At 45.1% G+C, this 70,826-nt stretch overlaps 2 protein-coding genes and 1 long non-coding RNA gene across 5 annotated transcripts in view; 1 reads left to right on the top strand and 2 right to left on the bottom strand.

Moving 5' to 3' along the window:
- P2RY10 (P2Y receptor family member 10) overlaps positions 1–8,757 on the bottom strand; it is a 9,673-nt gene extending 916 nt beyond the window's left edge. Inside the window, exons 1-2 of the mRNA XM_074601582.1 lie at positions 7,868–8,757; positions 1–2,525 (exon numbers count right to left, since the gene is read on the bottom strand). The exon at positions 1–2,525 is cut by the window's left edge and continues 916 nt beyond it. Coding sequence (XP_074457683.1) covers positions 1,501–2,523 — 1,023 coding nt within the window. The 5' untranslated portion in view covers positions 2,524–2,525; positions 7,868–8,757 and the 3' untranslated portion in view covers positions 1–1,500. The remainder of the gene's footprint in view (positions 2,526–7,867) is intronic.
- Positions 8,758–21,102: 12,345 nt separating this feature from the next.
- LOC141748894 (uncharacterized) lies at positions 21,103–45,181 on the top strand. 2 transcript variants are annotated; one of them, XR_012589132.1, is made up of 4 exons: positions 21,103–21,579; positions 31,747–31,962; positions 40,458–40,570; positions 45,035–45,181. It is a non-coding gene; the product is annotated as an uncharacterized LOC141748894 (long non-coding RNA). The 2 variants fall into 2 exon arrangements; XR_012589131.1 differs by lacking the exon at positions 21,103–21,579 and adding an exon at positions 26,151–26,457.
- Positions 45,182–46,694: 1,513 nt separating this feature from the next.
- LPAR4 (lysophosphatidic acid receptor 4) lies at positions 46,695–60,960 on the bottom strand. Of its 2 annotated transcripts, none has more exons than XM_074601580.1 (2): positions 60,614–60,960; positions 46,695–48,565 (listed from the first exon to the last, which is right to left on the bottom strand). In XM_074601580.1, exon 2 carries the CDS (start codon positions 48,410–48,412, stop codon positions 47,366–47,368), a length of 1,047 nt encoding a protein of 348 aa, XP_074457681.1. In that variant the 5' UTR covers positions 48,413–48,565; positions 60,614–60,960; the 3' UTR covers positions 46,695–47,365. The 2 variants fall into 2 exon arrangements, with proteins under 2 accessions (XP_074457681.1, XP_074457682.1); XM_074601581.1 differs by lacking the exon at positions 60,614–60,960 and adding an exon at positions 59,558–59,993.
- Positions 60,961–70,826: the final 9,866 nt, after the last annotated feature.

Below are 70,826 nucleotides of genomic sequence, written 5' to 3'. Positions count from 1 at the left end.
GCGTAACACTGCAGGAAATTTTTGACTGAGCTGGGAATTGAGTAGTTAGATTTAAAATATACTTAGGAAGTGGTTTTGGTATTTCTTCTATTTTTACAGCAACATGTAAGACGCTGCCACTGGTGTTTACTGAGAATTGTACACATTCCTTTTGAAAAAACACAGGATTTCAAAGGCAATAAATCAGTGCTTGTGTTCAGCCAAAACAATCCCGAGGTGCCACGAGGATGCCCTTGAAGTTACACGAAGTGGGTGAACTTAGCCAAAGAGCTGTCGCTAATTTAAAATAAGGGGTCAATAGCGCCCTTTCCTCTTACTGCTTTTCTTATCTTTGTAGTCAATAAAGTTATAAAAATGTAAACATTAAGATCATGAGAGGAGCTAGTGGAAAAAATCACGATGAATAATTTTCTTAAGAAATTAGCCTATGCTCTATTAGTGAAATCACCTTGGCAAGGACACCTCTCTTTTTTAAAAGATGTATCAGTTGAATCTATCAAGCACAGATTTCACAGGGCGGATCCATCACAGGTACCTCTGAGCTGAAGAAGCCATACACAGAAGAGAGCAAGGACCTGAACGGTGCCACCAGCATCATCATATCCAACGGCGCTGATGCCGAGTCCATCTGTGCCCAGCCCGCGGCACACTCCCAGTGGTCCTGCCCCTTGGAGTCCAAAGGTGAAGGCCACGTACTCATGCCCTCCTTGCTCCCGGGGACAGCTCGGAGGGGAAGAAAGCCACTCGGAGCAAGGGAAGGTCCCACTCTTTGGGAAGTTTGAGGAGCTGTCGGGAGAACTTGTTTTGCAGAGAGTCTTGCACCAGCTGTAGGTGCAAGTTACGGGATGCGTCAGCAATTAAGGAGCAAACTTAGAGCTGGGTGAGAAGGAAATAATGAACGAGAGCGGGATGGGGAGTGCAGGAGAGGTGACGCAGAGGTAAGTGTGGCGACCAGTGGGATACACTCAAAGCCGGGGCTACTCTGCTGAAGCAAGCTGCCAGCCTTCACGCCTCTGCGGCCCAGAGTGTGGGGACCAAAACCGCCATTTATTGTTACTGGCCATTATCAGGTTCTTGTGTACATTGTGTGTTTTTAGCAGAGAAGGCACTTCAGCAGATGTCAGTGTATGGATGTGGGATTGTCTTTGGCTTGATCGTAGAGCCATGGAGTTGGGAAAATAGAAGAAAAGCTCCTGGGACTTTTCCACCATTTCCTAGCAAAAGCTTTGTCGCTCCCCACTGTATATTTTCTGGTCCAGAGAGGAGAGGTGTGGGTGGCACAGCGGTAGGTGTAGTCACACCAGTTGGGTTGCTCGTTAGCTTCCAACGCATTGGTCTTAAACAGAGCTTTATCTTCTATATATCGAGAGATTTCCACTGCCACAAAAATCCCCCAGATACACTTACAGGATCTTCCACAATGGAGTTTGTAATTGAGTGTCACAGAACAGTCCCAGATTTGATATGAAATATCTTCATTCTTTTCATCTGGCTTTCTTGTCATTCCTTAACTGATGAGGCACTCTCTTTGCTCATGAGCCGACTCCTGATGACCATGCTGCTGTGCCTTGATATCTGGTCTTGAAACTCTGAAGTCATAAAGAAATAGAGGATTGGATCCAAACAGCAGTCCAGACTTGCAAGACATAAGCAAAAGGGTTGGGTGTAGAGCGTGATGGTACTCAGGAAGCAGTCTGTAATGACATTTTCTTTCACCAACATGTAGAAAAAGAAGTTGATGTGGTATGGTGCAAAACACACGCAGAACACAATGGCACACATGGAAACCATCCTTAAAGCCTTCCGCCTCTCACTGCTGTTTTGCAGCGGTATCTGGAAGCCCCGAAGAGAGTCTTTTGTTTTCCAAGTACAGAATAAAATAATGATGAGTGGGCCGATGAACCCGAAGAGCTCCGCTGCGCCTGTCATGAGCACGGTGGCCACTTTGCTGTCGATCTGCCGGACTTCGAGGTCAGCAAAGCAGGTATTTGTGTTGTTGGCCATGCCGTAGTTGCGCATGATAGGGAACGGCAAGCACGCTGCCCCCACGAAGAGCCACACCACAGCGCTGATGGCTATGTCGTACCGCCGCTTCCAGTTCTTGGCTTTGAAGGGCTGATACAGGAAGAAATACCTCTGAATGCTGATGCAGGTGAGGAAGCAAATGCTGGCGTACATGTTGAGGTACTTCAGGTAGAAACACAGTAAGCAAAGGAATTTCTCAAAAGGCCACGTGGAGTTAATATAATAGTATATTCGCAGCGGCAGCGAGAGGACGTGAGCCAGGTCGGCGACGGCCAGGTTGATCATGAAGATGACGGCTTTGTTCTTCTTGCTGATGAAGCGGCACAAGACCCACAGGGCAGCGCTGTTTGCCAGGAGGCCGGGGATGAATATGATGGTGTAAGTGGTTGCGTACAGGCTGTTTTTGAATGTTATACTGTGACTGGAGCAGGTCTGGTTGCTCTGCATCATGACTGGGCTGCTGGAAACATCTGTTGTGGTATAGGGTGGGTGGGTCATTCCTATAGAGAACAAAAACAGGGGCTGTAAAGGCAAAGCACTGTAAGGGTTGTTGATATTCACATTTGCATTTCCTATCTGACTATACAGTACAAAGTAGAGGTTTGGAAATATCTTCTGTATAAAACATCCTGCTGTCTTCTTCAAAACTGCCCTTTCAGAGGTCTCCCACTATTTACGCAGAGGTGAAGGATGATTTTGGTCATGTCAGTCCCCTTGCTGGGCTGCCCGAGTGCCGTAAGCATGGGTGAAGATGTGCCTTACTGCTAATAGAGAAGCAGGAGAAGCTGCCTACCCTTTTGGCAGCTCAAGGTGATCTGTGGTTTGGTCTCTGGGTAGCTGGGTACATGGAAGAAAGGCGTACCATGGCCCAGCTTCTGTCTGTGAAGAACCACATGGCCCAACGAGCAAAATGTGCTGCCGACCACTGAATAATACCTGTACGTTAGACCTGGTGTGGGTGGCATTTCTCCTGACCCCACCAGTGGACCTCATGGACCCACCTTCTCTGGCAAGATGGGGGCAGGCCGTGTGGGAAAGTGTCGCAGGGAGCAGGCTTGAGAAGTTTGGCTGTTGTAAGTGCAGCCAGCGCTCCTGAAATCTGCTGCCATGTATTTAAGCTAATGTAACAAGCAGAGACCTAATCCCATCACCAGCTTCCATTTCCCATCACCCTAGCAGCCTCAGTTTAACACTTCTTACCATCAGATAATTTTATTTGTAGATGTTTCCAATTTCTGGCTCTCCTTTGAGTCAGATAAGTAGGAATGGCTAAATGTCACGTGTAGAACGGTTGGGCCATCTTTCTTTTGTCAGCTTTTGTAACTGGGATTTGTCTTCAGTAAGGCAACCCAGGCAGGAGGAGTTTGATTTTATCAGGTATTTCCCCACAGGGTTATAATTCTCATTGCAGTGATTCCCTCCTGGGTCTAATACAACCGTTAATATTGAATATCAGCTTCATGTGGCACTGCAGGCACTGATTCATTCCTTCTGACTCATTTTCTGCACCACTGGCAAGGGGCATTTGCCAGAAAAAGTGTCTCTGTAGGTAGATATTAGTAACTCGTACCCTGTTACTAATGTTTTTTCCGTCATGTTATAAAAAAAGAGTAGCGTTTAGAGCTCTCAAGTGACAAAGAACACAAATAGCTGTTTTTTCAGCTTGTTAATCATTGTGGTACTTGGCAGTTCGTACAGACACTGTTCAAGGCTGCTATGGAAGGGTTGTAATTCAGGCTGCAGGAACGCCCAGATGTGGCAAGGTCCCAGGATGGGACACAGGCCACCCTCACCGTGGGTGCAGTGGCTCTGGCTGATGCTGATGATGAGCCATCTAACCACTGCTCCTGCAGGCTCCCCAGACAGATGCTGCTGCCGGGTTTCTTGCTTTTCTTTTTAAACTTGTCTTTCCTTTTCTCACAGTCTTCAAAAAGCAAGGTCTGCATGTTTATCTCCTGCAGCACTCTCAGCGTTAGAAATTGGGCTACATCCTTCAGTTGCACCAAACATCAAAGAAATGCTGCAGTGGAGAAACCCGCTATCTAATCCCCTTCACGGAGATGGCACGAGTACACGGAGGCCAGGTTTCTCAGAGCACACCCCCCAGGCTGGTTTTGCCCCTCCAGGGCAATCCCTCCAGTCTGCGGTTCACTCCTAGTAACCCTCACCCCATGGCAGCTCTAGGATGAGATGCTCTGCTCTGTGGTGGAGTGTCCCCAGCTGCCCCCATCCCAGGACACCACAGCCTTGCTCCTATCACAAGGCCAGAACTTGTCCATGAGGAGGGAAGAGGGCTCAAAAGGTGCTGGAAGTGAGGGGGAAAGATGCATCTGGCCCAAGGCCTTATCTCCACCGGTCGGAGAAGCAACGTTGGAGGCCTCCCACTCTCCTTTCTGGTGCTCCTCAGGGCACTGGGACAGCGAGTGGAGAGGGCATGGAGCTGAGCATTGGGGTGTTCACTCAGGGTGTTGCTTCTCAGAGCGATAAACTTGGGTTACATCCCATTTCTGGAGAGCGTTGTGAATTTCTGGCACTCTGAAAGTGTATGATCTCCTTCCATCTGGTTCACCTGCAGCTCCAGCTGGACATGCTGTCTGCTGCCCTTGTCTCCAATGAGAGCACTGCTCGCTACACCCCATTTCTGTCCCTGCAGGTGACAACCCACTTTGCCAAGAAGCCATTCAAGAGCCACCTTCAAAGTTAGGAGCTGCCTGGTTTCCCTTGGGTGTCAAGGTTAGGCTGACTGGCTGGTGCTTCCCCAAAAACACGAGTGCTACATGGCCATTGAAACCACTGAGGATTAGATACATTTGCAAAATGTTCTATTTTAAGGACACGCTCATATTTAAATGCTGGCCAGTGGATACGTGTTCTTCAGTTCAAATGAGTCATAAGAGTCAGTTTGCTTATTGACGTCCCTAGATACGGTTAGCCCTCATTTACATTTCATGTGACAGTTAAGGACCAGACCACAGTGTCAGCAATCAGAATAATCAAGTTCAGGCTGCTGACTCAAACTGGCCGCTGAATGGAGCCATTTAGGGCAAACGGACATGTCCAAGATGTGTCTGCTGTAACACGAGGGTGATGCTGAGTGTGCACGCTTGATACCGGAATTCAGCCTTCACTTTCTGATTGCAGCAAACTGTGCCCAGGCACGCAGATGAGCACAGGGCTGGGCTGCAGCATACCTGAGACCACGGTGGAGCCCACAGCATGGAGAGGTTCCCCCTCTGGCTTCATCTGCATCTGCTAATTGTCCACAAGGTGTCAGAATTAATCAAGATTTCATTTCTTTGCCCTCCTCTTTAAGGTCGTTTTCTAACCCTCAAGGGACCGAGTGGCTGGAGGCAGAGGTGGTGGTGTGATTATGTTCTCATGAGCTTGTGTTGTTCTCTTCTAGGGTGACCCCAAATTGAAAAACTCTTGTGTTGCTGAATAACTGATGTTAGGGAAAAAAATGCTCCCAGGAGCAGTCCTCATATTGCTGGTGTTTGCAAGTGGAAGCATCCTGAAAAGCTGCACTTTGATGGAGACCAGGGAGCTGCTTTGAACCTTGGAACCAAAAGTAACAAAACACAACCTGTGGAAATGCAGGTGATGTCCCATCCCCACCACCTGAGCAAATGTGACACCGGGATTGACGAACAGGAGGCGTACGGCCCGTGGAGTCAGAAAAAGCCTCCCCTTCGCATGCAGCGAACTCAGGGTCAGGCCATTTACAATGAGGTGGACTGAGCAGGATGACCTGGCCGTCAGTGCAAAAGCATTAACACAATTAATGCATACATGGGTGATGTCTGCTGGCTCATCAGAACAGGGCACTTTCTGAGAAAGAATGGCTTTGTTACAAAGTCATAAATATCTAATGAGATTAAACTATCTCTTTAGACAGAATGCACCCAGATGTATGCCCAGGGGACTACAAAATGCTTGTATTTCTGCCCTTCCGCCCACTTCTCTTGTTCAGATTGAAGCTTAGTCCCACACTGTCCCCTTATCTTCCCACACCTGCGCATGAAAGCAGACAAACAGAGATACCGCAGAATGTCTGTCTGAAATTAGGTCTCCAAAGCTGTTAAGAAAGAAAAGTAATTTGCCGCATGATGTGTGTACAGCAAAGGTAGAAGGCTGAAAAGCTCCATCGGATTTTATCAGTGATTATTTACATCTTGCAGGCAGACAGCTCCTATTGCAACATTGTTTTCAGAATATGATTTTTTTTTAAAAAATGGTAGTACATAAATACTAAAGCTAACTACTGCTTTTTACATTTTAATTGGAGTCTGTACTTGTGAGGCTGCTGCACTAAGGACATAATTAAGTGTGCACGTTATTACTCATAGCTGGACGTTTGGAAACTAAACTAGCATTTCTAGGAAAAACATGTTCATCTTGACAGGACCGAGAAGCACAGGAATGTCATTCCAGAGTCCTGGATCTTTCTGGCATGCCCATCAGCGGCCGGGTTAATTGACTTGATTAAGACACAAATGCCTCCAAACTCTGCCCTTGTTGCTTTGACGTGAACATCTCAGGTTATTGCACTCCCACTTTGTTGTGAAACCTCCGCAGTCAGAAGTGGAAAGTTCGACAGTTAAGGGTACTTTTTCTGCTTTTCTTCTTCCACAAAAAAGAGCATATCTGCGTTGTCCCATCTGTTGTTATGAGATATTTTCGTTTTGCGACACTCGTCTAATTCTCACTTCTACAGCTCGGGCAGCTGGAGAAGCAGGGCACGCACGCCGCAGGACGCCGGCAGCCTCGCTGGAGCGCTCGCTCCAGGCTGGGCAAGGGCTGTCTCACGGACGGACTGGCATCACGGATGCAATTCCCATGGCTGGTGATGTTTGCACTGGAGCTAAGGTCCCAGCGCTTTCACTTGGCAGCAGAAAACCTGTCCCTGAACAAGAATCACACTCGGACTTCACACATCCTGCTGCCGCAGCCTGCTGCCGACATCCTCTCCTACAGAAATACGCGGCGAGCCAGGTCTGACATATTGACTCACCCTCGGTGAGATTCCCTTTCGATTTACTTCAAGAAATCTCGGATTCGGCATCCACCCGCTACGAATCCTGCCTATAATTGCCAAACTGCACATGTGCCATTTTGCTGAGCTCCCTTCGGAGCTGAGCCGCTGGTGCAAGCGAATGCAAGCCCATCCGCAAACCACCTTTTATAAAGTGCAGTTTAAAAGCTTCAGTCCACGAAGTAAGTTAAGTTTTAATCCAGACCAGTGACTGCAGCCTGAATTACGCATTGAAACTGCCTCAGGATTCTCATCAACAAAACCAAGTCCAAGCAAACTTGCTATTTTTGTCATATTGTGTCTCCCTGACTAATATTAATTTCCTACTGTTGCAATTCAATCAAAGAGCATTGGACGGCACAGAGACAGGCAGCATGTAGATTTTTTTTTTAACGGTAATATAAATCACCATTAGAAAAAACAGATTTGCAAGTTTCCCTTACTGTCAAGTATGACTTTAAAATAAAAGATATTCCCAGAGAAATCAGTCAAAAAAAAGGAAATCGTGCCTAGTAATGACACTGGAGAACAGTTGGAGAACCGCTAGTTGCCCATGCTATACCGTTTTGCTTTCTCTAGCAACAGCAACCTCATGCAGCCGCTGTTTCCACTCCTCCATGCGTTCATACAGAGGATTGGCGCGCAAGGAGGGCTGCTGCTTTTTCAAGACTCAAGGCGCCACAAATCTCCTCCTGGCAAGAGCCAACCCCTAAGAAAAAGCCCGAGGAGTGCAACATTTTCGTAGGGAACAGCATAGGCTGATTAACCTTGGTTCTAGATCACGAAGAGGGAGCTTAAAAGCAGCCTTACCTTTTCAGGCAGAAACCCAGCTAAGTGCACCCGTGCTGTCAGGAGGAAGTGGAGTGTCCCGGCTGCACCGCGCCAGCCGTGTTTACATGTGCACGGCGACCTGACTGACATCACGGGGTGCTGCAAGGTGCTGCTTTGCCTGCGGCTCCGGGCTGGGGCTGCCGCTGGGGCGGGCGCTCGCTTCGCAGCCCCTGCCTGCTCCTGCGGGACCCGCTCGCTCGGCTCCCAGCGATGCTCAGCTGAGTCCTGGCCAGGCAAACGCACAGTGGCCCCAAAATGGGGCTCATGTGCCTTCGTCCTTGATGTTTTCTCTTCCACCGGGATGGCCCGGCACCCCTCGGGATGCTGCAGGACGAGGTTCCGAGTGGAGCTGGTGCTGCTCTGTGCAGGGCACCCCTTCCTCCTCTCCCACTCTTCCTCCTCTCCAAGCAGAGCTCTGAGCTGACCATGGAAACCCTCTCGAGGTTTCTGCCTGCTCCTCCCTGGGAAGTTCAGCTTTGCTTGTACCTCCTGATCGCGGGGCTGTAGACAGTCATAGCTGTGCGTGAGGCTCGGCTGGTGGGTGCTCCGGGTCACCTGGTGCTAAGTGTCCTTTCTGATGAAGTCCAACTTCCCATTGGCTTTTTATAGCACTTGTGAGCGCCTTGCTCGACATTTCTCTTGAACTAAATAAGTAGGCAGCTCAGTTTACACTTGCTGGAGCTTGCTGCCAACAGTGTCAAACGGTGGCACTTTTGAAATTGTTTCAAGCAATGGGGTGAAATCCAGCTTCACCCTTATCCCAGAGGGCAAATGCATTAGTGAGGCGAGGACTTTACCCACTTAGAGGATCTAATTGTTTGGATTTTCAGAAAGCCACCAGGAATCTGCCCTGCTCTGCCTCTTCAGGATCGGCCTCTGGCTTGCAGCACATGACTGTCCCTGTAGCTCAGCGGTTAAACTCTCTGCTCTGTGGTGGTTTGAGAGTGTGAAGTAGAACATCGCTGCACCCACTACCTGACTTGGGGACAATGTAGATGTTGATGTCAGACCACTCAGAAACCCAAACCTAATGTCTTTGATCCAAATAAGAACGCTCCACAATGAACACCCCCTAACATGTAGCGCTGTGCTTTACAGATGGTCCTGTTTCCATGAATTGTCAAAGGAGGTCAGTAGAAGTTCTATGATTCTATGACTCTACGTTGGGAGACTGTCAGATGTTTATTTTTAAATTATTTATACGGGCTTCATGAAAAGCAATAGTGAGCTTTTGGCCGATGTCGTAGTGTTTATCAGTACATCCTGTTTAGCTGATTTTTTAAGTTGTTCATCAGCAATGGGAACATATTTGCTGGAATTTATCCAATCACAAAGTTGCCTTTAACATTAAATCACTGCAGGATCCTCTGCAGGCCGGCAGGCTACGCAGCACCTCATTTGGGAACTGCAATTTAGAAACCGTTCCCTGATTGACCCGACTAGCATTTGTGGAAAACAAACATTATCGACTCTTCTGCGGATGCTCTCTTGTCTGCACGGACTTCCATCTGTCACAAAAGTAAACTATAATAATAAAAAAGGGTGCTCGTGAAAATACACTGCATACTTAAGAACAGGTCTATGTACAGAAGAGACGCAGCTACTGTTGCCGCTCCATACTCATGCACAGAAATTGTTCTGGCAGCCTGGTTTAGGGCAGGTTGTTATACAGGAAATGTAGGACCAAGAAAGAGCTTTAAAGGCACAGGTTACAGCACCCGCGGAACAGTTCTGCTGAATTTCTTCGTGCTTAAATTTATCCAGTTGCAAAGTGGAGATAACATTTTCCTGTCTGAAAAGGAAGGATGTTTGCTGTCTGGACTTTTGTAAGACTCAGCTAGAAGATTACATTTCAAAAAACTTCTAAGTAAGTGATGTGTTCAGTACCGTGCACGCTGAAAGAAGGCTATGGTATAGCCAGCCTGGAGGGTTTGAACCTTGCTTGCCAATATTGCATATCAGTTATCCTGCAGGTCAGGAGTGAGGAAGTGGCTTTTTCTGCTGATAAAATTGAACTTACGCTCGGGATTTTGTAGGCAGTTATACTGGTTACAGATGTACTTTCCCTATAGATCTATTTGCCCTAATTATATAGGTAAAACTTCGATTTGCATAGCATGCCTAAGACCGTTCTTGCTTTTGGTTATCACTTACCAGAACAATGAGCTTGCCAGAAATATTCACTGCCATAATTACCTATATTAGAGGAGAGCTTGGCTCCTGCAAAAAAGCATGGGCAATATTTCCCTGGCGTTCAGAGAAGGGGCTTGACCTCAGCTATATTTGCGCCCTCCAGGTTGATTACCCCTGGACCTTCCCCAGGACGGTCTGCGGCATGGCTTTTGTGTCCTCCGCTTTAGAAATGAGCAGCCTGTGTGGAGCAGCCCCCTCGGTAAGAGGATGCCCTCGGCTGCTGCAGTCCCCAGGGCCCCCCTGGCCGGCGTGGGAGGTGCGAGGGTTTAACGGCAGGACCGGCCCGTGTTGTGGCTGCAGCACATCGGTGCCAGCGCTGCCACCCTTACGTAATGAGTAATGGAGCAATACCCGCTCTCATGGCTTTAATGCAAAAAATAACTCCAGATTTGCCTGTTTGTCTGTTAGGAAGCTTGTCTCAACCTGCAAGAGTGAACACATGTAGAAACATGTTACTGTTCTTTTCCGAAATCCAAAATTAGGTTGCTACTATGTGTCTCACCAGGCAATAACAGCATCAATGCATTTCAGTTCATAGAATATTTGAAGCAGGTTTTTTTTGGATATGCGTGTTTTCCACACCTACAAGGGTAGGAGTCACATGAGGAAAAAAATCGATCTCCAGTGAAACAAATTGCAGCCTTTGAGTGGGAACCAGGGAAAGAAAACCTGCTTATCTAAACTATTATTAGTGACATCAATATTATACAATTATTAACATTTGCCTGAAATAAAGAATGGGAGTTAGATTTCATGTCATAGCATGGATAGCAAATCTATTTTGCTGTCAACTCAAGCCTTTGTAGTACGGAAAAGCAGATATTCAGTGAAAGGTAACTACCAAGACGTTACATCGGTTTGGTCAAAAGTTGTACCATGCCAAACAGAAAGAATTTGTATCCTGATTGTCCTTCTTATTATTCTGGAGAATTAGATGGGCTTATTTAAAGGAGTACAATGACTTATAATGGAAAGTGAAAAGCGTATATGAAGATTAAATTACATAAATGTGTTGTTTATTCTAAAATCCTCTTGCATGCCATAAATCAGATAACAAAAAGAGGAACACAGAATGGCACACATTTCAAAACACTGTGCTTTTATCTACGTATTTGGGCCCCCGAATGGTAGTCATTCTTTCCCTTGCAAAAAAAGAAAGAGAAGGCATATTGAAAAGGTAAAAACTGGGTTTACTGTGAGAAATAATTTCTAATTACCTGTCTGCGTTTTTATGGCAACTGAAATATCATTGTTCATTAGTGACTCTTCTGCTGTTACAGAGCTACAATTACATAGCGTAGTTAAATCTTGTTGTTAATAATTTCCCCTGGTCCTAGTACAGACGCACATGTTACTTTTGTCCAAAAAGAGAGGCAGATTCTGTTTGAAATAGATAGGTTTTTAATTCAAAACAGGAGCATTGCCTAATAGAGGTGCCTGCTACTTCTGTCTTAGTTCATCACTGACTACATCCCACATCACTCGCTCCCTTCCGTGGGCTCTTGAAACTGTGAATAGATGATGAACTGAAAACACTCATATCCAAGCGTTTCTACAGTAACGAAAATACCCCTCTCTGACAGCAGAAAGAGAAAGGAAATCTTAGAATGTCTTGCAGCCTGGGGTACCCAAAACCTTGGAAACTCACTCCAGGTTTTATTCAGACCAGCTGAGCACCTTGAATCTCTGGAACTGGATGAAACTCCGAGAAGATTTTCTCATGGGAGATTTTGGGTTTGGCAATACCAGCCACAAGTACTTACCCATCAGAACCGTTGCTCTTTTGTTATCATTATTTACTTCTGAAGTTCTGTTTTTCAGCAGAAACTAAAAAGGAGGAAATATGTCTTCTACTCTAACAGAGTACTTCTGAGAAGTATTTTCCATGCAGCTGATACTAAAAATAGCTCCATCGGTTGTCTTTCCTAAAACTTCTTTGCCATCCTTTACAATTCAGAATCCCTTGAAACACAGAATCCAGTAACCTGTGGCTTTTTGCAGGGCATAAAAGAAAATTCTCTGGGGCAGGGACCTGGGGAAAAATGTGTGCTTATTTTTGTTGGTGGTGATTTTAATTTCTTTGCCCAGTTTGTCCAAGAAGCTTGCAAAAGTTCTCTTTCCAAGGGGGTCTATATAGCCATGAATAAACGCTGTAGCAGCTCTTGCAAGCCTGTATATGCGATTCCTTTTCCTTATCTGCACAGTGTGTCAAATACACCCTTTACGTGCCTCTAGGAGCTTTATGGGAACGGCTATTCCTCACTACCCGGCAGTGTTCCTGGAGGAGAAAAGACTGGCACAAACCGGTGAGATCCAACTGAACGGTTATACAACTAATGGGCTTTAGAGCTCTCTGCATAATGATCTTCTAGTATCAGATCATCCTACTAAGGGAACCAAAATCAGCTTGGAAGCTATCTGTCTGCTAAAGTTACGTCAACTCTTACATGCTGGTGACTAGCCCCTCGTGTATTGGCAATCCGATTATAAGAGTAGTGGTATCGGAAGTCTGCAGTAATGGTGTGAACTTGTACGCCCTCAGGTTGTTGCCATTGGGAACCTACCTGAAATATAATAGCAGGCCTTCAGGAAATTATATTTTCAACCTGTATTGGAACCATTGGGGCATTCCCATGGCCACAGCTCACCCTCCCGCCTAAGCCAGCAGGTACAGTAACTCTAAAGTGTGGTAGTGCCTGGGTCAGCAGGGGAAAGCTCATGAAACCGGTGTGGGAAGATCCACGGTTCTGGGTTCAGGTATTTGCATGTTTGCAGTACTTCCTCTCAGCAGACCAAAGGAGTTCCCATCCGTTACGTGACATTTCTTACCAGCATAGGAGAACACATCATGATTTAACACAGGTGGAGAGGCAGAGAAGTGGGCACCAGAAGGCTGGAAGGAACACGAGGCTGCTTCAAAAGCCATTGGTGTGCCAATGCCCCACATATTGTCTGTGATGTTGCAGGCTGCTTCACCCTGCGCATGGTGGCTGCAGAGCGAAGGGCAAGCGTTTTCTTGTGAACTGGAACACAAAAACCAGCGAACTCCCTGGGGGATTCCCGAGACTGGAAAACACCTTCCTAACAAATATGAGCAACCTCCACTCATGTTTTTCATCATATTTGCTTCATAAGGCTATGCTTCCCCTTTCACTTCATCTGGGTAGATAGCAGCAAAGGTTTCAGCAAACAGAGAAGTTAACTAAATTTAAAAACTAGGAATAACTTGACAAGAATGAGGCCAGACTGCTAATGTATACAAATGAGTTTGGTGCACAGATCAAACCATACGAGAGCAAAAGTCAAAGCAAGTCAACTAAACTCAATATATCAAAGTACTGGTAGGGGCTTGGCACTAAAGCTAATCCCCTGTAAGCCACTTTCATATCTTCTGCCCTAAACCAAAGCCAACTGCAGCTGAAGGAAGACGAAAACCTTCACAACTTCACTGGCCGTCCTTCAAAGTAATAATCAAGTGTGTGCAGCCAGCTGTGCATGGGCTGAGGCCCAAGCAGCCGTACATGCTGCTGGCAGGCCACAGGGCTAACAGGAATCCAGTCTGGAAAGCTCTCCCCAGCGTCCAGGCAGTAAAGGGGCCAAGAGGGTGCAGAAGGGCTAAGAGATAAAGGAAAGAGAACAGTGAGACTGCAACGCAAACACCTTCTATTCATGCTCTGTAGGCCAAGACTGTGCTACAAATGGAGTATTTCCCCCAGGGAGGTTAGCAGGTGTCTGCATCCCCAGAAATTGTGCAGACCTGGCAACATCATGCTGGACTGGTGCAGTAAAAAGCCTGTGAGCTGCCACGTAGGACAAACAAGGTGTCTTACAAGCATGAACACAGGGCTCAGCATGTGCCTAGGTATCAAGAAGTAAACCTGTCCAGAGAAAAGAATGAGTGCAATGACATCAACAACTAACACCGAGAGGTCAACAGCAACAGTCGTATTTCAGGTCTACTCTGGGTAGCTCCTGTCTGGTATTGGACTCCAAGGAGAACGATTCATGAGAGAAAACAGGCTCATGAAATAATCATTTTGTCATTTCATTAAGATCAGAAACAGCACTGGTGGAACGTACAAATCAAAGCGTCTACAAGAAGGATTTCACTGGTTGACTGTAATAATGAGAAGACTGAGAAGGTTTTGCTCCTATCACTACTTTCCATGATTCTAACAGAGCAGGATAAAGTCTTGGGAGTTGGTTTAATTTCCCTGCCCAAAGGCAGAAGTGCAGCGATGTATGTACATGAAGATAGAGCAGCTTTATCTCAGCCCTTCCTGAGAAACATTAGCTAAGCATAGTCTGTTTTGGGGGTTTTTTTTTGCTTATAAAGATCATTTGTAAGCTATCATTCTTGCACTAAGTGCTTAGCTGCGCTTGGACTCCACTGAAACTGAACGCGGCCAGTTACGAATGCCAAGTTTGTGCCTTCCTGTGGGTATGGACAGTGTCACAGCCGAAGACCTACAGTACAGCAAGTTCTGGGCAAATCAGTGAAGGACATCTGGGAAGAGGCATGTGGCATCCCACAAGAAGGTGAATTTGGTCATCTCAAACTGGTGGGAGGGAGCAGAACAGGAGCCAGCAGTACTGCGTGTCGGACCCGGGGACTGCTTCCCATTTTGGAGAATGCAGTCCTTTGCTTGCATCCCACAAGGACTGTTAAATCCAGCTGTGTGTTGGAAGGAATGAGTAAGTCTTTACTATTACAGTCAGTTCATTTGGATAGAGGAGTCAAGATTTCCTTGGCAATGATAATTCATTGGCCCTGTTGATTTTTTCAGTCACTACTTCTCTTTTTAAAGATTTCTCCAGTATCTCTGTATCTAGGTTGTCTTCTTTTTTCTATTTTTGCTTTCAAATTTGTCTTTCATTCATCAGGCACTGTTTTTCTCTGACACCTGGGGAGGAAATGCAACACAATAATATCTTAATTACGTCTGCAGCATTCTGAGTTTTGCCATGTTTCGAACAGAAACCATCCTTCAAATTCTGGGATGACAAAATGGTTCAGCTACATCCTATTTTTCTTAATTTTTTTCCCTGTTTTCTCAGTTTTTTAGCTTGTCACCTATTTTGTTTTCTATCCACAATGCGGATTGTATCAAACTATCAGTTCCTTAAATGGTATTTCTGAAGCTGGTTTATTGGTTGTCCTAAGGGATTTGACTCTAAGTTGCTGTTCCTAAGCATATATGATAGATATAGGATTAATGAGGTAGGAGAAGGAAACATATATTGCCTTTGAGTCAGTCTAAATTTATTGCCCTCCCCTCCCCATTACGGTTGCGCTTGGAGAGGGAAAACACAACTACCAGTTGCACTACCCCTGAACCAGTACCACAGCTCCTATCTGTTCATTAGGGCTTAAATCTGAGCTTTAACTGGCAAAATCCCATCCAACATTCCACATTATTTCTAGGGCCGGTTAAGTATTTGCACAGAAGTCAGGCCCACTTGAAGTGCATTTGAGCTGTGTGGCATTTTAGAACAAACACATCTGCTAACGACTTCCCCCACGCAGAGTGCACGTTTAGCTAAGATACCTAATTAAGGAGCCACATCACAACACCTACCGCCTTGAGAAAGCCAGATCCTCCACACCTTGAGAAAACAAGTATGCCATAAGCTTCTAATGGGTTTTTAATTTGATTGTAACTTTCAAATATTGCTGCTTTAAAATGAAAACCTTTGAGAATCCATTTGGGAGATTCAGAAGAAAGCTTTTGAGATTGGGATAACGCCTCTCTCTTTAAAACCTGTTGAGAAACTGAAGAGTATCTGGGGGCTCCACATGTAGAACATCCCAACGAGTAGTCAAGGAGAGAAAAAGTTCAGAATTGTCTTGTTAAAAAGTCTAATTTCTGACTAAAAGCAAAGTTCCTTATTTCCCCTCCTTGCTGAAATCAGTGGAAGAACGCACAACAATCCTACAAGCCCCTGAAAATCAAGCCATTGCTAATCCCAGTTTGTGCTGGGCTCTGACTGAGAAATTATAATTGCCCTTGAACCAGAACTGGATTCTGCCCTTTCTCATTTCAGGCTGGGTTACTGGGTTTTGGGCTTTTTTGTTTGGCATTTGGTTGGGGTTTTTTTTGCTTGCTGAGCTTTCATAAAACGCTTTGGGTTGTTTTTTTTTTTTTTATATGTTTACTCTTCATAAGCAGAACACAGATGTTTCCCAAATCTGTTAGTAATTCTCAGGTTCCTCTTCCACATCGATATCAATCTCTACTTTTTCGAGGATGTCTCAGCATCTTTGCATCTAGATAAAAACATTTCAGCCACAGTAAATGACAAAATACATTGTCTTGGATAGCTGCATCTCATAAATTCAAGGTGCGATCGTTTTTACTGAGAACTATTGCACAGTTACAAAAAAAAAAAGAAACCACTGGTTTGTGGTCAAGACATGCACAGTGATGTGAGAGTTTTACTCAACTGAATAATGGTGTCAGGGTGCAAAGATCAGCCATGGTGATTCCTCTTTCTTTCTTTCTTTCTTTTTCTTTCTTTCTTGATTTTCAGGGGCTTGTAGGATTGTTGTGCGTTCTTCCACTGATTTCAGCAAGGAGGGGAAATAAGGAACTTTGCTTTTAGTCAGAAATTAGACTTTTTAACAAGACAATTCTGAACTTTTTCTCTTTCTTTCTTTCTTTCTTTCTTTCTTTCTTTCTAACTGAAAAGAGAACTAATATCTGGAAGAAGCACTGAACAGTCACTGTGTCAGGGATTTCAAGTTAGCTTTATTAACATGTATTTATTAGACTGCTGAAGAGCAAAAGACATCAGGCTTCATCAAAACAATATCCTGCCTTTTGTCAGCGGTCTCAGCAGCTGCCTTGGAGGAAGGAAAGATATGTCTTCCACAGTGTGTCTTGCAGTGAGACAGCATATATTAGAGCAGGGGGGAAATTCCAGCGAGAGCGCGTGAGGGATATCGCGAGGGCTGAGCAGTGTTTAACCACTCTTACTCACTGCAGCTATGCTGCTGCGGCTGGTGCGTGTTTAGACAGCTCAGGCAAGTAAGAGTTACACAGAATCACAGAATGGTTCGGGTTAGAAGGGACCTTAAAGATCATCTAGTTCCAACTCCCCTGCCATGGGCAGGGACACCTCCCGCTAGACCAGTCAATTGCTTGTGCACTGAAAGATGGTGCCATGGGAGAAGTGTGGGAAACAGACAGGGGTACACATATCCTGAGGAGTCCGCAGACTAGCTTGGAGGAGGAGGAAGGGACAGTGACCACATACAGTCTGAGACGGTGTGAGGCACAGGCACCTTTGAACTGTAGAATAGGCACTGCAGAGCAATGAGATAGAAACAGGACTGATTTCCTGTGAAGTCAGGACAAATCTGCAAGCAGGACCTGTTTGTTATTTGCTGGAAATACGGTTACTTGTTAAAAGTGGCCAAAGCACTTAATCCTGTTTTTGTGGGGAGTGAATGAGTGATGGCAACAAAATATTTTTTTGCTTCCTAAAACATAGATTAAAGCCATTGCAGAAGTGAGAGGAGCAGATGAGGGAACTCATTGTTTTTCTGTCCTCATTCAATCCTCTGTGATGAGAAAAGATTACCAAAAGATGGAGGGAGGGCATTTAAATCCTATTGTGGTGCTGTTTTAACATGACCCTTTTTACATTAAGATGTGAACTCATCACACATAGCTTAGCAGCCTTTTCCATTACAACTGTATGTTTAAAATTACATGTTTAAGCCCCAAACTCAGCTACCTTCCACCTCATGGTAGCTTCTTCAGACAAGGCTATATATAACTTTCATCTGAAACGCCCAGAACAGTACATGGCTGCTTTCTGCTTGTATGTGTTGGGGCTAGACCCACTGCATCTCGATATCCTTGAACAATAGGCACTCCCATGCCCAATGTTTGGACACTTAAGGGACTGCAGAGGCTTGTATGTGGCTCACTCTCTTCTCCTCCAGCCCCAGGGAAGGTAGGCTCCTCCAGAGAGCGGGTGCTGCAAGCAGGGAGCTCAGAGGAGAAGCTGAGCCGATGGGTTCACGATCTTTCCCTCCCTCTTTTGGCTCAGCGAGTCTTGAATTCTTGGCTGCGCAAGTGGAAGAGCTGAGAAAGGAAGGGCGGAAAGGCACCCGTCCTTTTCACAAGGAATAATTGACAACTGCGATAGTTAGGGCAGTCTCACTTGAGGTGTTTGACATGGGTAGGAGCCCACCTTGAATGCCAGCACTGAGCCAGTGGGTTCTCCAGCCACATGAAAATTACAAAAGACAGCAGTAGCACCACCACAACTGCCAGGCATTTAGTTTCCATTTGTTTATTTTAAGCACTGCTGCAGCTGCATTTTGTGAGGAGCCTGATCCTGTCAGTGTAAGTGCGCCTTGAGCACACGGAGTGGGCGATGTAAGTTGTCCAAGAGGCTTGAAGGAATAGCTCTTTCCTGGACTCCTGCTGGGATGAGGCAGGAGATGGTGTTGAACAGCATCGGACAGGGCAGCTCCAGGCATGCGGCACAGTTCCAGGCACCTTCCGTGGCAGAAGTGGAAACGCAAAGTGTCTAAAGCACCTGGGCACAACCAGGGCAGTGCTGGCTGCCTGTGACTGCAGTTTTGGTACCTCTGTCTTACCAAAACCATTTTTGAGAATCCCAAGTCCTTTGTTCAACCTCAGCTTGAGTGTTTGGGAGCGTGCTTGCTGATGGAAAGCTGGTCACCAGGGAAGACAATCAAAAGATTTCCCCATGTAGGTCGCCAAAGAAAGCTTCGAGGAAAAAATGCTTTTTTCTCAGCCCTTTTCTCAGTAATAGAGTAAAGTTGGGCAAAAGGTTTCCAATACCGGAACACTGGCCATGCAGCACTGACCTGGCTGAATTCACCGAGGTTTCACATTCATTCACGAAATTTTCACTTTGGAGTGGCATGTCTGGGAACTGTCATGACTGTTTCCATGTCATGGGGACAGTCTGTCCTCTTGTATAAATTTGCCCTGTACTCCCCACTGCTTTTCCTGGTTTGTTTGACTGATGTGTGACTGCCCCGACCAGAATCCAAACCAACTCTGGCCTGTTGGATAATCCCGTGGTGCACAAATCCCCACGTCTCCCGTGGTGCCGTTGCTGCAGAATGCTTTGCCTTCAGACCATTTAGCAGAGTGGCTGTAATAGCAGTTCCTTGCATGAGCTGCCTGGATATTTATGCAGCTTTGTGGGCAGGCTTCATAGCCCACACTGTTTCGTGCAGCTGTGGCTAGACTGTTATTAGTTCCCCCGGCAGCAGGTCTGAAGGCCCCCGAGCTATGAGATGAAGCATAGACAAATGTTTGTGTATTTATATAACTTCCCTGATTAATTGTTTGAGTGCTTCGTGGCCTTTAATGTGTTCAGCCTATTAGGAAAGGCAGTGGTATTAGCTCTGTTTCACAGAAAAAGGACAAAGAAACAGCAAGAGCTAAAATAAAAAGCTTCCGATTTCTCATGTTGGTCTCGGTCCCTTTATCCACAGCCCCCTTCATGTCAGTCTTTATTTGGGTCTGCCTTTATAGCTGCCTGCCCTAATGAGAGATCTCCATGTGCAGAGGTTCATTTGCAATTGGCACTGCAGCTCTGCTAATGGATGCAACCATGCCAAACCAGATGGACAGCCCGCAGCCCTCCACAAAGATCCTCACAGATTTTAGGGCCTTTTAGCCTTCCTAAAGACTAGCATGTGTCCAGCAGACCACGGCAGCCTCAAATCGATCCCTTCTGAAACAGCAGCTTGTTCTCAATCCGTTCACTGTTCCATCTAGACAGGAAGGATGCTGCTGTGCCATTAGTACAGGCATCTTGTGTTGCAGGACTGATAGTTCTCCTTATTTCTGTGCTTACTAACCCAAACTTCAGAGTCACTGGGCCTGGCTTCCAGGTTGTCCCAACCTTTTTGTTTACTTGCTGGTGTGGCACTTTGTTTAGCTCTCTTTTCTAAGCGGTCCTGGAAAAGGTTTCTGAAAGGGGAAACGCAGGCAAAGGCAGATGGATATAGAGTTGACACGAGCATTCTGTGTACAGCACAGCAGGAGGCTATTGCTGTTCAGTGCGCGTTGCCTGCGCACACGCAGCCCCTGAACTGACAGCTGTATTGGTTTTCTTTTATCACATCAGACAAGGCTGCTCCCATCACCTAGGGCCTGACTTTTGTAGCAGTCCACGTAAGAAAGGACTACAGATGAGGTGGACAAAAGACTTGCACTGAGCACCACTGGGCAGTTTGGGGAGTTGCTCAGAGCCCAGCCCCAACGCAGAGCAAGTGTCTGAGAGGAAGCAGGGCAGCCAGGGGAACCACAGACAGCCACCTTGCACATACCTCTGTCTCACACAAACCTCACAGCTCTTTAAGAAGCTGTTTGGGCCTTGGCTCTTGGCCTTTGGCTCTGCCAAAGCCATGGCCAATGGCTTCTGCAGTGGACCTCCATGCTCCTTTCAGCCTCTCTCTGCTTCTGTGAGGACCTCCCATGGAGCCACGTGGCAGGTGGGGCACACAGGGTCTACAACAGCATGCAGGCGTGATGCCGAGCAGGAGGGATAGGAGGTGAAGACCATCACCAGGCACATCCTATCTGTGTGCTCAGTGGAGGCCAGCAGAGATCTGCTGAGGGGAAAAGATCAGTCCCGGGTTCATGAGAGCACATTCCCACAATGTGTTCAGCAGTTGTGGTGGCGGTGAAGAGAGGAAAGAGGCCTCTACCGTGCAGACAGGGCATTGGTTTACTGCAAAAGGAAGAAGTTTTTTTTAGGGAGCTGCTGAAAGGAAGCTGGTGTCAGTGACTCAGTGTCTTCTTGTAGAAAAGTCTGGAAGACTGCAGGGCTCCACACACAGCCATCTCATAACAATGATGTGTGGCAGCTGTTACATCCAGTTACTAAATCTTTGCTAGGGTCAATAGCCCTTAATGGCCCTGAGCAGCCTCACCTGGGGCTACCCACACCTGCCCATGGCTCCATTTAAGCTCAGGGTGGGGCCCTTAGCCCTTTCCTCACCTTGGTACAGGCATGTCCTTCTCTGGCCCTGCCTCCAGCATGGACCTCGGCCATACAGGTGACCTGTCTCTGGGGTGGACCCTTGGATGCACGTTGTAGGTTGTTTCCAGCCTGAGCTTTGACACTGGCTCTTGCAGGGAAGGCTTTGCAGCTGTGTTGCAGACTGGTCTCCAGCACTGCCTTTGGCTCTGCTTCCCTTTGCTCCTGCCTGAAATGCCTGGATGGACCCTGGACCTGGCTCTGTGCTTCCCTGGTTGGGATTACTGATGGGATGAGCTGCCTGCCCTGGGGAGGCTGCACCTGTGGGTGAGGGCACTGCCTATGCTGGGCTCACCCTTGGCTCCCAGGTCCTCTGTCTTTAGGGAGCAGCCATCGTCGTGCTCCTTGACAGTCTCCTGTTCAGTCTGAGGTTGTACGTAACTTCCTGACAATGCCTGAATAGCTGCTTCCTCTCAAATAAAGGAACTAGAGCAAATAAAGGACTTGCAGGCTTCAAGGTCAGTATTCCAGTGGCTGATTTTAGGCTTTGGAGTGGATGCAGAACTTGATATAGTGTTGATGCTTCCCGTATGTTCCCAGGGAAAAGTAACCCATCTCAAAATGGGATCTGAAGCAGCCAGTATCATGTGCAGGTAGCAGGCTGAGCTGAGCTCATAAAGAGCATTTAGCCCATGGACTATTTTTTACTTTTATTGTATTTTTAAAGAAAATGCTGACTGTGGTGGAGATCTGATAGCTCTTGCCATCAGGAGGGTATAAACAGAGGATGTCTGTAGGGTTCGACCTCTCCAGAGAATCTGTAAGGATGCTGTTGGGGCACATGCGAGCACTGTGCTGTGAGCTGCCCATGCTGGGCTCCTCCTTTAGTTACCAAGAAGAAATGGGTATGTTTAGGGTGTGATTGTTTTAGATACCTATTCTAGGAGAAGCTAAACTTTGCTATTGTAAGTGCCTATTTTTCCCCGGTGACTAAGGGGGAAGTCAAGATGACTAATTAACATCTAAGATTATGCAAGTTGTGTCCTATGCCCACTGTCTGGAGCCACGAAAAGGTTCAGATCGGACATGCCTACGGAGTTCAGACAGCAGAAGTGTGAGAAACTGTAGGGTGTCAGCTTGGGATTTAAGCTCCTAAATTTCACTTGGGTGAGGCGCCGAAATCTTTTTTGGATCACACCTGACATAAAGGTCAAAGCAGGAGCTGGGCCCCTTCAACCTGGTGCCTTTCCAGCTGCTGAACTGCGTTTTCTTCCTTTTAACTACGCAATGGCTGGTAATGGGGCCATGTCATTCCCCCTTCTTCCCTGCCAGCCCCTGTGACCCATTTCTCGCTCTCTGGCAGACACGGCCATGGTGTTCATTTCAATTTCAGACAATTGTATTTACAGGGTTCATGATTTTATAACTATGACTTTTATTAGCTTCTTGGGCTTACTTGCTATTTTAAGCTTATTTTTCAGCTTCAAGCTCTGGCTAAATGGACTTTCCCTTGCTGAAAATGTGCTTTCAGAGCAGGAAGGAACTTGACTTTGTGAAGATTTATGCCGCTTTTAACCTAATTATGTGACTCTTTGTAACAATAAGCTTCAGTTCCACTTCAGATAGTAACATTTCTGTAAGAAGTTATTTGCCCTAGGCTGTAAGCTATCTACTACTGAAATGCAATGAAATGAAGGAATTTATACGTATAAAACATTGAAAATGTGTTATTAAAATCTAGACGCTGTCTTGAGTTGTTTTTGCAGAAGTCTGAGGATGTGAAGTTGGAAATACAATGTATGTAGAGCAATACAAGAAAATCTTAATTTCTAAAAAATACTTAAGGTAATTTAAAATGAGCTTTGAATGTTTTATGGCTACAAGGAAAACAAGAGTGAAAAAAAATCTGTAGGTGTAGGGAAAGCAGAAGATTATTTCAATGTTATTGAGGAAAATGTGAAATGAGGAAAAGATGTTTCTTTGTTTCAAAGAAGCTTACAAAACTTTGATACAAAGCACTTTAACCGCTTTTGGTCTGACAGATATTTCCATCTAACTGAACTTTATTTTAGCAGTAAATATGTGCCCCAAGGTTTTAAGCACAAATTCACCTCAGCAAACACTTCATCTCCCTGTTGCTTCATTTCCTCCCTTATTTTTTGCTTTGTGCAGCTGCTGGTTTTTTTTCCTTTTAATTAAAAATATAGCTGGGTGGGCACCAATAACAAGATCTCCCCTGTGCAGGGTGTCCACGCTGCCTGGGCCACCCTGTCCCTGGGGATGCCCAGCAGGAAATGGCGGCCGAGGCGGGCTGACAGTGCTGTTAGCTGTGGGGACAGACCGTGGCAGTGGGGCTGCCTCCAGCAGCGAGAGACGAGTCACCATCTGCTCTCCGTGCTCATCCAGGAGCCAGGATGCCATCCCGGGAGGGTTTGCCCTCAGGCACCTCTTGGCTCCGGAGCTGCGGTCATGGTGGAGCCTCGAGGCCTTGCAGGGTGCGTGAGGGAACCCGCAGGTTGTTGCCTCACAGGGTGGGTGCTGTGGCAAGCACTCGTTCTTCATCAGATATCCTCAGGGTGTTTCCACACTCATTATTATTTTTTTTTAATTATTTTTTGGCATACTTTTTCCTGTGTAGGGTGGCCCAAAAGAAGCGATGAGAACGAAGCACAGAGCCATGTCACTTGCCCTCCCTGAGGTGCAGGGGGACGAGTGGGCAGCATGTCCCCTCTGGCCCCAGCTGGCCATGCTTCCCCTCAGGTGCTATAAGCACCGGAGCGGAGCATGTTGGCTTCACGCTGCCATAAGCCGGCAGCTGCCCTGCTCCCCTGAGGGGAGCTCTATCGGAGTGGAACATGCCAGAAGGGCCTGGTAGCCATTTTGGCAGTGCCATCTTGTCAGAGACCTGTGGCAGAGGGGAAGCAGCTGGGTGCCTGTGGTGAGGACTGCTGGCGGTCCTGTCCCTGATGGCACCCCCGGCTGCACCTCAGCGCTGGTTTCTGAGGGAAGGTGCCTGTTTCTGTTAACTGAACCCAGACACGCTTCTGACTTTCATCTGTCTGCACAAGCCTAACGGTCCTGTGCATTGCTTCTGCCTGCCATTCTCCCTCTGTGCACCTCTCCTGACAGTAAACATGTCCTGCTGTTCTGCTTTCCTCCTCCCACTCTCACATGGCTTTTTCCCCCCTACCGTCCCTCCATCAACCCTCATAAAATCCCCTTTCTGCTCTGATTTTTTTTCTCTTTTTGACCCGTACTTTTGTCTCCTCGTCCTCCCCAGTTCTGGAGACCTTTTTCTTACCCAGGCAGATCACCTTCTTTATCTTTACATCTCCCACGCTTGTTTCTACTACTATTTCTGGCTCTCATTAAATTAATTTCCTGCTTCATTATCTTTACCTCTGCTCTACCTTTTTATTTTCTGTCTCTAGAAGAGTGTTCATCCCTCACAGCCTCCTCAGATGCCAGTCCTCCAGGCGCTGCTCCTGCCTTTGACAATGTCCATTTTCACCTCCCTTGCTTCTGCTTTCCACCCCACCTTCACACACCTCTGTGCGCCCCACAGCCTTTCTCCTCTTTTCCACCCCCTGGTTATTGGTGAGGATCTTCACTCAGCCAACTTCTGCAATGTCAGCTCATGTTTCTTTGTCTTCTCTTTGCAGTTTCCTCCTCTTGCCCTCTGTTACCTCAGTGATTCATCTTGTGCTTTTGCTCCTTCCTCATGTTGCATGGTCCAGCCTGAGAACTCCAGACTCTGACTTTCATCCCATACCCTTTTTCTGGTTACATATATACCTGGCATGAATGGCCTTTCTCCAATGCATGTGTGATTTCTTTCTCAGAAATTGTGGTGTTGTACTTAGCAATCCTCCTTTTCTGGGTTAATCAAATCCCAAATCCACAGTTTTGGCTTCTTGGCCAGAACTCCATAGTCTCCTTTCACATGCTTCAGCTCTTTTCTGTTGGGTTGTTTAGGAATGGAGACACCTTCTCAAAAGAATCCTTAACGATTAGTTGATGTTAATAAATATTTGATCTCTCTAAACATTGCTGACACAAGTTATCTCCCAGACTTCTATCTCGAACATCCAGCTTTGTTATGACAAAAGATTTTTGGCTGCTGACATTTAGCTCCTGCTTCACTGGAAAGACCTATATCAGCTGATCTTGTCCTTTAAGTTTCCAATGAATTGAAAAAACACTTGAACATGTGCATGAGTAGGACAACAGGATGGAAGTGAGCTGGGTCAGTGCTCAGAGATGCTCAGGACTCTGCCTGTGCTTCACCGGAAAAAGAAAACCTGCCAACTGGCAGAGTGACGTTATGGTGGGTCCAAGCAAAGCACCAGTGCTTTCAATCTGGAATCAAATAACTTTCTAAGAGGTGTGAAAGTGGGGAGCAAAAAGAGCTTTGTTCTTGTAAACCTCAAAGGAGAAATAACTTGACTTAGGTTTATACTTTAACAGGTGGGGTTTTTTTTAGTTTTAACCTCTCCATCTGTGTTTGCTTTGAAAGTCAGACAGTTTCACATCAGCTTTTCATGGGGAGGTGAGGGTCTTTCAGATTTTCTCTCCTAGTAATATTCCTCATCAACTATGCAATTATGAAGACGTTAGTAGTTTGGCTTCCTTGGGTAACAGTTGCTGTTATCCACCTTGTTGAAATAAGCCTTTTACATTTGTATGAAGAATCTCTGATAATGACCAAGTTCCTTTGAGGGCAATGACATTCTGGATCAGGGGATTAATAAGGAAAGTCACCAAAAAGCATTCTCAGTACCTTTATTTCAAGAGTCTCATGCTGCTAATTCCCAGTATACCGCTGCCTGCAGAACTGTGGCTCTGCCATCACAATACCAAGGGGTGTTATTGCCAAAGGGTGACTCTGAACTGCAGTTTTGAGAGCAATTTGATAATCTGTGAGCAATTTCTCATAGCACGGATGGAAGGTGGTGGCAGTGGGAGGAAAGCTACAAAACAGGCACAGCTGGGGCTTGTTCCCCACCTGAAACTCCTTCCCAGGTCTGAACCAGGATGGGGAAGGCAGGAGAGGGAAAGTTTGTGTGAGGAGCTGGTTGAATAGTTTGAGTTAGACTAGCTCTGGTTTGTTTTTTTTTCCTCCTACTCTTACTGTCCTTTGCTTGATTACCTTAGCACCTGTTTGAGGGGAGTGTTTCATTGCAGGCCAGTAAGTACAGTGTAGTATATGCAGCATTATCAGGAAGAATCCTTGTTTCTACAGGGGTATTTTAGAGTTTAGTTGGGAAAATGGGCTGAGCTGCTTTGAGCAGTAAATCGGAACTGAATCCTAATGCCTAAGAGTAGCTGATGTTATATGATGGCTTGAAAGATCTTGGAGAGCAGAGGCGTTCTCACCCACCCCCTGAGCTGCTCAGGTCAGTGCTTTCTCTTATATTGTATTTTTCTCTTTGAACACATGATGGCAGTACATGCTCTAAGCACCAGTGAGAATATTTAATTTGAAAAATAACTGAATACAAACTTCTAATCCTTTCCTTTACAGTAGCTTTTAAGAAATGAAAACAGTATTTATTCCCTTATGCCTAAATATCTCATCTTCCTTTCCTCTATAAGAATGCGATCCATTATTTATTCTTCCCCTTTAATTCAGTTCTGCCCTTATTCCTAACATTATTGAATTTTCTCTGGGTGCTGTGTCCTATTTCTCTGAATCACAGTGCTTTTTGTGCAAGATTGTGCTTCCTTTGTGCGGATCACATAGGTTTGGGGATTTTATTGATAGATCACTCTGTAGCTTGGGGTGGTGCAATGGAAAAAGCAATTTCTGATATTGGAGTAGAAAATGTTTCATCAGCGGAATCTGTCAATGCTGGAATAAATAAGGCAGCTTAGAGGAAGAGGACCTTTAGAAGAAGAGAAATTCTTGCTATGGATATATGGCATGAGGATCAGGCTAGCTTGGATAAGAAGCTTTTAGATGAGCTCAGTTGTTGAAGGGTCCTCATGAATTTCTTTTCCGCTTATCTTTCCTCTACTTAAGGGACTCATGTGGATGGCAATAATGTCTTTCCTCCAAAGATACCCTCAATTTTCTCTGTGAGTAGGGGAATTTATAGAAGGTGTTTGGCATATTTTACTGATTCTTGTGAAATTCTAATTATATCTTCCTTTCGTGTCCCACGGCTGCCCTCTGGTGTTGCTGGGGCTCTGTAACGGTCTGGCCTGTTACCAGGTTTCTAGTTGTTATTAAGCACTTTTGTGTACAGACTTTGTACCCTTGAATTACCATGCCTTTATTTCATGTTGCTTATCTTTTGCCATCACCCCTATTTCAGGGTATCATTCTAGGACCAGACTTAATTAATTAACAACATCTACTACAGACACCATTTTGTTATAACAGACATTTTTTTCTCTAAAAGGTAACTTTTTACAACTATTTGCATTCTTCACTAAATGCTTTGCAGCTTCTGTACCTCTCTTTCCCTGATGCACCATCTGATTTGACTGTTATCACTCTACCTTGACTTAAGCAAGGCGTTTGACACGGTCTCCCACAGCATCCTCATAGGGAAGCTTAGGAAGTGTGGGTTAGATGAATGGACAGTGGGGTGGATAGAAAACTGGTTGAAAGATAGAGCTCAGAGGGTTGTGATTAGGGTCACAGAGTCTAGTTGGAGACCAGTGACGCGTGGTGTTCCCCAGGGGTCAGTACTGGGTGCAGTCCTCTTCAACATATTCATCAATGACCTGGATGAGGGGATAGAGTGCACCCTCAGCAAGTCTGCTGATGACACCAAGCTGGGTGGGGTGGCTGACACACCGGAAGGCTGTACTGCCATACAGAGAGACCTGGACAGGTTGGAGATCTGGGCAGAGAGAAACCTTATGAAGTTCAACAAGGGCAAGTGTAGGGTGCTGCACCTGGGGAGGAACAACCCCATGCACCAGTACAGGTTGGGGGCTGACCTGCTGGAGAGCCGCTCAGTGGAAAGAGACCTGGGAGTCCTGGGGGACAACAGGATGACCATGAGTCAGCAATGTGCCCTTGTGGCCAAGAAGGCCAATGGCATCCTGGGGTGCATCAAGAAGAGTGTGGCCGGCAGGTGGAGGGAGGTCATCCTCCCCCTCTACTCTGCCTTGGTGAGGCCGCACCTGGAGTACTGTGTCCAGTTCTGGGCTCCCCAGTTCAAGAGGGACAGGGAACTGCTGGAAAGGGTGCAGCAGAGGGCTACCAAGATGATGAGGGGACTGGAACATCTCTCTTATGAGGAAAGGCTGAGGGATTTGGGTCTCTTCAGTCTGGAAAAAAGACGGCTGAGGGGTGACCTTATCAACACTTATAAATACTTAAAGGGTGGGTGTCAGGAGGATGGGGCCAGGCTCTTCTCAGTGGTGCCCGGGGACAGGACAAGAGGCAATGGGCACAAACTTGAGCATAGGAAGTTCCACCTAAACATGAGGAGGAACTTCTTTCCTTTGAGGGTGGCAGAGCCCTGGCCCAGGCTGCCCAGAGAGGTGGTGGAGTCTCTGTCTCTGGAGACATTCAAAACCCGCCTGGAGGCGTTCCTGTGCCACCTGCTCTGGGTGACCCTGCTCTGGCAGGCGGGTTGGACTAGATGATCTCCAGAGGTCCCTTCCAACCCTATGATTCTATGACTTCTCTTGTTAAGGTTGATGTATATAACTGTTTCATCTGTGACACAATGAGACCTTCACACAGGGAAAACACAAGAAATGGTGCTGCTCTTTATTTTTGCAGCAACCAAAGCCCCCTGTGCCTGTTGCCTTGTGTGGGACAATGTGTTTGGCCCAGCAAGGCAGGCAATCAAATTAAGTGATTTGGGAGTAGCTCGTATTTAGTCTTCCAGGCTTTCTGGACCCACCAGCGTTGCAGGCAGTCTGTAAGGGATGTTCTGGTCCATAAGGGATGCTCTGTAGCAGGCTGCTGTGCTGCCCAGAGGCTCAAGTTTGACCAGAGACTGGGTAAAACTCTTATGTGGAGCAGAGCAGACTCATCGCGTTGCTTAGCTCAGAGTGATACCTGAGCAACACAGACCTGCTGTAAACAGGCTGCTTCTAATTTTTGAAAAGAAAAAGAAACTGCTGTCTGGAACTTAGCTGGCTTAAATTGTGAATTAGTCAGTATCTGACTAGGGGAGAACAGGGAAAAGAAAATTTTGAGAAACTTGCTATTTCCTCAGGCCCTTGCTATCCTTAACAGCTTCATTAGTCTCTAAGTTAACTTGAGCAAGCCACAAAACTGGGCAGTACTGGACTGCACTCCAAAGGAGTGGTTGCACTGCCCTCAGGAAAGCAAAAGAACACTTGCTTACTGTAAAGAAGATATAAATTCATAAGCCAGATGTGGAGCTAGAAATGGAGCTGGCTGAAATAAGAGGCAGAAGGCAGCAAGCATGTGAAATTCAAGGTTTAAAAGCGTGAGCCTTTTCTCACCGAATGCATTTATGTACCTGACTGTATGAATAAATAATGCTTTCCGGCTGAAGTGTGGGGGAAATAAACTTTTACTGGATTTAAAATATGTCAAACCCCCAGTCTAATTAAGAGTGCACTCATGAAAGGAAAGTTTGTGGATATCTTCTGTGGGTTAGGGAAGCTCAAAACGCGGAGAGAACCCATCTGTTGCACAGGACTGGTGGACCTCGGGCAGCTTCTCATGTGTAAAGGCAGAGAATAAGAGAGAAGAGTATTTTCTTTTTTCTCTAAACACCAGAGAAGAACTGTGTGGATGCAATAACTTGTCATTAGAGAATGCTCTCCTTGTACACAGAACCCAAATAATTAGATATGTGAAATTCAGAAGCATCCTTTACCACCTTCAGTGTCAGACTTTAACAAAGATTACCTTAAAAAAAAGACAGGCCAGGTGAGTACTGAGAGCTATCCTTTGGGGTAAAAAGGGCAGGAATTTGTGCATGCTCTGGACTGCTTTTGGGAGAGGCAGCCCAAGTCCTGAAGACCTAAGGGTGTTGGAAGCAAGTGTCAGCAAAGCATTTTCAACCCTGAAAAGGTTAATTGAAGAGGCCCTTGTCCTAATGACAGCAAGTGCAAAACTAGAAGTCATTCCCAGACGTTTCCTGTGGAGTGTATTGACACAGTGTCCCTGCAACAGGATGATCGGCAGAGGAGACAAGTCACTTGTGCGTTCTGGGAATTAAGACAAACAAAGCATCAGTGCTCCCACGTAGCTTTGGCCAACTTCCAGGTCTCGTTGGTGGGAAAGAAGTATTAATTGAAGCTCATCAAAACCTTCTTACTGGCAATGCTAAAAGGGGTTTCAGAAACAGTCCTCCTCCTGATTTCTAAGGCTTGATATTAATTTCTCATCTAACTGCATAATCTGCAAATTTAATATGTCAGTGCTGCTGCATGCCAAATGAGTTAAGTGAGTATCCAGAAATAGGCATTTTATGGAAACTGGTGTCAGGTGCTGCTACTCAGTGAGAGCTCAGGTGCTGAGTAAAGCAGGTGCCTTGGCCCCGAATGATTTCTGAGCAACTCACATAGTAAATGAATAGTTGCCTTCCAGAGCAGTCTGTAAACTCTGTGGAGCACCCATCACAGGGAGTCTGAGGCCTCAATTGATTTGGTGGGGAGGCATGTTGTACTGTAAACTTGTAGTAACAACAGGTCAGTGATGTTCTGCTCAACAGAAAGCTGTTAGGGGATCTCAACTGTCTTGTGCTTGCTAAGTATTTAGGAATTATTGTGTATGTGCATGTAGTGGTGGGGAGGCAATTGCCTGCCCTCTTAGTCCAATATCTTTTGGGGGGGGGGTGTTTCAGGAGAGCAATTGGGCTTGCTGCCTTCCTTGGTACTAGCAATGATGTGTTTATTCTTCCTGAGTTCTTACACTAGCACGCAGTCATTTTTGTAGAAGAAAACAGGATGAACTGGTGGCGTGGGTCCTTTTTGAGCTGGGAAACTTTGGTGTAGGAGTTGATGACATAAGTGACGCTGGACCTAGAGTCTCTACCCTTTTCTCTGCAGTGCCTGTGAGAGACAGTTTCAGCATGTGATAGATGGGGGGCTATAAAAAAGTGACTCATGCTGGTTTAACTTGTATTCCTGTTTCCTGCTTTATGTTCTGGGTTTTTCTTTCTTTTCTGTCCTATGTCACGTCCTTCTTCCGCCCCATTATGTCTGCTCTCTAGCTAGCTCGCTCTTTCCCTCTAGTTCTTCTGCTTACCTCTTCTTATGTACCCAAGCCCATCTTGCCCCTTCATGTCTTTCTCCCAATTGTCTGCATGTCCCCTTTTCATCTCTCTCTGTTCCTCCTTGCATCTTCCATTCCCCTGGGGATGTGGGAGGACTTTGAGCTCTACCTCCTCAACTTTTTAATTCAGTAGAAGCATTTGAGCCATCTAACCAACCCATGTTAGCTGATCCCAACCTCGGTGCTGATTCTTTAATGTCAGGTAGCACATTTAACTGGGTAAAATCAAGCCAGGAGGTAGGTTGATGAGATGCATTTTGGGAGCACCAGTTGCCAGGCAATACCCGGGCGGATTTCCAAGGGCAGGTAGAGGGCTGAAAAGCCGGTACCAGGACTGATTTTTACCTTCAAAAGTGGCATAAGACTCTGTAAGCAGGCCCTGCCTAAGAGTGGGTGACATCTCTGTGCCCGCCATGTGGTAAGTGCACAAATGCAGGCTGCTAATGAGCGCGTTCCTTTTCAGGGTCCCCCTCCAGATGACAGGCAGAAAAGTGTCGGGATGACCCTCATACCTCATCCTGTCTCATCAGTCCTGCAATGTGCAAGGAGTAGCACCTGCCCACAGATACCAGCCAGCATCACCCCTGCGATTACATCCCGCTTCTTGCTGAGCATTGTGCCTTTGGATCGGGGTAAGGAGTCAGGGCCCAGCTGCTGACTATGCAAACCTCCCTCTCAGGTATGGCATATTTTTATTGTTTGCGAAAGCTGAAAGGAAGAGATTTTTCATGTTCTAGAGTCTTACTTTGAGATGGGATACTTTGTGGTTTTGTTTGTTATGGTGTCTAATGAGCCATCCCAGTAACATTTAAGAGAACTGGGGAAGGCGCATGAGGGCATGCTTAGAAATGGCCCTGTACCAGCCAGGTATCCTACCTTCAGCTCTCGCCTGAAATTTGCACCAGCGCTTCAAAGACTGAAGAGGAATATTAACGTTGCCTATAATCTAAATTCTTGATTTTAAAATAACTGCACAGCTGTTGTCTCAAGAGTTCTACCATGAAATCAAATATGTCATCAGTGTTTTAGCATCACGTGGCCAGGCGCAATAATAGCCATGGTAGGTTGACTGGCCATCTGAAGTGAAACCCAGCACACCTGGCTATTCACAGATAAATAATGCCTAGCTGTCTCCTTCCCACTGCTAGATTTGACATAAGTGTTGTGTTTTTGGAGGGAAAGAACAATGTTTTCAGAATTCTGATCTGAAGGTGGAGGCCACGGAAGCACTCATGCACCCAATGCTGGTACAGGCAGTGGTTTGCTGCTTCAGGTGTCCAAACTGCAGGAGTTTGCAGACTCTGGACATTATGCCTTGTTTTGTTGGTTTGACTGTACAATTCAGTGTCTGGGGGTTTTGTTGTTGTTTTAAGGAAAAATTGCCTGTCTCATTTCCATGGTTGGGGAAAAACAACCTACACAAACAGTTCCAATTCTGATGCAGAAATACAGTGTGCAGGGAACAGGCATCTCAGCGTGACCCCTGAGCTAGGGCCTGCTTCTTCCATGTCTGTAATAGCTCAGGGCCAGCTCAGCGAAGAGCTCTCTAAGGCTGATTTTTTTTCTTTTTTCCCCCCTTCGGTTTTGGGGCATGTCTTTGGGAAGGTCTGGACATAGGTCTCTGAAGGTCTGGGATCCGCATCGGTCCTACCTATTTCACAGCTGTGTCTGAGCTGAAGCCACTGATGGAGGTGTGCCTATTCAAAAGCAAACAAATGAAGGTGCGCAGCACACTGGGCATGTTTTCTTCTTTTCTGTATATTTCTAAATAAATAGCATAAATGTCAGTCCTTCAGCTAATGGACAAGATCTAATCTGTTTAAAGGGAGATTAGTTTCTGTGTCAGCAATCTGCCTGCCTCTTCCTCTGTCGATCAGTGTGACTATAAAAGGTAACTGCTTCAACATTAGGGACTACAGCAGAGAAAATTATCTAAAAATGTTTCTGCATGATTCACCAAAATATACACCTCTGAAAATAAAGCCCCCTTTGCTCTCTTACCCTACGCCTTCACCAGAAAGCTTCCCTTTACCATTAGGAAACAGAGTGTTTTAAGCAATGTATAGATACATAGGCCACACAGAGCAGACCAAGAATTTGCAGATCCTAAAATGAAGGATTTTCACATTGGAGGAGATTTTACTTTTAAATAGATCAAGCTTAAAAATAAGTCCAGTTGTTCTTGTGTGTTTGGCATCAGATTTCCTGTAGAAGTAATAGTAATAAGGTATTTAAATAATGAACTTTCCCCTTTGCCAGCTTTCTCTGCTATCCTGAAACTAGCTTAGAAAGAGTTGCTATGGAAATTCAAACTTGCTAGGCCATATGTCTAGGATTAGAATTTGACTATGAATCAAGAAACAAAAGGAACTGGATGAAAAGTCTTTTTATCTGAATACACATCTTCAGCAGTGATCACTTGTAATCAAAATTCTTTCCCTGATTTCCTGCTGGAGACACAAGACTGCAAGCCTGGCTGCAGTACAAGAGGAGCTAACACGAACCTATTTTTCGTCGCTATGGTGCTAGGAATAAATAGCCTTTTTTTAGGATGGTCTCCAAAATACCACTGGAGCTTGCTAGCTAGCACACAGTCGTGCAACTTCTGAATTATCTGCATCCCTTTGTATTTCAATTTATCCTGTGTTTCTTTAGTTAAAACATTGTTTTCCATGCAGCTTCCTTCCTTCCTTGCTTTTCTTGTTGCCAGTGTGAACAGAAGAGCATGAATCAGAAACCTGCTACCTACCACCAGCTTTTTTCCTGAGAAACTAAGTGGCAACCTGGCAATCTCCATGATCACTTGTTTTTAGCCAATTGCTTCTTGAGGTCTGAAGTTGTGTCATCAAATGCTGTGACGTTGAGCTGCTTCATTACAAAAATGACTGGGGAGATGGAGGTTTTGGAAGAATTATTTTCCTTAGGCCTGTGAATAACTGAGACAGGAGGACTTCTTCCATGGTGTGCGGTTGCAGTATGACTGTGCTGTTCTGTGCAAAGTAAAATGTGACCTTGAGCTGCACAATCTGACTCGATTTGATAAGCACCTCGCATTTCTGGCAGAGTGTGTTATAAAGCTGAGATGTGCAGCTTTCATCAGCTCCGTAAGGTGTCTATAGGCCTCTTGCAGAGCTCCTGGCTCTGCACATGGGGCCAAGCACATTAAAAATTAGCTGGTTGAATTCTTCCTGTGAACGTGTCCTTTAACGTTATCTCTGGAACCTTGTGATATGGCTCAGCACATCCAATGCGATGTCAATGATACAGACAGATACCAGGCCCTGTCTCTGGTCTTTATCCAGAGCAGTCATGCATAGGCTTTTGCAAAAAGAAAGAAAGAAAGGGGGGAAAAAAATAAAGAGTAAAAATATGCTTGACAGTTTTCATGAGAGCGTGCTGTAGAATATGCTCTTTCACTTTAAACTCTGCAAGAATAGGAAGTAAATTTGATCTCTACTCCTTGCCTAGAGCCCTTTAGGTTTCTTTCTGTAACAGTCAAGTGAGACAAAGACAGTAAAAATATATCCTGTTCTAGCCATTGGTCTCACCCTGCTCCAGCTGCAACTGTCTGTTTAGCCTTACCAGATGAAATTTTACTGCTGGAGCTTGGCCTATGAAACTGAGCGGGTTTTATGAGGAACTGCTTTAAATCTCCTGTGTTACCCATCTCCCCCTGGTGAAATATTTAGCAGAAGAGCAAGGGAAAGCACAGCCCAGGAGGGAGGTGTGAAAACACTACCAGCAACGGCTGCTGAAAAAGTCACTGTTTGCTCACAGATCCCTGCGTGATGTTTGCTTAGATTTCCTGTTTGAAGCAAAGAGACGACTGTGGTGTTGATCACCGTTACCAGATAAAGATCGTTTTAATGGTGAGATGGTATAGCTAAGAAGCACTGCCTGAATCAAGGTGACTGTACTGTTTGTATATAGACTGCTGCTTCTGTAGTGGAAAGCATTAAGTACATTAGGAGCAGAGGCCGTATCCTTCTTTTCTGTCAAGCATCCAGAGAGCACCTTCATCTGAGACTGGGACCCTTAACAGCTCGTATTTCCCAAACAAATCTCTCTTCAGGATGGGGGAGTCTTGCCTTGGATTCTCCCTAAGTACAGACAGAAAGATCCAGAGATAGACAGGGCCTACTTCTGAGAGCTCCCACGCCTGAGACAAGTCATTCTTGAACCAAAGGGTAATTCCAGCTCTAGTTGTTAACTCCGCACAAATTTCTTTGTGTGTAATCAGGAACTTGTTCCATACATCTGCTATATAGATTTGCTTGTAGCATTTCCTTTTTTACCGAGATGTCCTTTTTGTACCGTGATACTTCAGCATGTACTTTCCTGTAAGTGCTCCCTGTTGCTCTGCCTGTACTGCAGCACGTTTTCCCAGTTCTGAGGCCAGGAATCTGGCTCCCTGAAATCCCTGCCAAGTCTAATCTGCAGTTCAAGGGAGTTGGCACCCATTTCTCACAGACCCTTGGTATCCTACACCTCTGTGCACGCCCCAGATACTTATATTTATCTTTGCCTGATTAGGGCTCATCTGCTGTGGAGTTTCTGCAGATGTTTCTTTATTTAAACCATACTTTATTAAGGGAAGGAAAGGAGAGACACATGCAGAGGAAGGAGGTGTGTTTCATAGCATCACTTACTCTGAAGCAACTCCGATGCCAGGAAAATGTGCACATCGCTCATAATTCTTTTTGTCTCACTTGTCCTTCCCTCCTACTCCCCCCTCAAAACACCCCGACAGGAATTCCTTGCTTCCTTACTTACTAATTAAATCTCTCTGCCTACAATAAACCAAGAAGGTCTATCAATGAGGTGGTATGTGGTCAAATGATGGCTGGAACCGCTCAGCAGGAAATTTGGTAGGAAAATACGACTTCAGCAGCCTAACAGGCTTTATTTTTAGGGCGCTTGAGCCTGTTTAACTCTCAGATGCAAACGGCCAGATTTCTATTGTTGTCAGATGGCTCATGTCCCACCAGGCTGAGTCAAACTGGTGACTCACGGGCAAGGAGGAATCACTTTGGCAATGGGTTGTGATTTTTTTTCTTCCCTCCTCCAGTCTAAGATGTTGAAGATGATAAAACCTCCAGCCTAAGATGATAAAATTTGCTTGCAAAACTGGTTTCCAGCTTGTTCTGGTTAAAAAATCCTGTTTGTAATAACAAAAAAAACCCAAACCCCATTGCATTGCAAAACTGTTTGAAAAGCACCTGACGTATTGAAGTTGGGTGCTTTTGCAGTTGGCGTGGGCTGCCTCTGCTCTTGCTCTGGGCTGGCCAGGTGCAAGCCAAGCCCCGAGCGGAAACAACGGGGCCGTGTTAGCTCAGCGTTGTTCCCCAGCCAGCAACCCCTGCTGAGAGCTGGGATTTATGAGACCTGGAGCACAGTGTGGTACTGAAACAGGGACAGGGATTTCAGGTGTGAGCTGGCTGGCATCTAGCCACCTTGGCAAGTGGATGTAAATCCTGTGGAAGATTCAAGTCCATGTGTTATTTTGGGAAATTCATGTTCTACTCCCAGCACACAGCCTCTCTCCCTCTGCTGCGCTCCTCCCAAATCCTTACCCTCCTCTGTAGTACAAGCTACTCCTCTTAGAAATCACTAAGTTAGTTCCTTGAGATATATATACATGTGGGATTATCTTGGACTCCTTACTGTGCTTGTTTCTTACCCTTCTGTCCTTTGGCTCTTTAAAGCGTTGTGTGCAGTCAGATACCGACTGGGATACAGCGAGGGCGTGCTTTCAGGCCATCGCCCATAGAGATGAGAAAACCTTACAGCATTTCTGGCGGTTTTCTGGCGGTTTTGTCTTACCGACTGCTCTGAAGCAGGTTGGGGGTCTGGTGCCTTGCAGGAGAGCAGCAGCTGAGCAGTGCAGGGCGTGCATCGCTGTGAGCACTGCAGTATCTTACTCCCAGGTGTGTAGTTACTCCTGGGTCTGTCTGTGTGTAGCAGAGCTCGAAGGCAGCAAGCCTGACTGCGGGGTTTTTAAGGTTTCTTCTTTAGGTGCACAGCACCTTGCAAAGATCTTGCCAACTCACTCAGAAGTCATTTAGAAGGAACCACACTTGCAACCTTTCCTCTGTTATCACAGTCACCAAGAGGTGTTTGGTCCTAATGACGTGTCAACGTGCCTGGTGGGCATGTCATTCAGGGCGTTGGTTCCCCTACGAGTGAGCTTTCTCCTCCGCGTTAGTGTGCGCTAGGCATTGCTGTCTGGCAGCTGTTCAGGCACGGAGGACATGAACTGTTGCTGTCAGCATTGAATTATGCTCAAGCATGCCCCTTAAAATGAGTAACGAGTCTCTCTAATACAACATCTTGTTCTGTAGGCCTCATCAACATGGGAAAAAGATGGATGGCCTTAGCAGAAGACACAATTCAAAACTTGTTCAGTAGTCTACTACAGTGTGACACTTCTGCTTATAGCAGGCTTATATTGGTTTAACTTTCAGTGACTTATGTACTGAAGGGTCTCTTATGAGTTCATAGTTTGGTAACTATATGAGTTCGTTTTCTGTTTATTTTACTGTTAAAGAACTTTGCTCATTGTGACTTCCCTACTGTAGCATGTCCTTGGGCCCTTCACTAAAGTGTTAGGTCACACAAAGACTGAGGTTTTGGTGTCAGACAAATACACATACGATTTTTAACATCCCTAAATAGCCAAAATGTCCTGTCCTGCAGTTTTCACATCAGTCAAAGTCTGGCTCAAGGCCATGGCAGTCTGTCACATACAAGGACTCCTCAAGAACTCAAGCGATTGTTCTCACTGCTTGACAGTGATTATCCTGATTCCCACATACCCCCCCTTTGGCCTTGTGGCTGATCCGCGCACTCAAACTGTCCTGCTTTGTCTAACAGGAATAAAGCGATAACTGGCTCTCCTCAGCTGCAGGCCTCCTGATAACTGCAAAGGATGCTTTTAACAGTGTTATTTAATTTTTTTCCAAGGGCATGTTTCTATATCAGCAGAAGTTACTCTGATGTTATGAGAGTTGGAGTGCAAACCCAAACAGGTTAAGACAACTAAATAAAAATGGAGCGTGAGTCAGGCTCTCAAAGTAAGGAAGGTGATTGTTTGCTGGGGGTTGTATGCAGCCAGGTAGGCTATGCAGCATAAATGATGTGTGCAATGGGTTTTTTTCTGTATTGAACAGTGAAATTGTGTTTGAATCACCCTTGATAATTCTGATCTGAACTACAGGTATGCTGCCATTGTGCTGACCTCTAAGGGTGGCTTTGGTGTGGTGCTGCTACTATCAGCTAGGGAGTTTAAATGTTCAGGTGTTGTATTTAAGACTTCACGTGGAAATCAAAATCCACCTCCGCTGAACACCTACCCTTCATTCTGGGAAAGGGGGTCTGTGATGCTCTGACCTGAGCTGCAAAGTTGACTTTAAAAGTTCCCGTTGTCCTACCCCCACGGACCTCTTCCCCTCGGTTGTGCCAGCACAACCATTGGTGGGATATAGCTGTTAACAGGAACCTGGTTAAATGATCTAGGTTAAAAATAAAACCCTATTTTGGGGGGGGAGGTGGTGGAAATAAGAGTTATATTTAAACCAGATCATTGCAATGATCTGGTAGACCATGTGACCTCCCAAGCAATTGTTGCACAGCTCAAAGACAGTGGAAGAAGCAGAGGTGGGGGTGTAGGGAGATGAGTGGGTGGCAGCCTTCGAAATCAGTTTCGTTGTCCTCCACCCCTCCAAAAAAAAAAAAAGAAAAAAAGAAAGAGAATTGAACTGTGAACCCTGGTTTCAGAGAGTATAAATTAACCAACATGAGTTGTGTTTAAAGAGGGAGCTGTAGAATAATTATTTGGGAATATGAGCTGCTGCATGACAGTGTCTTCCACTCTCCCATCCTCATTTCTACCTGAGGTCCCTAGCTGCTATGCTGGTTTGTGGTAATGAGATAATATATGGGAATAAGACAGAAATCTGAACTGCCAAAGGGCAACTCTATTTGCAGCTGTACCAACATCATGACAAATAGGCCTTACCAATATTCCACTTTTTTTTGGGTTGGGATGGCTCTATCACACCGATATGTCATCTTTCCCATACGCAAGTGGGAGTGGGGTTGGAAAAAGAAAAATTATGCTCGCGAGCAATGCTTAGGGAAGATGCATTTCAGATTATATAATTTGCAATGCAAAATCTTTAGGTTAGTGGAGGAATTTTAATAGGAACCCTTGGCCCCTTGCTCTGTGGCCTCCTAGCTGTACGTGTGCCAAGTGACCACTGCCAGCAGTGAAAACAGCATAACCAAGGGCCAGAAACACAAAATGCCTTCTCCAGGTATTACTGTGACAAGAATATTTAGCAGGATGTGATTGCTGGACTCGAGACTGAAATTTATCCTTTGATAAATCTGATCCGTTTTCCTGCACAAATCAAGGTCTTCTCAAATTACTTCCTGGGCATGGTTGCAGTCAGGTAGTTACATGCCTGGCTTTATACTGGTTTTAAGAAGTCGTTTTGCATACTTGATATTGCTCATGTGCAGGAAATCTTGTTTCTTTTCTGACAGCTCTACAGTTGGGGGAGCGAATTTCAACTCCACTGTTACCTCAAGCTCTGTGTGAGTGGAGCTGATCATACTATTTATACCAGAAAATATTCTCTTGCTAAAATGTCTTTACTGCCTTACTTGGAGCAGCACGGTCAGCATCTGACCTTGCTGAATCATGCTCTGTGCTTACAAGAGACTTTATTGTGGTGGTTTTTTTAGTCCATGCCGTGAATGCATTACTGTACAGGTTCTGTACAAGGCTGTAATGGACAGTGACGGAACACACTAGAATCTGAATGTTAATAATGACAGAATGTCACTACTAGAACACAGGATAACTTTTTTTTAACTTGTGCAACATAGGTAAAATTTGTAAAAGTATTCCCAACCCAAGACTCTGCATCTGTGCAGTAGAAAGCAACCCTCCCTGGGATAGCTCAGTGTGCCGATCTGATGCTGTGCCATGGGGCGCCTCTGTTTAAAGCACTTTCCCCAACTCCCTAATGCAGCTAATTTTAATTTAGCATATGAAATAACACCTCCATTACCTGTCAGCTGTTAAATCAGCGTTGTTCAGGTGTGCCATATGGTAAGATCTCACTGCTCACTTTTGCTGAGGTGGCTTTTCTGCCATCTTACTTCCAGAGATAACACCGCTTGATGCCAGCTTTGGAAGCAGCACCGTCCTTCCAGTGGTCAAAAGGTATTTCAAGAGGAACTTCATTCCATTAGTGTGAGGACACAAACTTTATGCCGTGGTGAGTTTGGAATTAATGTGTAACAGCCAGAACACCAAGTTTTCCCTTAGAGAAGATATCTGCCCTCGCTTTCTTTTTGGGTTGGGTGTGCTGTAATAGTATACAAACTCCTTCCAGCAAGGCACAAGAAGTAGGAAATGTGAGGGTGAAAGGAGGACTGCAGACATGCTCAGTGAAGGGAGGGCAGCTGTTGGAGGCACAAGCAGGGACAGAAGGTGTTTTGGCAGCCCAGGCTCTGACTTTGTCATCCTGTATCAGAGAGAGAGATGGGAACTCAGGGCAACAAATTTATTAAAATGGGTTCAGTGGCACCTGCTGCAGTCTTATCTGTCAGATGTCGTCATAGGATACTGACATTCAGAAGTGACCTAGTGAATGAGTTAGAAGAAAGAATTCCGTGACTGTGGAGTCGACGGAGGTTAATGATGCACTGCTTCAGAAGAAGTTGGGGGATTTTTATAAAACAACAAAAAAGAATGACCGGTTTCCCATGCTTATGGTTTCCAGAAAATTCTCCATGTGTGCTGGATGTACTCAGAGTTTCTTAAGAGGTCTACAGAAAAACTTAAGTTTAAATATTATTCCGGTTAATATGTATATTTATAGAAGTTGGAGTAAATAAGCACACTCACACATACCGTTTTTCCGTAAAAAAACCTTTCCTTTTTCATTATGCGCACACATGCACACAGATACGTAAAAGAGCAAACAGTGCAAAACATGTGCGTTGTGAAGTTCTATACAATATTTACATTGGTCAAAACCCCCAGGCAGGAAAAAGCTAGCACAGGGTTTTCTTAGGTACTGGACAGTTAAGTATTCTGGGAAAACATAGGCACAGTGATCCTAAAGAGAAACCACCCGACTCCTTGCTTGTCCCAGTGTTTTAGGTATGTGACTGTCCTGTTGGTTTTGCATGGAAGTGAAATTTAAGAATTAAAATGGAGAACAGCCAGCAGTGTAAAACATTATTTTAAAGTGAAGTGAGAGTTTCCCTGAGGAAAAAAAAAAAAAAAAAACGGGAATAGTGCTAAGCTATTCTTTGCTGTGAAATTTGCCCATTTTATAGAGGTTAAAATCACTGTGTTAAATGATAAGCTTAAGACTGTCCGTTTTCTACCCACCCTTTCCCCCACCCCAGCAGACTCCAAAACTCAATGTGGCCTTTTCCCCACGAGGAACCCGGCAGGCACAGCCCTTCACACACGTCCACATCCACTCTAGCTACAGCTCGGCCTGGCAATCTCCCACGCTTCTGTTGGTGCAAACTCACTACATTGCATGGCTACAGCAAAAAGCACGGCAATGGGCAGAATGAGCCCTTTGGAATATACCCAGATATTGACAGAACAAACACAAAACAGAGAAGATGCCAGGAGCTGGGATTGGTACCTAGAGAAAAGGGTCTCTGACCACTGCTGTGGGAAGTAAAAATGGTGTTTTGCGTAGATCTTCCTCACTTTCTAGGGTCTTTGAATGCATCATCTTGGATCTCCCACAAATTTAATTTTCTAAACATGACATCTCTGTAACACAGCATCTTGGGGACGATTTGAGTTATGGTCCTTAGGAGTGTGCCAGGGAGCGAACGCACACCTTGTACCCAGACAGGACTCTCAGGGTAAGCTTGAAGTCAGCATTCAGACATTAAAATTAGAGCTTTTCCGGCATTAGAGGGAGGAATGGGGCTTGGACTTCTAATCTTATGAAGAATAGCTCTGCCTCTTTCTTAAATTAATGCTGAGCAGCATAATCAGCTTACTGAAATGAGGGCTGTTTTGTTTCTGTTCTTAAATCCTACCCAAAGAACTATTTGCAGTCCGTCCTTTCAGATGCAGCAAAGCTTTGGGGTTATCCTGTGCTTAGGGTTACATTTGTTCTGCAAGCGCAGTGAGACCCAGCTGGCCTTTTGGTGCCCCACAGCAGTGGAGAAGCACAGGGTGGCTCTCCTGACCCTCTCTGCAGGACAGTCACCTTTGTGCTGCTGGCTGCCAAGCGGAGCTGTGGACATACAGGAACCAGCGGTGCCGCTCCCAGCGCGCACTTCTCTGCCTGTTCTGCTTGGACTTTGCAGCCTGGGCTGATGATAATTTGAGCATCTCCACGGTGTGCTGTGGAAACAGCCTTGGCTGCTCCCTCTCAGTTCCCTCACACCTCCTGTTTTTGCAGAAAACTGCAGAGTGCTTTCACAGGGACTGTTGTCTGTTGCTGCCCCTGTTCTGAGGCACCATTTCTGAGATGGTAATTTCCTGCCCATTTTACAGCAAATCCACGCGCTGGGAATGACAGGGAGCGTTAATGGGGAGCTCTTTAGGGACACCAGCCTTCAAGAAGATCATGAGAGGTGCCATATAATCTTATCAAAGTGATGGGTCCCCTTCTCCTTCACCAGCTGTTTGTCAGCAGGGAGTCCTCTCTGGGTTATACAGCAGTTTTTTGCTGGGTAGAGGGCAGGGAGGGAGAGCAGACAGTCTCACCCCATCACCACAGGAGAGCTTCCCACAACTGTCATGGGGGTATTCTTAGAGGGACCTAGAGGCTGAATCTGCCCAGCAGGTCTGTGATGGGCAAGCTTAGGAGGAACAGAGCCTTGCTCTCTGATGAGCAGCTGCATACTTCATGTGCAGCACAGGAACTTTTCATTCTTCTTATTTACACAACTCTTATATGCGACTTGAGCTACCTCCTTGCCCTTGCATTTCACAGACTTGAGCCTGAGTAGTTTGTACTGATTCTACAAAGCTGGTGAAGTTTTATGCTGTTCCAGGAACACTCGACACCTTTCATCTGATGTAGAGCCTGTTGTGTTACTAAGAAAAGCCTGCTGTGAGAGGAGGAGCTTTCACGGTGAATGTAATACAAGGTCCTGCTTCCTCCTGTCACGACATCTACCGTGTCGTGAAGTCTGAAAATTCAGAATGGTGGGGCATTTTGCATAGGCGTGCATATACAAAGGTGAGTTTGGGCAGAGAGGTTTTCATATTGCTTTTCAGAGCTTCGGCTTTCCAGCAGGGCAACGCGTTGCAAAGCGTGTGGTGAGCTCATTTATAGTGAATGAATCACATACGGAGAACTGGGGAATATGAAAAGTGAGCTGGCTGGGAGCAATGAAATCTTTGATTAATGCTGTATGTTTAGCATCCAAAAGGATTGCTGGCCCCTGTCTCTCGGCTTCAGCTAGAGAAAGGCATCGACTTCTAATTAATTTGATTTTTGCTTTTAAACTCAGAGTTCTGGTGTGTGCTGTTTACTGACAATAGCCCTTTGTCAGACGGGGAGAAGAAACGCTCAGCTGCACCTCAGCCAGACAAACTGTGAATCTACTTTTCTTTTACCAACATCGTTCCTTCCAGCTCAGCTTTACCAGCATCTGAAAAATTACTTTTCCTCTCTGTGAATGCATAATTGGTTATTTATACACAAACCGTAGAGCATTTACTTGGTATACCTGACCTAGAAAAAAACGATTAGTCAAGAACTATCCTACCAGATGTGAGTGTCAGTCAACATATGATCTCCATATAATTTATAAGGTATTAAATTACAAAATAATGAATCTTTTCAGTTAGCATTTTGGCACATGATGATAGTATTACATTTTATGTGAGAATATCGGCCACAGCTCTTGCCCTATAAAACTGCAAACAGAAATTTGTAAGCATTGGCACTAGTTTCACTTAGAAAAAGACACCCATTATGCTCGGATTACAGTTAAGCTATGTATGTACAGCCTGGAGGTTGTCCAGTCACACGCAGTTCTTTCCCTTCTCTCTTTTAACATTTCCTTAAGAAGGCTAGACAGTGGTTTCTAGGGTAGATATTATTTTTTTTCTTACCTTTGATTTAACTAGAGGAAGGTCTGCGGAGTACAGAGCAGAAAGTCTTCCAGGATTCTTGCAAACGAGATATTCCTCTGCTGTCAGCTCTGAGGTGCTGGGCCAAATTCTGTTCTTGCTCACCCTGGAGTGACTGAGCAGCCACCACGCGTGAGAACAGCCCTGTAGCATGAAGCTCCCAAACCCCACACCACTTGGGATTCTCATCTTTCTGCTTCTTGCTGGGAAGTGGAAAGAAGCAGCTTTGAAATAAGATTTACAGGCTGACAGTTAAAAGGTTGCCCATTAACAGCAAGCTGGCATGTAAATAAGTTTCTTGTCTCTCTTTGTAAAACTGAAATACTATGGAGTTTTGCCTCAGAGAAGAGCACTTACTCATTTACCGTACAGTTTTCTTGCAAATAGGAAGAGGGTCTGAAATGCACCCTCAGCTTTTTAGTGAATCCTTCCCACTCTCATTCCTTCTCTCTCCTATCCCTAAAAACGGAGCTCTCATCTCATTAGGTACCATTTTTAACAGCCAGTTAATGGTAGGGCAGTGGAACTGGGCTGCCTCGCCTCTCTCGCACGGCTTAGGATGTGTTAGAGTCGTTGATGGTTTCACAACCCCCTCTTCTTCACTTGACAGCGCTGCGGTGTGAAGGATGGTTTGCTGCATACGGAAAACCTTGCCTGCATCGAAGCCTGTAAAACCCCTCTTGGCTCACTTCGCATTTTTATCTGAAGTTATGGAAACAGCTTCTCAGAAATATATACATTTTATGGCAAGTGTTGAAACAGGATCATCAGCCAAAGGAAATATGAATTTTCAAAAGCCCTCTAAACAGTTTGGTTCAGGCCTGCGTGGGAAGGAACGGGGCATGGCAGTGTCTCTCACTTTGCCTGTGGTTAAATGGCAAACACTGATGCTGCTTAAAACACAACTTATTGCTTTTGTTTAAGGTAAACTTCTCCTAGCTGCTGACAAATTCACTGTGATTGACTGTGCCCTTGTCCTGCCCTTGTTCTGCCACACGTGTCCCATCCCACCAACTACTTTGAATGATCTGTCCTTGTTTTCGTGGTTTGTTTCTGCTCCAAAGTGCGTTGTCTGAGGGCTTAATATACAGCAGAAATCTCCCAAACCAGTCTTGTGTGCAAGTTTCTAGTAAACATATCTGTAACTTAAAGCTGAGGTATAATAGTTTGGCTGCTCTCATACTCCCTGCATATAATGAGTTGATCATATACTTTTCTGCAGTAAAAGCCAAAAGCCGGGGGCACTAGGCAAGAGACAGTCATTTTAGGGCTAAAACAGGATGATCTATGGCGCCTGTCTTAGCCTTGGTAAGCAACTGACTTTTTTATTCAAAGTGAATGTAGTGCTAAATAAATATTCCCTTCAAAGCATATAACGTTTTTTTGCGGCTGAATTCTTTTCAAACTTTAAAAACCTCTGATCACTTTAAGTAGTAATCACATTTCATGTGTAGCTCTCAGTATCTCATGAGGTTTGATCCGAGAGACTTAAGATAAATAGTTGAGTGGAAAACATCTGTTCAATTAATATTTTGTCTGTCTCTTTTTGGCAACATAGTCCTAGAAGTAGCTTTATGCTCTACTGTGGAAAATGTAGATTATGAAGTTATGACTTGTTAGATCAGTACTTTTTCAGGTTATTTTTTTTTTTCTCATTTACATGTCTAACACTTCAGAATGAATCAGCCTGTAAAGGTCAGTATAGCTTCAAATACGAAACAATGGCTGGAGTAAAATGCAATGACGTACAGATAATTAACTTTCCACATATTTATATCATCTATATCTATAAAAGGGGATGCAGAATATGTAATAAATTAATTGAAAAACCAAGAAAACACAGCTGTAACTGACTAAGAAAAAAGCGTGGCTAACTGGTTTTACTTACTATTCTTTTGGAGTTACTTTGAGACCCTCTAGTTTAATTAGTTGACTGTATAGCAAAAACCAGCAAGCAATCACTTAGAAGATCTTCTGTTAATTGGATACTCTGACACCAACTGTCTGTATCCGAACAAGCTCTTTAGTAAGGTCAGCACTCTGTGGTTCTTCAGCCCTTCTGCTGCACGCAATTTCCATGTAAGAGATTTGGCCGCGCAAGGACTCTGGGCTTTCAGGCACCTTCTTTCAACTGCCTTTATAGTCTAGCCCTTCCCAGAAATAGTCACACATAATCTCTGGGGCATAAAAGCCCAGGTGCAACAGAGCAGTAATGTGCTCTTTACTTCTCCCTAGAGGTGGCATTTAAAATAAATTAAAAGGCAGCTTAGTCCGACAAAAATGAAACTTCTTATTTAAAAACTGCATTATCAGTTATTCTTTTCTCTTATTTTCTCTTCTATCACCAAGCAACTGTTTTGCCTACTTTCAAAACAATTATTTACCATTCCAACCACTCCATACAATAAATTCAACATGCCTGTATCTAGTGAAACTAGGAGGTGTGCTCTTGCAGTGAAATAAGGAAAAGCCAAAAGCTTTTATTATGCCTTTTTAAGCAAACATACATATTATGTGAAGTTATTGAGTTAACATATGATGATGCATCTCCAGAAGGCATGAAATATTGGCAGATATCTCTAAGAAAATTAGACTTTCTATTTCCCAACTGGTCCCATGTCAACTGCTGGGGAAGAAAAAATGCCAAATGTTGGCATCTTCTGATTAAAGAAGCTGTACTGTTCCCTCCTTAATCAGCACATATGTTGTCACCCATTCATAATCTCCAAAGGGATATCCATCTGGATTTTTGTATTTCATGTTCGCCTGTTGCATTGGATGGGACCATCCCAGTATGCGGATTTTGTTTACCTGTGTAGTTATTCCCCAGCAAGTTTTCTTCATTAACACCATGTGTCAACCCACATATTCTGAAACAACTGTTTCACACATGGTGTTAATCAAATGTTAATGGGGGATAACTCCATGTGTAAACATCTCACTAGAAATGCGATTCAGATGTTGGGTCTCCTCCATTCGTAATAGCCTGGTCGCTTATTTCATCCTGTGGTGCTGGTAGTGCGGTCTTTGTTAGAGGTGTCTCAGTCTTGAAAAGAGAATCCATTTTTATCTGGGTTTTTATGTTGAAAGACTTCTGGAAGGATTCTGATGTAAAGTAATAGATGAACGGGTCAAAGCAGCAGTTCATTGTTGCAATGCACAATGTGATTGGGTACATTGTCCTTGCAAACCTCTCCAAGGAGCAATTTGCTATCGCTTGGGACCGCACAAGAGCATACAAGAAGAGTATGGAATTGTAAGGTACAAAGCACACGACAAAAATGGCCACGTGCACAATGATCATTTTCAATACTTTCTCTTTGTTTGTCCCGATTTGAGACAAGGTGGCAGGTTTCCGGAGAGTCCTGAGAACTAAAGAGGAGCATGTAAGGTTGAGCAGCAAAGGAATTATGAATCCTACCACTTCAATAAATATAGTGATCTTAGACAGATAGGTTTTCCAGATACGTTTGGAAAAACCTTCAAAACAGGTTGTGCTGGTGTTGGAAATGTTGGTTGTGGAGAACAATGAAGCTGAAATTCCACCGCTGAGGACCAGTGTCCAAACGCCAGCACAGACTATGGCAGAATTTCTCCTGGTCCTAATGGTGCGAGATCGGAATGGATAGACGATGGCAAGGAAACGGTCAACGCTAATGCAGGTGAGGAACAGCATGCTCCCGTAGATGTTAGTGAGAAATGCTGTACCAGAAATCTTGCACAGGCTATCTCCAAAAGGCCAATGCCGATTGAAATTATAAAAAATTTTAAAAGGCAAAGTGAACACAAACAGTAAATCTGAAACGGCCAGGTTTGTCATGAAAATGGCTGTTTCACTTCGCATTTTCATCCGAAAGCAGAAAACAAAAAGGGAGGCACAGTTAGTAATCAAACCAAGGATGAAGACCACGCTGTACACGGCTCCATACAAGTTGTACTTAAAGGAATCATCTGTCAAACAGGTATGATTGTTGCTGTGGTTTCCCATGCCAAGTTTGGGATGTGCTTCCAAAGAATTTCAAAGTCTACTTCAGTGACATCCATAAAATAAGGCAGTGCTCTCTTTTCTTCCTGAAGAAACACATTCCAGGAAAGTTGCTTGACACCTTGCTACCACATCTCCATCACAAATCCTTTCATCCTAAAGGAGAGAGAAATAGACACCATCAGTCTTGGAACCTCCTATCACCTAAGGTGGCTGTGCAAGAGAACACATACTCTTTCCTTTCCAAGTGAATGAACATGCAAACAAGACCAGCAATTAGATTTCAGGGTAATCTTTATAAATTCCTCCATTATCAGGATTTTTCAAAGTTGAACACAGCAGTTACTGTGCTCAGCCTTTGCTTTCTATCCCCTATTGCTCCCTAGTCCTCTTATTGGAAGGTGAGTGATCACTAATTCCAACTTTCCGCTTGGAAAAGTTTGTCTTTAAAACTTGAGATGGAATTGGCCCAGTGTGTTTGGGAAGAAATAAAATCATGGACCCACGATATTGCCCGGGTACAGAATCAAAGGGTCTGAAAGGTTCACCTAAACTTGTGATGAGAGGAGAAAGAAATCGAAAGTTTTAGTGTTTGCTTTTAACTGTGCAGAAATGAAAGTTCTATGGGTTTTCAACCTTTTTTGATGCAAAACTATTAAAACGCTCAAACTTTATATTAACAAAGTACTACTTTGCCTTTTTTCTACTTGAAAATAGGAGCATCTTCACACACGCTTTTCAAAGTGAAAAACGGAAATGTTGTATTTCAGAAATGTTTTTTAAAACACTTTCTAAAGTTATGTTTGCCACTTTTGGAAAATCTTGCATTTTTTTATCCTGAAAAAATTCTGAAAAAATAGTATTAACTTTCAAAAGGACTTTTCTTACAAATATTGCAAAAATACTTTGCAAAAAGGACTCCTTTAAGCTGTACTGACAGCTTCATTTCATTTCTGCTCTTTTATCAAGGTTCAGAACCTGAAATATGGAATATCTCATAACTACGTTCTCATAAGATTTTGGCCCAATTCGTCAGGCTTTAGAGCAGTGTAGAGTTGAAGTGAGCATGCTGTTTGTTGCTCTTTCTGAACTGTCTTGATGTTCTCTAATTGCTCTTTAGCAATTAGACAGACTGAGAGAGTTGGGATTGTTCAGTCTGGAGAAAAGAAGGCTCCGAGGAGACCTTATAGTGGCCTACCAGTATCTTAAGGGGGCTACAAGAAAACTGGGGAGGGACCTTTTAGGATGTCAGGTAATGGTAGGACTAGAGGGAATGGATTAAAACTAGAGGTGGGTCGGTTCAGACTGGACGCTAGGAAGAAGTTCTTCACCATGAGGGTGGTGAGACACTGGCCCAGGTTGCCCAGAGAGGGGGTGGAAGCCCCATCCCTGGAGGTGTTCAAGGCCAGGCTGGATGGGGCTCTGGGCAACCTGATCTAGTGGGAGGTGTCCCTGCCCAGGGCAGGGGGGTTGGAACTAGATGATCTTTAAGGTCCCTTCCAACCCTAACAATTCTATGATTCTATAATCTAAGTACTATTTTTAAGGCCTGTGAGAATAAGCAGTTGGAAAGTCTCCCTCATTGGAGTGAGAAGGGTTTGTGAATTGGAATGTGGGCACGGCAGTCGGTGTATCTTGGAAATGTGGAGCAAAGATGGATAATAAAGAGAAGGACCTTTGCCATGTAAAATACGGCAAACCAAAAAAGAAACAAAGTTTGTAATCTTCTTGTAATCTAAAAAACATCATAGTAGCTACAACTGTGGGGTAATTTAAAGAGGTTAAACCCTTGTGGAGACCAGGATCCTTTCCAGAAAGTGATCCTCTGACAATGTAGTTTCAACAGCAAACATGTAACCGAGCAAGCTTGTTAAAGGTTGAAATGGCAACATATAAACAAATAAACTAGGGAAGAAAGCATGGATTCAAGACAATTTGGGATGCGAACTGATTTTTGAAAATCAAATGTTTTCCATATGTTTTCCTACTGGAAAAGCTCGCGCTGACAATTGTTCTTGCACACAGGCTGTCAGTGAGTCAGCTGGTAAAATGTCAAGTGCTGAAAAAGATGTAGCAGCCGTGGCTTTGCCAGATGGAAAGTGCAAGTTCTGCCCTCAGCAGGGAGTGCCTGGAGAGCTACAGGCTTTACAAAAACCAGCGCTGTGACCCAGGGAGCCGGCAGCACCTCGCCTCTGCTCCTCACAGATTAGTTAGATGTAAAGCAAAACAGCAGGAAGGGAGGATCCCCAGATCTCACTTTTCAGAAAGATGACTTTCAAATGACTCGCATCTTTTGACATCCAAAAAGATGACTTGGAACGATTAGGTCTCTCTTGTCGGGGAGGGTTCGTGCTCTCTGCAGGCTGGGGCAGTGTCAGGACTGGGGCAGTGAAGTGGTGCTTTGCGCGGGTTTTGCTGTTCTGGCTGCGTTTGCTGTGCGTGCCTTGAACTACCGGAACTCCCCGTGATTCCTTGAACTATGGTAATTCCCTGTGATTTTCATATGCAGCCTTGGTACACGCTCTTCACCCAATTTAGTAAATTTTTCCCTTGTTTTAGTTGCATTTTGAGTTACGCATTTGTGATGATATCCTGTATTAGCAAAAAGTTCAACCCAGAAGTAGATATGCCCTTATCTGATTGCTGTTGTTGTGTGGCAATGACAAAGGAGACGGAGCCCACCCTGGGGCTTTCTCTAGAGCACATGTAAGCAGACACTTCGTTATGCAAACTGCACAGGGCTTTGGGGACAGACGGGCAAAGGAGGGGACGGGCTGTGTAGGGGAGCAAAGTGTTCCTTGCATCCCTTTGTGCTTTTGCACTCGTCTCTGTTTTACCTACTAAATTCATGGCAAAATGAACTTTAGTGTGAAACGACCTAAAAAAGATACCAAACATTTAAACTTATGAAAAGGATAGTAGTAAAATCTCAAATGTGCCCTTTCTTTGGATACGTGGTAATCTAAATAAACGAAGGTCTCGCCTACAAGTTGAAATGCCTTTAAGCAAGAACTTAGTTGGATTCAAAAGCGCACATGAGCTCCAACAGGAATAGCTGTGCCTCTTAGCTTAACCCTCAGCCTCACGCATTGAATTCTTGGCTTGTAACTCCCTTTCAGTAAAGAAAGAGACTGCATGTTATCTCCATCGGGACCAATTTTTGTTTATACTGAAATGTAACCTCCATAAGTAGGTCCTTTTCTTCTGCATTGTGTAAAAACCAGGTGTGCCACACTCTCCTGGTCCTGCCTGGGTCCTGACTGGGGAGGTTTGAAGGGGATTGGGTGTCCTTTGAATCCTTACGTAGCCGTGTGCCTGGAAGGTTGATGGAAACCCCACTTTTCAATCTGTGCACACAGTCCAGGATTTTGGCTATTCCTCAAAACACAGCCTGACGAAGCAGGTTTGAAAGGTGGCTTTGAAATGCTTACCTTTACTACTGACATAAGCGGTCGTTGCCAGCAGCCTGACCCAGATACTCGTTACTCGGGAGAAAAGATGCTCAATCACTTGATTCCTTTCTCCCTGCTCTGCATCAGACAGCCACAAGGTCAAATACCAGTTTTTCTGGTGTATAAGTCTAAGGGAATTGCCTGCCAGCAATTGTCTAGCTAACGAACGGTCTTTAAAATAAAGGCCTGTGTTGTTTACCTATCTAACACTGAGGTGTTTAAACAAGCTGACAAGTTGCTTTGAAACTCAGCCATGTGCTTTAAATTCTGCAGCATGAGTCTACAGATTTATTCTGAATGTAAAATTCACTTTCTTTCCTTTTCACTAAGGATTACAGCAGCAGGATGCTCTTCGTGTTCACCACTGTTACTACCTTGCTAGCGAAAAAACCCTATCAGTACATTCTAAATGCTGAGTTAAGTAAATATAAAGAAAACCACTTTACCGTTCTGTTTTTCAGGCAGGCCAAAACTTTAAATCCTGTATCTGAAATGGGGGGCAGTACACGAGGGGAGGAATGTATCTAGCTGTTGTCAGAAGTGGTACCATAACAGGATATACAGTCTGTTTAATGTGGTAATATTGAGTATATTCTCTCTCGCAGCAGGGATGGTACAAGCAAACCTACAGCAGCTGTCACATAACTCTGTTATTCTCAGAGCTGTGAAGTGGGGTTCAGCAGAATGGCTGACAGTTTGCCCCCATTTGCCCTTTGTTGTAGAGATATCCGTGTCCTACGTGTACTGAAAATAAAGGAAAACTTCTACATATTACTTCCTATGGTGCATGAGTATCCTGTTTACAATTCTTTTATTTCCTCCTCCTGGCACCCCAAGAAATCCTGAAAACAGCCAGTTTGCAGCTTAATTCAGACCCACCATTTGTTAGAACAGAAAATTACTGCAGGCAAAAAGCACACTTTAAAATCAGATTCTGTAATGCCGTGAAGCCCATTCTTTCTGCTTCATTCATGTCTCATTCTCCACAAGTCTCTCAAACTGAGGTCAAAATAAACAGTGTGAAGTTTGGGACAGACGTTTTTGCATCTTCATGTTTTCTTTTTCTCATACGAGATACAAGACAAACGTCACTTTATCAGTCTGAATAAGTAGGACATCCTGTGTGTGTGTTCATTTAATTAACTAAACATCGTAAAGCTATTTCTTGTGAGGTCTGGTACAGACCAAATGTGAAAACCTTTCAAATCTGAAGGATCTCTTCCTAGATTATCACTGCGTGTACTCAGGTTATCTCTAAATCTTGAGACACAACGGTTTTATGGGTACAGAAGCCAGAAACTGATGGATCCAAAGGTGGGAATACTAGGTTTGGGGGGGTTCTCTGTGGTTTGTACAGAAATGTCCTTAAGTTATGGCAGCACTTGTTGTGTTTTGACATGGTCTCAGACCCTGACCTTGGAAATAAATAAGTATTTTCCTTGGGCACAGCATGTGCTTTATGCCTTCTCTTGACAAGAACTACATTCATTAGAGAGTTTTCACTTCCCTGTTACTCACCCAGTTGGTACAGTGATTGTATGATGTGTAACTCACTCCCACCACTGAGCCCAGGCTTATGGCTTTACAACCACAAACTATCATTTCTTCAGTTTCTTGGGGTTTATTTCCCTCCTTCATTCCGCTTTAATTATGCAGAAGGCTCAAAAAAGGTTTTGTTGGGTTGTGGGTGGAGGGGGAGTTGTTTGGTGTTTTGGAAGATTTTTGCATAGCTGATAATTCTGCATAAGGCTATAGGACTTGGGTTCTGCCAGACCTGCATGGGTATTATAGGTAAGGTGAGATACACTGCAACTGTTTGACTATAGGCTTAATAAACAAACAAGAAGCTTTTTCTACCTGAAAAAGTAAATATTTCTGATAATTCTATGGTAATGCTAACGAGCAATCATAACGCCACCAAACTGTCATTTCTAAAGACTTGCGAATGTTCACTTGAAAACCACAAAATGTGAATTCAAAGAAAGCAAAGCAGCGGTGGAAAGGCAACAAAACCGTCTCACCACTGAGCTCCCCGCTGCTTTGCCGCTCCTGAAGTACCTCAGTGCCTGCCACGGGATCTCCACTGACTTTCTCTTTTCAATAAATATTTCGTTAGTTATTTTTGGTTGCAAAGAACTTTGAGAGCATTAACTGAAAGCAGTTGTAAGAACAAACCTCCAGTCTGGGGGAATCTGGTTGCTGTTTTTTCCCTTTTTTGAGGCTGACGGGGCAGTAACTGTGTTGCACAGTGATGCTGGCTCCGTTTTCCCAGTGCCAGCAAGGAGGGTTCATGGAAAGCTGTACCTGTGACAGTGGGCATTGCTGGACCCGGCTGCTGCTGCAGGGAAATGGCTGGGGATGGGGAATGGCTTGGAACACCAAGTTTGGGGTTGGCTTTTAAAGCGACCATCTTGCCAAGTTGCTGTGAGCTCTCCATCCTCCCTAAAGCTTCCTGTAGTTTCACAGTAACCTTCACCTACATTTCTTCCCTGGAGCCACAGGAGCAGGAGAAAGGGTGGGATTAGACAGTGGGAAACAAAGCAGCTGCCTGTAAACAAAGCACTATTGACGATATGAAGCGACAGAAAGTAGAAATGCTTTAATCTCTTTCATTTACTAATCCTAAGTGATGTATTTGAGAACAGTAGGAAAGAAGTAGACAGAAGTGTGACTTTGAAGTCCAGCAAAGGTTTCTGTAGCTTCAAAGAGCCATTCTTCCCTGCATTTTATCAGAGTGAAAGCCTAGCGGTATGCTGGGCAAAAGGGGGACGTTTTCCGATGATTAGCATAAAAGACAAGGCAGGAAGGCTCTTATTCATGGCTTTGACACTTATTGTGCAAGGGTCTTCAATACCATCCCTACCTTCATTCCCCAGTATTTGCTGTGGGTGCAATAACGCCTCCTGCACCTGGTGAGAAGGTGAAATCCTGATTTACTCGTGATCATTTCAGGTTTCACTGTCTGCTTTTCAAATCCTCTTTGATAGAAGAAAAACAAAACATGGGAGCCAGTGGGGCATTTCCCGTTGCTCAGCCACCAAGAGTGATCCTGGGGACCTGTGGGGACGAGGTGGGAGAGCACCGGCCACTCCTTACCCCCTGCCTGGGGTGGCTTTGGCTCTCCAGGAACCTCACAGACCCTCCAAGTTCAACGGCTACTTTCCGTTGCCTGGAAGTTAGTGAACGTATTGTAGAAGGACCCCAGTTTAATTCTTCTCCAAGATGGAGCTGGGAAGTGGAAACCTGAGCCTATCGGACCTAATCCTAAAGGAGCTCTCCTTTTTTCTTTACCTTTTTTTTTTTTTTAATTGGTCAGCACTGCCGTTGTCTCCTAACTGTCCTTTGAGATTTACAAAGCATTTCCTGCTCGTGGTGACTTCTCTGTGCTGTATCTGTTTTGTATTGAGCTAATTAAAATGTTTCCTTCTGAAGAGAATAGTGAACTGACTTACCCCACATTCAGACACTGATCCTCAGGGCATGACTCTCTTTTTGTTTTCACTGAGAATGTCTCTCTCCATTTACATCACCCCTTTAACCCTTAACGCGCTTTGGCCTTCCCCATCCACTGCTGCTCTCAGAAGGTCTGGTCCAAAGTCCAGAAATGATGGAATTCGCCCCAAACTTCCCAGCAAAGTTTGTATTATTTTACTCTTGTAAGAGGGACACTTTGCTTGCAAAGGAACCTCAATCTGATGATGGAGGACTGTAGGAATGCTGCTTTTTTTGACCCTCGGGTCTCTCACTAAGAGGAGATGGCTTTATAATAGCATTGCTAGGTTCAGTACAGATCCCGATAAGAGAAGATTTAGATGCAAGGAAAAAACTGATGAACTGATGAAAAGCAGAGTTACAGTGTTTGACCCAATACTTGAAGATTTACAGGTTGTTTTCACTCAGGAGTAGAAGCTGGTGATGGAGGTAGCTGTGTCTTTGATGTAGCCCTGTTTATTTACAAAGCGTGGCTAAGGAAAAAAATAAAAAATAAGAGAGTCCTGTTTCCCTGAACCACTGGGGAATCCAACAACAGGACTCGGTTTATTTGCTTACAGTTCCAAAACGCTTTCCAGTTAGCGTCCTGCCCAAAAAGCTTCCTTTCTTTGCTTTCTCTGACACAATTTCCAGTGGTTCCTTGGTGATTGCTTGGCTTTTTTGGCTCCTTGTTGCCTTTACTCGGCTCCTCGCAAGGCGCCTGCAGCCACATGAAGCCCTCCTTTCACCCGAGCCACCTTTGACTGCTCTCGCCCAGGGCCGTGGCTCCAGGCTGGTTCCTCTGCAGTCCCTTTGCTGAAGCAGGAGAGCTGAATTTTCACCTCTGTTTATCCAAAACTTATAGTTGTTGGTTTTGGGGTTTTTTTCCTTGCATACATCAGCACCAACAAGCTTCCATCCAGTCGCCAGCACCGCAGCATAAAGGAGGTGCGGCTGGTTTCCTTACGGGTGTTGAGCACAGTCCTTCAGCGGGGCAGAAGGCAACCCATCCTCTGCTCCAGTGCTCAGGACCTTGAAGGATCTGTGCCCTGCATTTATTTACTGGAGGGAGTTGATAAAACAGGGCTTTGTTCTCTCAGATCGCTTTATTCTGGGCGGAGAAGGGGAAGGTTTGAGAACTCTCTTCTGACTGCAGTATGGACTGAGTGGGTATCATCAGCTTTAGTTTCTTTTGCTCCAGCGGTCTGGCCTCTGAGCGCTGGAGATGTGTGGTCCCCTCCCGGAGCTGCTGGGCTCCCTGTTCTCCTTAGTGTGTGCTTCTCAGCAAGAAATTTGGAGGCATGAGTGGGGTTTTCATGTCATCTCCCTCGCTTCCCTTCTGGGGAAAAACATTAAGGTCTTCAAAAATATTCCGTGGTATATAATGAAAGCCTGAGGAAGCACAGCACACAGCCACGCCATTTTTCCCTAAGAACTATAGAGGGTAGACTTGCACTGATGTGTTAAATAAGAAATTACTTTGCCAGGCAAAAATATCAAATCTCAGCCAGCGAGTGATGTTTCTGTAGTGAAGTTTCTTAGAAATCAGATCTCTAATAATGACATGAGAAAAGGGGAATGATATTTTGGCATTGTATAAGGATGCTGCTTTTACTGCTAAATATGGTATTTTCCATTTACCGTGTAAAAGCAAATGCATGCTGGGGTGGAAGACAGTGGGTTATCTGCAGGTTCAAGAAATTAAAATGGGAATATTATTAGATGAAAGTAAGAGCTTTTGTTGTGGATGCCTACTTAGAGCCATAATAGGTACTCAAAATATGAGATCGTGTTATGTGCAGAGAAAACTATCCACTCTGTTGCTAGCGTGCACCTTTGTCTTGGGGCTTAGGGCGTGATGAATGTCCCTCAATTTCACTTGCCAGGATAAAGAGACTTTCCTTTTTCTACAAAACAAACCCAAACCATTACAAATAATTCAGAAAACTTTCCTTGCAGCTAGGGTCAGCTAAGGCTAGTTTGGCTCCAAAGCGGTGTGGATCTTTACCCCCTCTTATGGGACTGAACTGAGAAGACGGTGCATTAGAAGGAAGTCTTGCAGAGCCACTGTCTGTTCTCATGAATAAAGAGCTCCTCTTTTCAAGGAGAGAATTTGCCTTTTGTGAAACGTGGTGGCTCCCCTTCCCTGAGACTAAATCGGATCCTTATTTACGGAGGAGGAGCAATGTGTGAAGGAGCAGAGTGAGTCTCTGCACGCACGCTTGACCTGGAAAGACCTATTAAGGCTGGATGTGTGCTCCAGGGCCCTCCTTATCCACCCCAGCCTGCGGATGGGATGGCTCGCTGGTGTCTCACTTGTGGTCCTGGAGCACTGTGCGAGCCATCAGGCTGGGACCACCACGTCATCTGCGTACACCTGGCCAGCAACACTCAGCTGTCGGTACATAGAGCCCTGATACTCAAACATGCCTTAGCCAGAGTTAGCTGCAGCCTGCGCAGATGCATCACAAACATTGGTATAAACACGTACGGCTGCAAGCGGACATGCTTTTAGCGCCAAGGCAGTACCATGGCAACGGAGTCCCCAATTGTTTTGCCATGTACTGGTCTCCCCAGGGAGCAATCTTCTCTCACCCTCTGTTGCAGAAGTAACATACTCTCCTACAGAGCACCCTTTTCCCAGGATCTGACCCAAGGTTCGCGTAAAACTGCCTTAATCCCTGCCCTTGTGCTCCAGCCATAAGGTCTCCACAGGCTGGAGGAGGGCAACCATCTTACAGCTGGGAGCGCATCCTCTCCCTGGAACAAGCCGAAGCGCTCAGGCACAGTGACTGGTTCCATTGCTGCTTCTCAGAAATCTGGGAGGCGCAGGTTCACGCGTTTTTTTTGTGTCTCATTACAATACTCTGAATGAAAGTGAATGGGTAGTTACGTTCGGGCATTAGTTGTGTTTGTCTGTCTGAGTACGAGCTGAGCTTCTAACCTCAGAATTTGAAAGACACTGATCTTTATCAATTGACCTAACCCCAGTTAAGGAGGAGCCTCATTTTTAGTCTCAAAGGATTAAAATGAAACGTATGCTCAGTCTCCCCCTCCCTTCCTCCTTCCCATGTTTTTCTGGACTTTCTTTTAAAATTCAGAGGCTTTGAACCCCCTGAAGTACCAAGGTTAGTTTCCTTCCTGTTTTATTTTAGCTTTCAGAATGCTAGTAAGGGAAAGAAGATGGAAAAGTGCTACAAGGGGGAAATATCACCGACCTGTGAACTTTGCACTTCCCATCCTCTGGGTTTTACTGTTCTGTTCATATGGGGGAGCAATTTAAAAATACACAATTGTCTTCTCTGAAACAAAGATTAAGGAGTGGCATTAAAAACCCAAAACTTCTCTTGCAAATTCTTCTGCAGTGGACTTATATTGTGTTAAATCCTATTTCTTCCAAACAGCTGCATCTTTGGATTAAGTATGTTGTTCATCATTCATTTCACTGCTGACACCAGTTTTTCTATCTGCTCGGAGCTGTGTTTGAATTTTTCTCATGGAATTTTGACACCGAGTTTAGAAGGAGTAGATTTTAGCCATAAATGAAAGCCGAAGTGATAAATAAAATTTTTAAGGTTTGCAGTACAAAAAATATAACTTATTTCCTAATTATTAATACAGTTTGTAGGAACCAGATCTCACATTACATGAAGCTGAAAGCACGTATCATTGTAAGCTGAAAGTCTAAGTTTATGCCACATTTATATACAACCCTTTCTTAAGCTTATATTAAAGTGTCTTTATGATACGGACTTCAAGTACAAAAAAAAAAAAAAGCCCTAACCAAGGGCTATTTTTCACAAATCTGAAACTAAGAACAGGGATAGAAAAGTCCTTAACTTGTCATCTGCAGTGACACAATAAGAATTACGATGTGAATTATAACGATTTCCACTGCAACAGTTTGGAGGAGTTGCTCATCTAGTAATTACTTTCCAAAAACTTGGAGATCATCTTTCTCACTTTAAACAGAAACATTTGCCTCTCCCATCCCAACCATAGCATAGCGCAAGTAAGAGGAATGAGATCTGCCTGCACAGAAAAAACATTGCTGATCTCCATTGAAACGTACAACTCGAGCCCATCCCCGGCCAGTTTTATCCCACAGATTTATCTGAGCCTTCAGATTTCAGGAAACCCTACAATCCTTTTATTTTTTTCAGAGCTGACATTAAATCTGGATGCTTTTCTGCTGAGTTAGAAAGTGAGGAAAATAGAAACTTACCACGGCAGAGCGGCCGGGGCTGAGATCATGCCCTCGGCTCGGCAGATTTCAGCCCGATTCCTCCCTGACAGCCCACATTTATCCTTTTTGTGTGCGTGGAACGCAAGCCCGGTTAGTCCCACGCGGAAGATCTGCGCCCTCGACTTTTTAAAAGTTTACCCATTCATCTTTAAAACCTAACGCGCCTGGCAGTTGTCTGCTTTCCTTTGTTCGGAGAGGAAACAGAACTGCTGAACGCTGCAGCCATCATGTCTTGGGAAACGGGACACAAGAATGGGCCCACCGTCTGGGCAGGGTCTGTGGGCAGGGGGAACTCTTGGGGGTCTCGATAGGAAACGCTTTCCATTGGGTAGGGATGTGTTCTTAGCGCCTGAGCCCGCCCCGCGCCCGGCTCTCCGCTGGGTCCCTCTCGCGGGGCTGTATTCCCTTCCCCGGCGCTGCCTCGGCCCCCGCAGCTCCCCGCTCACAATTAGCGGCTTAAGGACGGCCCGACAATGGGCAACGCGGATTTCCTGAGCGATTGGCCGGCGGACGCAGCCCGCGAGAGCCTGCCCGCGCCTCCTCGCCGGGGATGGTAACGAGCGGGGGAAAAGCTCTTTAAATCTCGGATTTTGCTTTGCACGGCTGTAATTGTTTTTCCTGCCAATTAAAAAAAGTGAGGAGGAGAGGGGGGAGCTGGGAAGCGGGAAAGCATTGGGTCAGACTGAGAAGCTCCAAAGCAAAGCTGGCCGTAAAAATAAAGTATCTTTCTAAACGGATTTAGAAAGGGATTGGGTTTTTTTAGGTTGGGGTTTGTTTGGGGTTTTTTTTAATCTTCTCGAAGGAGCTGACTAGAACAGTCTGGACTCTTGTCCCCCAGCAGTTTGCTCTGGAAGCCCTGGGTTCCTGCTGGAAAACCTGTAGGCTTTCAAATGTTTAGGGATGTAATTAAAAATACTCCAGGGAAGTACGGCTGCTTTTGCCTGTGTAGCTCCCCCTGAGAGCTGCTGCCGCCTTGCAGTGAATCTCCCTTCCGGCAGAGCCACTAGCTAAAAGCTTTTTATTTTTATCTCTTACCTTTTATATCAGCCCATCAGCTAGGGAAGAGGATCTTCTGGCAGCAGGAGTAATGCAGCAGACAGCTTATTAGCCTCAGCCTGTTTATGCCGTAGAGCAGCCGGTGCCCTTTTATTTCTTTTTTCAGCCCTCTCCAGTTCCATAGGTTTGAAATCCTGGGTCTGCCTTTAAAGCCCAGCCTCCCACCTAACGTGTCTTGCTCGCATTGTGTTTGTCTCTCCTTTTCCTCCGCTCTTTTTGGCTGTTCCCACAGGCAGCCAAGGCCAGTAAACAACTCATTGTGAAGCTGGAACTAATGTTATTCCTTGGGCTGGTGGCTGATGCAGCGGTCTCTGACTCGCTTCTGCAGCACGCCCAGCTGCCACAGGCTTTTATCCAGTCGATGCAAATAACTTCCTGAATATCTCATGTAACAGCCTAACACCAGTCTGCACAACCTCGTCCTCTGAGGGCTCACGGTTTAATAAAATATATAAAAACACACGGGTGGGTTTGGATTGAAAATGGTGAGGGTGCAGCTGTTTCCTGCCCCTAATGGTCAAAGGTCCATTTTTCCCTTTTTTTAGCTGGTAACGATGACAGTCAGTCTGGGTAAATTGTGAAGGGATGGCCAAAGACACTGGCCACTATCATTACTCATGTACAAATGTGGGAGTGAGTATGGGGGCTGGCAGAAGGCTCAAGATGTACCAGTATCACCAGTAAACTTGCACACAGAAATCGGCTTTGGCCCTTCATGGCTTGTGGGCATTTTCAGGCTGGCTGCATGGAAATCCTGATCTCTGGGCTATAATGCAACTGCTTTTCACACCCTGGGGCCCATTCTTATGCGAGTGTGAGTGCTCTCAGTGGGGACCGATTAAACAACATGTCTGCATTTGAAATCGCCCTTTTTTGGGAAAGAAGTGTGGTTTGGATGGTTTGAAGCTGGATGTACTGATACAGATTAGAATGAGCAGCTAAAACCCTTCACAGATTTAACATCTTGTGTCTTAGCCTTCAAAACTACCAGTCGCTGGGCAAACCCATTAGAGGGGAGACTGATTACTGCTTGAAGATTAAATACAGCATAAATCTTAAAACAAAACAAAACTTCTGTGCTGCTTACACTCTTTAGCCAGAATGTGGTAACTGTGCCAACTTTGATGCCGTTGGAATTTAACCAGGCAGCTGTACCTATCTGGGATGTTTGCTTTCTCTCTGGAGTTACTGGTTTAATTAAACACTCCTAACAAAAGTCTTCAGCTGTTGTGAACTTCAAGGGCTCACAGAACTCTTCCTTATAATGTTACCCCTAACCTAACAGGAGACTGGGGATGGTATTTTTGCCCTTTATGGAGTCCATCCTTCTAAACCATTGTAGTGATTCCAACTTCCTATCCATCCATGGTTGCCGTTGAATTCAAAAGCATCTCTAGTGAGCAGGTTATTCTGTCACCTGTTACTCTGGGGTTTTTCTTTAAAAGGGAGCATCTTTTTTAGCTAGCTATAGCCAAAACCAGAAGCTGGAAAAGTAGCATCTCTAGGTTGACCCATGTTGCTACTCTCCGGCCTCTAGGGATCATTAAAAAAAAAATTGCAACTTTTTCCCCTACAGGACATAAATATGTTTTGGTATTAACGAGGAAGAAAATGTGCCCAGAGCAATATATTCCTGCTCCCTTCCAAGGTACATTTCAGAAAGCAATACACATAGGCCTTTACCCTTTTCCACAGCAGTTGAAATAGGCCAAATGCCGTGCTATCAATGTACTCTGTATATTTTTTTAAATAAATAAAGTACAAACATTTCCAGCAAAGTACCCTTAACATAGGTTTATTTGCCAAACATGAAAAAAGGAGGTGGCTGCCTCTTTTCTTGGTTACAGTTACAGGCAAGTGTTTTCTTTAAAATGGAAAAACAATGAATAGACTCCTCGGCTCTTCATCTCTCCTCTCGGCACAACTCATTTGCTGTCCCCACCCTGATCCCATGGTGCTCATCTTAGACTTGGGACAGGGTGGGATTTAGCGAGCTCTCCTTGTTAAAACATTGGCAGCACATCAATAATCTCTAGTTATTTTGGAAAACAAGGGAAACTGGACTATTATCTTATTGGAAACCACGGCTGCTGAGAAGGCATAACATGTTTAAGCAAAAGTTTTACCCCCTGTTTACAGTACTCAGATTTTCTGCTTATGCATAGAAACCCCACTGATATGATACTTCTTTTGTGTTTTTGGTTGTCTATTGTGTCAGCGGCCTGGTGGCTTATGGATTGGCACATGAAATTTCCATTTATTTCAGCCAGGCAGGAATATCTGAATTTTAGGAAAAACTTTGCCCAGAAGACTAGCGTATTGTATTTCCGGATGATTAATGCTTAATTCTTCTGTTGTCAAACATACGGACGATTTTCAGTCAATTGATGCTTTATTGTGCCAGGATTCCTACTTCAGGGCACTTATGAGCACTCAAAAGGAGCCAAAGAGCAGAACCCAAATCAAAGTTGCATTTTAAAGGCCACTAGAATATATATGATAGAGACATTAGCTTTTCCCTTTCCTTCTCCATTCATTGGCAAGGCTTGTTTCCTTCCTTTGCTTTCCTACAACAGCAGACTTAATTTGTCATTCGGTAGCTGAATATTGCACGGCAATATCCCTGGTACGGAAGCGGGTATCAAATGTTCTGAGGCCCTGTGGAGCCCTCCCTCCATAGACAAGAGTCTGTGAAGAAGCTGCCCCTAAGCTGCAGGGGTCAAAATGGACCATCCAGGGGTGGCTTCACGGCACCAGGGTGGCTGAGGACCCAGCTCAGGCAAGCGGGTAACCCCGTGTTGCCAAAATACCTACCCTTTGAGCTTATAAACTCGCTCGTATTTAGAAATTTTGGCTGTCTGCAGTACATCCTTATGATGTCCTGTATCATTTGCTCATCCCATGAGGCAGGCAGACAGCTTCCGAAGGTCTCGGGCTTTTAAAGCACCGGCATTCAGACTACAGCTCCCACAGTACAGCAGCTCCAGTGGAAGAAGGGTGACCCCAAGGGAAACATTTGGATGATTAAACCAACAGGTTCAATTCCATTAGAACAGAGTATTTCATTTAGATGTTCCCCAGGAAAGCGAAGGGAAAAAATTGGTAATACCGGTATTTTCCTGGAAAAGAAAAAAAAAGAAAAAGTCACTTTACAGAAACCACAGTCTCTGCTGGAAAAGATTTTGAAGGAAAATTCCTGAGCAGATGTAGCAGAACCCTTCAGGAGCTCACTAATGCTGCAGTGTTTACTAACGCTTAATGGTTTGTCAGTGTTTCCATTTGAAATCCTTTTTGAAGAGTTTTAGAAAACTTTGTTAGAACAACGCCATAAAAAATCCCTTTGGAATCAAATGGAAATGCAAAGCCTCATCGTGTTTGTTTTTTTTTTTTAAATATGCATTTAGAAAGACCTTTTCTAATAATTTTAAAAGCTGTAGAGAGATGGAAAGAAACAAACAAACAAAAAAAACCCAAACAAGTGCCCGTTTGAATCAGTGCCATTATAATTTTAAGAAGCCTTCATTTGAAAACCCTGGTTTGTTAATTTACCAGCACTTAAAGTTCCATTACTTTCCAATCCAACATGACTTTTTGCTAATAAATGACAGGATATTTCTTCTCCAAATGTTTGGTCAAATCGAAGCTTTTTGGGGGTGGGGAAAAATGCGACTCCTGCCAGTGGAGTGACTGAGTGTCCAGAAAGTCGCCGTTGAACTCAGGGCTGACAGTTTTCTAGTGAACACTGTCTGCTAAAACACAAATACGATCCATCCGGGGAAGGACGGGATTAACCGATTAACCTGTGGTTTGTTTCTCCGATGTTCAGACCCATCCAATAGCAACTATTTTCATTCTCATGAGTCCTGAGAGCCTGCCTTTATTAAGTGCGCTTAACTCGAAGCAAAGCATTAGATTATGAGCTGTTGAAATGTATTTCATTGTGTAAAAAGTAAAACAAAAGTTCATACTGTTTGCTAGGTCAGGCAAATAGAAACCTCTGGTGGCACCAAGTGCCTGAACCTGAATATTCCTCCAAATCGTGCGTTTATTCCTAAAACTTTGCTTTTCTTTGCTATGTAGCATCATCAATCACCTAGAACAATGTCAGTCTTTTGGACAGTGTCCCCTCCCTGTGCCTTGAGGCACACCTTTCCCTTTGCTTTCCATGGTTTGCGGTAATTTAATTGAGCTCTTCCAAGTGTGTCTCAGTAGTTTCAGAGTCTTTTAATTTTTCCTGTCAACGGAGAAGGGATTCGTTTTGCAGACTCCCCACTCATTAGTCATTTTCCCCATAATGTGGAGCAATTTCCCATTTTACAAGACCAAATCCAGCCCATAATGTGTCTCTTCAGAAACTGCATCCAGGAATTACTTCAGGCAAGAAAAAAATACCCGATTATTCTCTCCTCCAGGAGGAGTTCAGAAACTCACTCTGTCCTAATTTGGTGTGGGATCTGAGTTCGCCGATTCTTTTCACCCAGTTCAAAGGGACTGCTTTTCAGTTCTGCATGCTTCAGAGTCCCCGCTTTAATAAACAGGCGGTAATGTATACCATTGTTTTGACAAGAGGCACCAGTTATGCCGAAATCTTATCCCCTGGAAAACGGAGCAGGTGTTTTCCAGCAAAGCTGCTGGGCTGCCTGCGTGAGCTGCCGCCGGCACCAGCTGATGAGGAGCCTGATTTCAGAGCTAAGCGACGTCGCTCCTGTTGCAGCGGAGGATGACGTTTGAACGTGTCCAAGGGGAAGCTGAAACGGCTGCCTTTGTCTTCCCATGGTGGGGAGCTGAGTGGATTTTAACGAAAAGTGGGTGAAATAGAGTTGGTTTATTCTTTTGCTGAATCTCAGTGATAGCCAGCCAATGGCTCCTATTCTAGGCGTGGTGGAGCCTGTTTTTTTCACGGGGATAGCCCTGTTTGACTGGTGGGACTGGACCTGCAGCGGCTGCCGGGGTCAGCAGGAGGTACCGCACCCGCGTTTCATATAGCACAGCTTCCCCGGGCTGAGACTGTGGGGCGGCTGTAGCCAGACTGTAACAGCATCAGTAAGTGCTGGCGTTTTACTGGAGGAAAGTGAAGTTTCACCCAGTGAATTGGGAAGGATGAAGAGCTACCATGGCAGGAAGAGCCACTGCAGAGAAGTTAACGAAGCAAGCAGAGAACAACAGACAATGCTGGCCGCCACTGGCTGACTTCCCCATGCAGTGGCAAGGACAGCATCTTGGAGCACGGCAGTGGAGAGATATTGAGTTTCAACAAAACAAAAGCAAAGGACATGAGAAGCCAGTGAATATAGTCTGTGTTCCGATGGCAAAAAAGCAGAGTTTGAAAGGAGCCTGGAGCACCTAAAACAATCGAAGGCGCAACTGGGAAGGAGCTTGCAATTCTGCTGTGCATGAATAGAAGGAAGAAGCAGCTGAATATCAGGAAACGTTTTCTAACAATGCAGAGTATTAGGCTTCGGTGGAGACTCCCGAGGGAAGTGGTAAAAGCCCACATGGGCTGAATAATAGAAAACTAGACAAAACCATAGTGTTCATATGCTGGAAAGAAATCCTTCAGTACAGTGATACACGAGTCCCAATGCCTAGTGAACATTGTGTTGCTATTACTAATAACATCCTTAAGATGCATTTTTTGATACAGAGATTTAGAGGAGTTCTTGCAAACGAGGAGGCCGCAAGCTTTCTGTGCAGGTCCTCTCCCTGTGGATGGGTGGTAGAGAAGAAGATGGGACACGCTGCCCATCACAGCCCTGCATTTCACAACAACACGAAGCTGTTGCCTTGGCTGTCCCTGTCCCCAGGAGGAAGCCTGTTTTCTGCATTTTCATAAGAAATCTCAATTAACCCGGGTCCCGCTCCCTCTAGAGGGCAGCTGCTTCCCTCAGAACAGCTTGGGAGAGTGAGCTCCCCACTGGCACGTTCTGGTTCCCACTTGACATGCAGGGAGTTTTGGGGGCTTGCAGGATTTTGGCTGTGCCACAGACCTCAGAGTGTTGCCGAACAATTTACAGCCCCGTCGGACTCCCCCTGCCTTCAGCGCTGCGCCAACCTCCACGGAAACAGAGCTAAATTAGTAAAATTCATCGCGCTCTGTAGCTTCACTCTCTTGGGAGCCTCTTGCAGCATCACAACATACAACAGCATAGCTGTTATCAGAGAGCTTGTTGATGAAAGAAATACGCTAGAATGGATGAAAAAGTAAATATTTCCAATTTTCTTTAGCATCCAAGCCATCGCAGGTACCTAGGAGTTGGTACAGCCTGCGGTTCCCCCCTGCCTTCTCAGTGGAAGACCCTTTTGAGTATTTTAACCCAGAAGACGACTGTTTGGGGCATGACTAATGCCCGGCTCCGCAGTGAGGTGTGTGCCATTGCGCAGGGCTGTGCCGCACGCCAAGGTCCAAACCTTTGCGCTGTACTTCTCTCCTAGGGGCTGTGTTAGTAAAGCGCATTAACGGAGCTAATCTCGCCAAGCCATGTGCTTTTCTGTTGCACAAACTTACAGTTGGACAGTGTTATGCAAATCAAAGCGGTATTATTCGTGTCGCACCACCACTTAACTCCTGCTCTCTACCAGCCCATTGTTGATAGTACTTTGGCATCGCGTCAATCTGATTGCAATTAAGCTTTTTACAAAGCATCGTTCAAGGCTGGCTGTTCTGGTTTTGATTGTTCGTGCTCTGAAAGGTTCTCCACAATGGATGTTCCAGGGAATATGCTAACAGCTGTGTTGGTAGTGCCCTTGTCTGATAATTTTGATAATTTTTTTTGTGACTCATGGAGGCTATTTTTGTACTAATTTGTTTGTTTTTCTGTTTGAAAAATGGTTTCTGAGGGGAGAAAAGTACATATTTAATGCCCTAGGGTTGTGCTTTTTTTTTTCTGAAGCCTTTTTCTATCCACAAAAGATTTTCTTAAGGTTTCTTCTGCCAGAGACTCAAAGAAAATGCTTGTGTTCCTAACAAAAGTAGGATGCTAGGTGTAAAAAAGTAGTAAAGAGGCAAGATTCTGATACAGGTATCAAGGCCTAAATGCATTGCCAATACATAAATGTAAAAATAAAATGGAGCCTGTGTTTCATTTGGGAAATAGACTATATTTCCGGGTGAAACTTGCTGCCTTGGTTCAGCAGAGTCTGCCTTAAAGCAGTTATGACCATGTACTGAGAAGGAGCAAACAGTCTCAGCTTGTGAGGAAATGTGGAAGACAGCAGCATCCCGCCAGTGACTGTCTTATTTGGGGAAGGTCTGTACCTTGGGATCCTCCCTCCTCATGGAGAGGAGCCTGGTTTGTTAGGTTTAAACTTGGCAGGCTTATTTTCCATTACATCCTTTCATCCTCTTTTGTCTCAGGACATTATTTTCACATTTGAGGTGTATGGGGGGGTTGTGGTTTTTTTTTTCTCCAAATGAGCTCAATGTGCAGGGATTAGGCTGGCCAAGTCTCATCAGCTTATAGAGAATATATAAACTTTCTCTCTGCTGTGCGCTGTGATTCTGATGTCCTCCCCTGCTCGCAGTCCACCTAACCCAGAAATGATAGGAAAAGGATCTTTCTTTAACGTTTGACTATTTGACCTAGCACAGGAATCTCTCTCTCCAGCATTTCTTGTTTCTCTCCACTTTGCCCTGGACCATTATATTTTACTCCATAAGTCTATGAACTGCTATTTGCATCTGTGCTAAAGCAACATAAAATAAACATCAGGTATGCCAATATAGGCATTGGCCAATTTCCTTTTATTTTAAACTGAAAGCAACTTGCAGTAATTTACGGAGAGTTGAGCATATCAGGGTTTCCCTGATGTGAGAGAAGATCCCTCTTCCATTTGATTGAAAAGCCTCATGTACAGTGGGACAGGAGCCAGCTCCTGCCCAAGAGCACACGTATCTCTTTGGAAGGCTGCAAGGAAAGGTTTCCTTGCAGATGGCCCCAAAACACCTCTAAAGTGCCCATCAGGGACCTCTCACAAACCCCTCCTGGTGCACCAGGACCTGACCTTCTTCCTACAGGCTCTCCCTTTCTCCAGGACCAAGACAGCCTAGAGCAAACATTTGGCATCCGCTGGAAGTTCAGCCTGAAGTTATAAATTAATCCCAAAGCTTCTAGTTCACAACCCAAAATTCATGCCCAGACTAACGTTGAAGAAAAACGGCTGCCCGAAGGCATGCTGCACACCACCAGCTGTCTTCTAGAAAGTGAATTCAACCAGTTTTTCATGGAGTGACCTGGAGAGAAGTTATTAATGGGCCAAACACACTCCTCAGTGATAGCTTCCACCAGCAAGGACGCGATGGCAAATCTCTGGTTACATATCCCTGTGGAGTATTGGTCAAGGCTTAGCTTAAAAGTCTGTCACTGATACAGGACAAGCTGCGCAGCTTGTGAGGTTCAGAAATACTGATGAGTCCAAAGGAGAGAGTTTTGAACTGAACCTTCCCACTCAGGGCACACATCTCAGCACGAGCGACCTTCAAAACGATATCATCAGCATTAAAATACACAGGGGTGCTGTTAGCAGATAACAACAGATGGTCTCTGTTCGCTTCCTTGGAGTGCCCAAGGAGGGCTGCGGAGAGGCTCAGGGTGTGACACCTGCACACTGCTTGGCTGCTGCCAACAGGTTGTGGTACAGAGAACGCAGATGTCATGTCCTAGTCCCTGCCATGCTCTGAGGTCTGAGGGTATGGCGACAGCAGTGCCTTGGGATGCTTGTCGTGATGTATATTTCAGTTTCTGGTACAAAGCTGCCGTGGGGCCCTTGAGCACGAGCGGAGAATGTATTCCAGTACTAATGACTTGCTGAGATAAGTTTGCAGCTCTCGGCTGCTCATCACATGGAAACGGTGCCCAAGTCATGCAGTGACTGGGACCCAGTGGTCCTTTTAGAGGAAATGGGTGGTTTTGTGGTGCCACCGTGTTGAAAAAAAGAGCACCAAGACAAATAAATATGGAAGATACACTGCATTATATCTGCTTTTCTAAAAATCTTTTTAATTCTGAAAGAGGAGGAGCCAGGGGAGGCAGCCTGCCATGCCAGGGGAAAGGCCACCCTGTCTAGTAGCTCCCTAGATAAGAATGGAAATCCTTGTGTAACGTTTCCCTTTGTTATCAGAGGGGAAGAAGCACTTTTAAAAGCATTGTTTTTACAGAGGAAAGCAACACCAACAGGGCAATGACTTTTTTCTTTAACCTTTTCTCTGTTGACTTGTGATGGCCTTCCAAGCCGAGTCTTCAAACCGCCCACCATGGCTGTCCCTTTGTCTGTCTCTGCTGTGGGCTCTCCCAGGGCGCTCTCTGGTTTTGATCAGTTCCTGGTGCAACTCTTCAAATCTAGGAGAGGTTTTTGCTTTCATGCTCTCCTCCCTCCCTGCCTGGGGCACCATGTCCTCACTCCCTGCATGTTGCTTCCCATCACGGTGGCCACCTCGCACACTCTTCCATCTGCTCTCAGGGCACTGAGTCACTTGCTTTGCTGGATGCACCCCACGCACATGTTGCTGCACAGGAGAGGCTGGCACTCCGTATTTGTTACCAGGGCTAAATGTTAGCTAATTTGTTCCCTCGGCAGAGTTGGTGCCCTGCTGGGTCTGGATCAGGACAGGGTTCACACCAGACTGTGTACCTCCTGCTATAAGATGCTCAGCATTTTTGACTAAAGTTTTCTTGCCGTTCAGTGCCCTGGGATTTAGTTGCCAAAGTGGCAGAGCCCTTATGAAACCAGCTGCTCCTCTGAGACTTAACCATATTCAGACAATCCCTTCTGGTTTTATGCATCATCTGGTACCACAACAACAGGGGTCACACATAAAACTTGGGAAGGCTGAAGAGTATCTGGATTTGAATTTGCAGTTTTGTTTTTCCTTTGTTCAAAGGCCATTTTTTCATGCGGAATTTCTCAGATTCAAAATTCAAATAGCATTCTCATCCAAATGACTTTCTGACAGTTTGCACCGATGCAGAGATTTTCATCTTGTAACATTCCCCAGGGCTGATTCCTGCCGGTGACCAGCGCCGCTGCTGCCAGCTCAGCTCCTGCAGGAGGACAAGGCGCCACTGCCCCATCGCACGCCCACCGGGCGGCTCTAGAGAACAGCTCTCCATGAAACGTGAGACCCTCACTCATAATTCATGGACTTTCTATTTTATCGCCACTAGGTGAACGGGGAAGGACAAACGCATTTCCTGTG

Source organism: Larus michahellis, chromosome 9 (assembly GCF_964199755.1).
Source record: "Larus michahellis chromosome 9, bLarMic1.1, whole genome shotgun sequence".
Lineage (NCBI taxonomy): Eukaryota > Metazoa > Chordata > Aves > Charadriiformes > Laridae > Larus > Larus michahellis.
Note: the sequence above shows the minus strand (reverse complement) of the source record. Positions and strands in the feature narration are given on the sequence as shown.

Bases quoted from the DNA above. Each gene is read 5' to 3' on its own strand.
- LPAR4 (XM_074601580.1), bottom strand. From the start codon at position 48,412: ATGGGAAACCACAGCAACAATCATACCTGTTTGACAGATGATTCCTTT.